Genomic DNA, 54,550 nt, shown 5'->3' on the forward strand with positions numbered 1-54,550 from the left:
TTCTTAAGCCTGTTTCATAGTAACATTTCATTAAATTTTGTCCTAGAATTTTTCCACCATTTACGATAGAAAGATATGCGTTTCATTTCGAATAATATTGAAATGTGGTATTTGCTGCTGTGGTCCATCCGCTTCGAAGCCTGTTCACGGAAAGAATCTATTATGATACAAGTAGTAAGATGCAAGAAGTGTATATAACATCTTGATTTCTAAACACTATTCGCAACATCACTTGCTCATTTGCTCATCTGATGCCCAGCCGTACACTTCATGTAACATATTAGTTGTGAAAGATATTTTTGGATCATCTCGAGATCTGTTCAGATCACCATGTTCTCAAGATTCATAGCCCAACTAAACTTTCAGCTAATACTAATTGTAATTACTAGCTTCTTGCGCTGTTCAAGTTATTTCAACTTGGCCAATGTGTAGAATTGCAGCCTCAACCTCGATGCATCTCTCCTCACCTTCAGACAACAACATTCCTGACACCTTCGAAAGTCAATACACGAACGAGTTCTCGTCGCTATTTTTTAATTGAAAATATTTGAGCTTCAGCTCTTGTGCTTGTATTCTCTTCTTCTGACTGAAATAAAAGGTAGCATCACAATTTCTGGTCGACAGCTACAACCTGACACGTTTAAGTAAATCAAACAGTGAAGATTTTTTTATTGAAAGTGGAAAATCGGATGAATTTCATGTTGTTCAATCAGAAAAGAGAAAAAAGAGGAAAAGAGGTTCGACATTATGTAATTGAGAAAAAACAAATGATACAATCGCATTTATTATGATCAATTATGTTACCGACCCGTTCCAGACGGCAGTGAATTCATCGAGAAATGTAGGAGATGGACTACCTAACGCAGCTTCCTCACGTGAGTTCTCTCGATTTTGACAACACGTCGACTCTATCCGATTGCACTGCGACCCCGTTGCACTTCAAAGCTCTCGTGGTCACGACTAAGCCGTTGTAGTCTAAGCGGTCACCGATACTGAAAAGAGCCAATTTCTAATGCGCTTTTGAGCTTTACTGACGTACGGGGTGGCCAAAGACAATACATACCGTTTAGCGCTTTTTCGCCCTCAGCCATAGCGTCATGCATTCGAAGCACGAGAATTGATCACATCGCTATTAAATTCTCGAATTTTGCGGTGGTGTAGAAGGTACGAGGGCTAATCAACCCGTACAAGCTTGTAGATACAAATTCAGCGTTTTTCAGACATAATTCAAGGAGTGGTAGCAACTCGATCAGCACCGTGGTCTCTAAGCGCAGGTGTTTTGCTGGGTGCCCCCCACGCGTTTTTGCAATCTGATCGAACATCGGTCTTTAAATAATCAGCGATGGACGTGAAAAATCTGATACCAAGCATAGTAGACAAAGTTTGTCAAAACTTCAACTGAGAAGTGCGGGTCGTGATAAGAAACCATAAAAACCAACAAGTCATGCTACACAAAATGTTTTGCCGAGGACGACTTAGCTACATCCTCACCGAGTCCGGTTTTGCTGACCACTGTGGCAAGCTGACTTGTTTAAATGGATCACAGCGACCACAATGTGCGTATCACGGAACGAATTCTTAAACGATCAACTGCAAAGTCCATGTAAATGGATTGCCGTCGCTTTGCAAGTGCGGCGTGGGTGGCTAAAGATGTCGCCGCATATGACAGAGATTTAATCCGCTGACTCTTTCTACACGTGCTTATACATCTTTACCCACTTCTACATGTTTGACCGCCAGATCACAAACCGAATTGCTTTCTCCTGTGAGATTACCACGCAATGGTGTATCATGCACCTCGTACGGGATTTCGGACTTGACGTCTTCATGATGAGACAGCACAGCACATTGAGTGTCATGCTGTAAGACAGCAAGACTTATGATTGAGTATACGTGTGACAGCGCGCTCTTAAAGAGGTATTCTAAGCATTAAGCTTTAAGCTTTGAAATGGCATCTAAGCTTGAAACTTTCGCGCTTTTTAGAGCTCAATAACGCAACAGACGTTGTGTCAAGCTGCGCGATGTTACTATCAAAACATGCTACAATATTTACTCGGGGCGACACGAAAGTGCATCCGCCACAACAATCAGCCGCCATAGCTGAAGAGGATTACTATATTGCCAGTCTCTGGGAGAGACGTGATGATGACATCTCCATGCGTATCGACGCATAATCTGTACAGGATAAAAGTGGCTTGATGTCATGCAGGTAAAACCTAATCTTGTCGACGGCATACTACATGAACGGGAAACCTCGTTTATGCCGCTTAACCCTAGCAATACTCAAGATGTGATCGATCTGTCATGCCCATCGGCATCTTTTTGGTGTTAAGAGCGGGTTATGTTACACAAACGACATGAAACAGCCGCGATGAAAGCGCCAGACTCGGGACATGCATTATATTATTATTTCGAACCTTCACGGCAGACTCTCCTGTCACAACCCTGTGCCAACTGAAAATAAACGATTGGTGAGATATTGTGCAATTCGGACATCAAACTACACAGTACTCGTATAAGAAATTGACTATACCAAGTCACTTCCTTGAGTCCTTTTAGCTATGTTCATTTTTTTGCAAGTTTGCTTGAAGGCCATCCTTTCCAATTAATCAAACAAGAAGAACTTGTTGGAGGCCAGGACCCCTTGTCTATCGTTTTCACTTCGCTTATTTTAGCTCAATAATAGTAGCAATGCTTACACGTGCCCAATGTGGCACGCCACATTTGACTTCCCCTGCTCTGCACGACAATGAACGAAAAAACTCTCGATTGCGTAAACCCACGATGTGACCGGATCAGTGGCGTCACCAGACGATTGAATGTCACTGATTCGTTAAACAGTATCTGTGGTAAAACTTGCTACTCTCAGAGCATCACGCACGGAGTACTCACCGCACAAGGATTAAATTCTCTTTTATTGGTTACTATTACTAACTATCAGCTATGTTGAGGGCGCTAAGCAAAGTACGCTGTTATGCAGCACATCTTTCAAAATTGACGCTTGGGCCAAAATCGTGGCCGCATATACCTTGTCATAAGCATGATCGATTCACAACTTACCGTCGGACTTTCCGACATAGAAAGTAGGCGCCAAGCAGTTAATAGCCTGTATTTCTGAAACTGCTTCGCACACTGACGTCACATTGTTTCCTTGGTAAGGGCAGTTACCGTGTGACGAAACATTGAGTTCCGGATCCATGTCAATTTCATAGTAACATTTTTATCGATGGGTCACACGCGTTGTGCGTTTCTATTCACCACGTCGCAATTTTCCTACGAAAAAGGATTTGGATAATCCGTGAAGAGCGATAGCCGTTTCACGTCTCGCAGACTTTGCTCGGAGAGTAATCTCAGTGACGTTATTACCACTCTATCCGTAAAATGTGCAAGGAGGATTTTTAAAAATTGATTTCATTAACACGAAGCTTCAGATTGCTGATATGGTGACGAAGGCACTCGAAACTAAGATGCCTGCGCTTATTCGCGATAAGTTAGCATGCTATTTGAGAACGATGTTGAACCTGGATGTCTGTCTTACATGCATACGTTCTACATCTTTCGTATAGAGCATACTATTTTACCAGTTATGAGTTTGTACTTGGCTACATACAAATAAGCTTGGTGGAATAGAATTCTATTAGTTATGCGAGATTATGAGTTAGAATTACGGTTTATCGGATACAATAATAAAAACAAGTATGTGACCACGTTGGTCAAAATCACGGTACTCGACAACGTAAGGAGTGGTGATTTCTTTTTATCGTTCAGAGCTTGGATTCTTCAGAGAAGTTGGTTTAACTACATGGTGTGATAATTCACTGTGGGATACCTAGCCAGTACCTACGTTTCCTCGACCTTTCCAATGTTTACAGACCAGATTGCACATCATCACCGCAAAGCAAATTGTTATAGATATAGCAACCCTAGGGCAACCGCGACATTGGAACATATTCAGCAATGTCATTTCGGGTTTTGCGATAAAAAAGTGGACGTGGCAAGTTAATCACGTCCACAACAAGCACATATTACGGGGTAGAGTACCGGCAGACTGTAATTTGAACCAGTGCAATATCTTACTCAAATATACCCTGTACTTAAGAAGTCAGTGAGGTAGGTCTACTTCGTAATTGTAATCTTCTCGCAAATTATGTGGCTATAAAGGTCGTTGCTCCGCGTGCATTTCCGATTCGACGTTTGGCAAATCAATTGCATCTAGCTCTTCCTCGCAAACTGTTTACTCTCTCAATCGTTTTGCAGTTTACACTCAAGTCATAGTCGCATCTAAATGTGATTCTCGATACCAATACTATATGGCATAACCTCCGTTTAGATGTGTGTCACAAAAAATTTCCGCTGAAATAACGTCTGGCGTCACGATTTGCCAGCCAAATTGGCTTCTCCACCAGTGATAAGCTGTGGACGTTGCAGTATGAATTATTCCTCGACAGATTTGGTTTTCGAGAGTGACCACTCGCCGTTGTAGTGATGCTGCATCGGCATGTTGCGCGAAAGAAGCTTCCGAATCGCAAAGTTCGCATACGCAATGCTCAGGGATTAGTATAACGGACTACATACGATGTAATTGTTCATTGAAATTGGAGCGAAGCTCTAAATACCAAAGTGAAGTACCACGATGAGGTGTCATGACTTATGTTCGATACAGTTGTGGGAGACAGAAGTTCGCGAAAGAGATACCGGGAGAACACGTGGGTGCTGTTGCATCGCGTAATGCACTACATGAATTTTTATTATGTATGATTTAAAATGTATGTATTTGAAATCAGTTTTAGGAAGCCTTAATATCCAGTATTTGTCGCACTTAGGATCAAAGGAAACCAGGCATTAGTATTTTGAGGTGCTATAAGCCCGTTAATGGGTGGAATGTACGCACCCATCCACCGTGGGGCAGATAATATAAATACGTAGTTTCGCCGCTTCCTCTGTGGGAGGTGCACGTAAACCCCATTGCATTTGGTAGCACTTAGCGCCAGTCCAATTATCGAAATATTTTACGATTTTAAGTTTGAACAGGCTGTATCGTGATATGGTCTGTTATCTGATATGGGTTTTCGGGTCAGCAAGATACGCTTAAGCAACTTCTGCTACTGGTTGGTCTTGATCTGGTAGCACAATCGACAGTACGATGGTGATCGCTCCGCCTGCAGGCGTTTAGCAATTATGAAAATATACTGGTGATACATCCCTTAAACGGCGCAGTCATACGTTGCAAACGCACAACCAGCTCCCAGTTAATCTCATATTGCTTACCGCCTAGCTCTTCGAGGATAGAGAAGTAGGGATTTTTTTCTCTTTTGACAGAGGGGTCAAGATCGGTCATGTCACGCGAATGGTCCAACTAAAGGCTGCGCTCGAGAATTAGGCACATAAGTGCAATGTATTTGTTGAACAGGCCTTTCCAACACGAGCTAGAGCGATGATGTCGTGAGTGCATGCACCACCAAACCAGTCGTAATGTGTGCCGGAAAATTAATGCTCACCCATCAAGCAATGCCAAACTAGACAGGTATGCCCCAGAAATGACCGAACGGTGGCGAAGCATCCTCCCAAAATGGTAACCCTTAAAATCGCTATAAATAGACCTCGCACATTCGACTTACTTATTTTGAAGAAGTACTGAGTACCACATTGATCGGAGTAAAATTTGGTGCTTTGAGATCTATTGAAGTACTGGAGAAGAAAGTTTAACGATCGCGCAAGAGACATGAACCTCGGTCGTGCTGAGAAAAAAGAGAGAACTCTTAGCTGTTGATTGGGTGACACTTGCAGATATTCATCTGCGGTAGTACAAAATATCTGGGCTTTGCGGGCTTCTTTCACTTCTGGATGGGACTTACGAAGTGCTGGACTTTCACGCTGGAGTATAGACGAAGGACACGCGCGAAAATGTCAAGACCATTCATGTAAAGTGTCGAGAGTTTGCCAACATGGAGCGCTATATATTCGTGGACCGAGGTCGTTAAACAGTCACATATTGAGCATACTGTGAACGAACCACGAGTCTACAAAAAAAGTTAGATGCCACGTAATTTTTGGTGGAGCCTTGCCGTGTCGTGAACTCCAATCTGTTAGGGAAATAAAAAGTTCTAGTGCGGGCGCGCAAAATTCTCAAAATGATATTCATGGTATTGCTAGGCTCTTTAAGCAGATATCGGAATACAGAAATGAATGAAAGATTAGGTCTCAGGATGAGAGGAAAAAGATCAATTTCCAATCGCAAACTTCAATGCATCACTGTTGAGACCAGATTGAGCGACCGTATGTCGTGGTGCCGACCAATGAGCTATAATGCATTGTAGAAGGGCTTGTGGGGAGTTAAAGCAACTGCTTTCGTTCCGGAGTCTATCTAGAGGTAAAAGGGTAAGTCGCGGGTGAGAGGTCCATGACCTAAAGATTGGAAAAATGACTCATTTTGTCAAGACGGTATAGTACCGCTGAGTCGTGTGATAGGCCCACAATGCGGTGCACTGACGCTTCACTAGGATGCTGCGCGACAGATTATCACTTCTGGACGACTTGGGTGGGGTGGTTTGAGGACTCGTATGTATCTTCTCACAATTTCCGGCACAATCTTTTTTAGCGATAGAGAAGTTATCCCAATTGGACATGTGCAAGAAATTGCAAGATAGTGACGTCAACGAAATGATGTGGTAGATACCGTAGAAAAAAACTGAGTTCGTTATCTGCCATCGATGAATTTGCCATACTGAACAGTGTGGCACTTCTGCTGTCATCGTTTTAACAGACCTTTGCTATTGTTTGTAGAAAGGATATTCAGACATGATGACGTGAGTATCACCACGCGTGTCACCTGCAAATTGGGGAGTGTTCTTTGATAGTATTGGTTCCTCGAATTGAATGTTGTGTTACATTACATTGGTCTTTGGCAAGAGAATAGTGCGACGACATTGAAGCTTTCTACCGTGCCAAGTACACAGCGGGTTTTCTCGAGAGAAAAGTAATTTGTATACTCTTTACCTGCTCTGTGCATGAGAAAGGCTTACGGCAAGTGGCAAATTGTGATGCTTATAATAAAAAATGGAGCCATGACTGCGACACGAACGCCGATTAAAAGCAGATAAGCTGAAACACGTCATGATCGTGACACATTGTAAGTGCTCTCGGATTAGTTAATTGCAATTCTCATTTGCTGATGAGCGATGGCCACATCATTTTCAGCGCGATGACCACTCAAGGCAGAAAACTCCGAAAGAGGACTCATTCTGCCACAAGGACTTTGTAACTTATCATGACGTTCCATCGTCTGGTCTTAAGCAGCTGCTCAAGCTACATTATGGCTAAGCAAAAATGAATTCGTATGGCGCAAATGATCATATTCATGTAGGCACAAGAAATCGGATGTGGACTGCTCGACTATATACGCTCAAATAAGCGGGGCGAGGAGACAGACAAGTGGATGGCTTCATTGAAATGCAATGCGTTTGGGCATATCGCAAAGCAAATGCAATCGTAGATTGACCAGGGTCTCTGCTTTAAAAGAAGACGGGGCTTCGCATGATTTCCACACTGCAAACTATATCAACGCTATATGACTCCATACCAATATTTTTAAAGTGGATGTCGTTAGTGGCTGGAGTACGGCAGGAGAAGTGATATCAAAGATTGTGAAAGAAGAACATGTGCGCGTCTTGATTCTCTCTGGTTCAGCCATTCCACATCGTTACTTTGCTTCAGCCTCTGCAATAGGCTGCGCTTGACCCCAACACGAGGCAATCGACTTGTGCGCATATTAGCGATTGAGACCCGGTAGCTTAAGCTGATGGGCAATCTAGAATCAAGAACGACCCCGTCAGATTCTGAGTTCACCAACCTGTCTCAAAGTTATATGTAAGCTAAACAAATGATGCGTCATTGCGCAAAACGACGTCGTCACCACATCTCCTTTAGAAATGGGTTAAAATGGTTATCCTGCGTTGTTCAATATCCCGTTGGGTATGTTACAAGTATTTATGTCGTGGTGAACTTACATTTGTGTTGACCTCGCTGCTGAAAGTCTTGGCAGATTATTTACAAATTGCGCGGTCGCACGCCTGTGCTGTTGTGCCTTATCCAAAGACTTCGTGTACTACAGCACTGACTCACAGGACTCCCACAGTGTAGTAGTGCTTGCCTCTAGTGCGGCGCCATTGCTCACTATTGCCGCTAACGGCAGGGTGTTAAATATAAAAAAATGGATTTTCGTCTTACCTTCTATAAACCGTGTCTGGCCGCAATTGTGGTCTTTGTGGACGTTTTGGGCTAAATAATTCATCTTGCTGCTTTCAGTAATAGCGTGACAGGTGAAAGTATTCTCGCCTACAAGTAAATCGCCAGCTTGTCCTACCGCTTGAAGGTGTCTTTCGATGGTGACGGCTTCAGTGACTATCCGACTCTCGACAAAATACTATCCCCCTCACTTGCTGAAAACGGCCTAGTCGACTCCTTTAAAAGGAGAAATAAGTTTGCTTAGCTTCTTCAACTCATGAGTCTTAGACTCCGTGCTTTTTGATATCGGCGAGAATTGATTAAAAAAAACCGCGACTATGTCCAGGCGTTGTTAACGAAGTAGCCTGGATCAAGGACTTTCTCTCCTAAACACTCGAACGTCACATCGACTAATGCCGAAAACACAAAATTTTGGTTTCCAGTCGTCCAAAGATGATCACCGTGCTGTTGTATAGATTGTACAACCCTACACGTGTGTGTCTGTCGCTCACACACAGAGGTGACACGAGCGCAATTATGTAGCTTCGTCCACGCTTTCTCAGCCGAGTGACAGTCACTATCCAGGAGTGCATCCCGAGGACAGGCAGTTTGAAAACACCCGTATCGACCATGAGGGATTAATCTCGGGTACAAAAAGCTGTCAAACGTTCTGCTGAGCACCAGATCATCTTGCGCACTGGGTGAGGAAAACCGACCGCCATCCCATCTTAAGTTCTTACAAGACAGCTTCAGCGAGGCCCGTCTGATTGAAGTCTTACCTCCTGCTTGCTTTTAAAAGCACAAAACACGACGTGGGCGTCCAGTGGATAACCTGCAACATCATTTTCTGCGCATTACAGCTCTTTTTATTTCCTCGCAACAGATGTAACAGCAATCGATCAAGCATTCCTCGGGCCAAATGGAGGAGCACCAGTAATAAGCGAGGATCACGCGGTGACTGGTGGTCCTGCCGCTTCTCCAAAGGGAAGAAATCCTCACGCCCGACTGACTCGTGGCATAACTTCACTAAGTTTACTGATATCACGGGCTAAGTTTGCATTTCTTAAATTCTTAGAGTATGGCTCGATCCATGTTTTGTTACGATCACGAGCGAATCAATATGGGCGCGGTCCCTACATACTATTATACACCATAGTTACTGCATGTGTATGTACCTTAAAGGAATTCTTTTCAAATGTTTGAAGCGCATCATATTCGTGTGTGTAACTGCCTGCCACGGAAATGGCGTGTTGCATTCGTTTTTGTCTTGGCTATGAGCCGTAGCCACGCACTATCCGATCTGGTATCGAGTACCTTCAACATTGTTTCCGTAACTTCGTTGCAATATGCGGATATACATCCGACACAACAGGGCATCCTCAATCTGAGAAATCCTTGAACGCGTCGGTCATGCTGAATCGGACTAGCGGGGGCTCGTTGACCCATTTGGTTTGGTAAACGTGAGCTGAGTTCTGGTGTAAATATGCTCGAAAGAGCATACACCGTAAAGTATCGAGAGTGGAGTGAACCTTCAAGCGCAGTGGTTGCTTGGGGGACGGTCACTTTTGCGCAGTGTTTTGTGAAGACAAGATATGTGTGATTCCCAGTGTGGACCGCACATCAGTGGGTGAGTGTCCAGAGGAGCAAGTACTGTGATTTTGTTAATTTACATTTGGTAACATATTACGGTGTAATCGTACAAAAGTCACCATAAGTACCGAATATCGGTATAATGAAGATAAAGGAACTCCGCGAAGATGTGATTTGGAAGCTGTTAGCTGCTCATCCAAATGAAAGGCATTGTGATTATGAGCGATACTCATACAAATATATATAGTAATAGGGCAAATTGAATTTATCCATGGTTCATGTACATTTCAATCATCAATGCTTACTAAGTGCACAGTCTCCTGCTCGTAAGAGAGCATAATCTCACCGCTGAACGTTTGTCAACACAAAGCTTCCGTGCAAAATAAACAATTATCTCATTATAAGCATTACTTACTGTTTTGAAGTGTACGTTTACCTACAATACCCAGCTGTACAACAGCTCTGAAACTAATGAAGACGATTAAACCTTGTGTTGGAAAGTATCTTGGCTATTAGTCTCACATCTGTTCATTCAGGTGTGTTATTAAGCATAGATATACGAGTTTTCGTAGACTAACCTAATTCAAGCTACACATGATATAAAAGATCTGACTAGCTATCTAGCACCTTGAGGGGTTATCAATTTCTCTTCTGGTCGAAGCGTACGACTGGCTCATTTGTGTGATCAATGGAGTCAAATTTTCTATGTGCACGGAAGCCAATCATTTATGAAGATTTATGGGTTCCGGAAATCAATACTTTTCAAGCATTACAGTACATTCAAAAAGTTACACGATTGGTAGCACATCATGATAACTGTCGGATCAAAGTGAAACGTGCGAAAAATAGAATAATGAGAATAATGGTCAACTAGTTGATTGGCGGTATTCACAAACAAAGAGGCTCTCGCTTTTTTCCCGCATGACTAGCTGCGAGCCCGTACGTCACGATATTGTACATAGATCAGAACCGCAGAGTTAAGCAGAGGGAGGCCTGCAATTAATATAGTCTTGGTTGTGCATGCCACAATGACGCTGGTAAGTCGTTTCCACCTGCAGTAGCATTTATCTTAATAGGTTAATGATTTGCTAAAGACACTGTCTCGTACTGGCATAAAAATTATGATGTTGGTTTGTGCTAATGCTATTTTCATCACTATGTACATGTGTTAGTATAAAACTGTATGTGTGTTTGTGCATCATGGTTGACAGATACTGATCATAGAAATGGAAGATACCCAAAGGCAAAATTCTTGCAAAGATAGCACGAAGTGACTTTAAACCAGGCAGTTTAGCGCACGGAAGGCTGTGCTCTGATGTTGCTGATCGGGGCTATTGTAGGACACCTGTGCGATAACGTATCAATGAGTGCCTGTTTCAAGTTACGGATGAAATTCGATCAAAAATTGATAGGGCTCTGAGTGTATCGCCGAAAGACCCTCTAGGTTCTAGCTTCAGTATCAGAAAAATCGATTTTGTATTTCTGCCCGAAACTCTCTGGTGTCAAATGCTACATCAACCGCGCGACTTCGCAAATTTGGCAAAGAGCCATCGTAATCAAATTATGTGACTGATCATTCCTCGTGTCTTTATGTGCATGTTTGGTTCTGCTCATGTGAGCAAGCCTATTTTTCATCGTTTCACACCATTTTACAGCATAATCGGTTGCCATTGCTTGAGCCTATGGCTCCCATGTCTGACTATACATGTGATATTTGAACAAGTCGTCATCACTTTCCTCCGTTATTGAATGGCCCCATCCGGCTTAAATGCATGCGTATCATCAATACCGTCTCATTCAACCTTACACTGAATCACTTACATTATCGCTTAATAACCTTAGGTAATCTACACATTGTCTGAAAACATAATTCGGAAGCTTCTAAGTCTTAGCTTTAACTTCTTTAGATCATCGACATGACCTTAACGCTGCTACCTGAACTCGCATAAGGGATCCGTTGAATTTAAGTGTCGACCCAAACAGCGTGAGATCGGGTCTGGCTGATTTCGTCAACCTATTAAGGAATAAACGACTGTAGGGACGTTTGAAATGTAGCATAATTTGGGTCTCTTCCAAAATAGTCCCGCTCATGCGATCCGCCGACTCACTCTGCTTCGAGCTATATGTAATGGACAGGTGGACGATGCAGCTCTGTCCACATATGTCTATCACCATCGATAGCATAGGCTTCATCTCGTTTTCGGATCGCAAGCAACTAAGATGACCATCTTACTGCTTCTCCTGAAGCGTCCTTTTCGGTGTCCTGTGTAACCATGCCAACGCTTTCACTGAGTGTCAGCTTTAGCAAATATATCCTCAATAAACTTTCTGCCACATGTAATCTTTCCCGATTCTTGTATCCAAAGCAATCGCTTGATCTGTATTCCAGATGACAATTGACATTTGCAAAAATGTACTCTTATACCGGAATTCGTGATCTTGCCGAAAGATAAACAATCTGATGTTGCGTGATCTTCTTCGATCTTTACAAACCAATGAAAACCTTAATTCCAACGACGGGCTACTGAAATAAACCGCTAGCTGGCACGACTCGTCAACTGACGTTTCACTGTCGAAGTTTCATAGTCAGCTCGTCAAAAGAGTCTTCATGCTCCTCCATACTAGTACCCCTCCCAATCGCGAAGATCATCACGCGATAATGCAGTGTCGAGTGGGTGTTGGAATTCACAAAGTGTCTCCTTGTATCCATTGTGTTCGTGGCCGACCATATCTCGGTCTGATTCTGACCTTAAATTCTTATACAATGATCTCCAAATCATGGCTCAATTACATAGCTACGTTTCTGAGGTAGCCTTTTTCATCCTCGTAGTGAGCTCCCAGTGTGAGTAAACAGCGCCTCAAGAAGACGTGGGTGCACTCTTTTGTCTGGTTGGTACGGATATTGTGGCGAAGAAAGCGTTGACTTGTTAGTAAAGGGCAATGCACATTTAACTAGAGTTTAGCTCGCTCCCCATGATTTATATAGTCCCATGAGCGACAACCTACCTATCCATTCGCAATTAATATTCCTGACTACGATACTTGAGATAAACATTATTGAAATACTATCACAAGCTTTTGGAAGCAGCGCCATCCACAAGAGCATAGCTTTGCACTTTAATGCCAGATAATATTCTTTATATCTATGCTAAACGTAAGAAACTCAACGAGGGTAAACGTCCTGACCAGGACATGGTATTATGCGCTTGAAATTTGCTACTCTTTTATTTGCTATCAAAGGAAGGTAAATTGTTACAGCTCAACACCACTTTTGAGTTTGCTTGTGACATTCTTTCTTTGCGAAATTCTCGAAAGGCGACGCTCGTGACTATATAGATACAGTACTTGCGTTTTGAAACTGATGTCTAAAGGCTTATAACTCAACTTAGATACGTGCACTTCTATAAATCACTTCGAAAGGAGACAGATGGACGTTTTTTTGGCTAGTTCTTTGCATGTATGTAAAGGTACATCAAACATGCTTATCTGATTTAGAATTTCAAACCTGATTTCTCTCGATAATTCGAAGTCTCAAGCCACTGGTTGTTCCTTTTCTTCAGTTTGTTAACAGGACGTGTTCAAGCAGAATTCTGGTCTGGAGTGCGTTTCTGAGATCTCACAGAAGGGGCGTCAGATTCTAAATCAGTTCGTCTTGCGTTATACTCGTGGTATATTTTTTTGAACAGATCCGGTGATACATCTAAGAGCTATATAAAAGTTACAATTCTGTTTCTAAGCTCTTTGATTTTTCACTCCAGGTGCGTAGGTCAACTCCATAAACTTCCAGAAATCATAAGCCAAATTCGAAAACTTAGTCACTAAAACTTTGGTCGGCCAGAAAGGCAAAATAGTGAGACACTGCTGGATCAGATAGATACCTTTGTGGTGGTGTATAAAATAATGAGTGAGCATGTTCTGACAAGGATGGAACAATAAAGTACCACGCTATACATTGTTGGTGCTTGATACTATGCTTTCGTTTAGATGTCACATCTATGATCTGAGAGATACAGATTTCGAGTTTTGCAGGTCTGTTTTAAGCGTGATTCCAATGAATGGACAGCAATATCTTCAAATCATTAAACATTTCAAAGCAGTTATAAAGCTCGTTACTTCATTTTTATTTACAGATAACTAAGCCATAACTTGAGCAGCAAAGTAACTGCAGTATTCAGGAATCTTCTTATGATCTGATTGGCAATAGTATAATGATATGCAGTGGCCACTGCTTCTGGTTATCAAAACAGATATAGACAAGGTTCCGTAGCGTTTGAGGCCGCACATCGTTTAAAACAATCTGCATTTTACAAAATGGAAGCGAAGAATCTTCTTAACGAGTTCATGCTGTTCAAAAGTAAACCAAATCCGACAAATGAAGAGAAGATTGAAGCCCAAACAGTTCTTCAAACTCTCTTCACATACATGGCGGAGTCCGGTGTAAGTGACCAGGCCATCGTTAATTTTTTTGATGAAGATGTGGGTCCACAAGCCGTTCAAGCTATTAATGAGATTGCGAACGGTTACAGGAAGTTTAGTGAGGTAAGACAACCTCATTTCTAACACACCTAGCAAGTATGTTTGCATGAATAAAAAGTTTGATCGATTTTTTCTGTTTGATACCAACTTTTTGATTTCGCTACACTATAAAATTGTTATAATCACTTGACTATGCCACAAAAGCAGGTTTTGTGCAGCTTGATTCAATGGTTTGTTCATATCAATGAAAGGCCACATTCGGCTAAGCCTCAAGTAGCCATGAACGCAATGTAAAGTAGTGCAATAGGTAGTGACTCATAGGAGGTTTCTATCGAGGTAATTTAGATGCAAGTATCAAATGTTATAGATATTAGACTACTCAAGACAGGATGACCAGATAGATGTTAATCAAGGAAGCGCTATTTTGGCTAATTGCCTTAAAAAAATCATTCATGGGTAAAAAGAGCCGAGTAATACCAATTTCTAAAGAAAAAAATCACTACTGCCCAGTTTCTTGAACATTGCAATGTGACAAGGATGATCACATCTGGAACACTCGCGACTAGCGATGTACTCAATATCCTCTGGTTGGTCTCGTTGTCGTGGACACTGCTGAGCGACCACACTTTCTAGTCTCTATCCCTGGGTCAAAAAGCAATAGCGTCTGCCTCGACAAGACGTGCCGTGACAACAGCGACTTGGTCTTTGTCGGCTGATGAGTGGCTGATCGATGCCTGGTGTCTGTTCCACGTACTGACTGCATGATTAAGTGTAGTCACATCATTGTGCGTTCACACCATCTTATGAAACTCACATCATTGTGTGATTGTGAGACCCACACCCTCCATACCAGGGCACGTGAATACCCGTTACACTCACCCCCATTACGATTGTGCAAACTTACAGTTCATATTCAAATGTCGCCTCGAACGAGGCTCGCGTGACTCAGACAACATCACCAGTACTTTCTACCAAATTTTCTCCTTAATGATCCCTGAGTCGAGGACACGGAAGACAACCATTCTCACTGATTCCGAGAACGCCTGCGGGCAGAGTCCTTCTTCGTCTCCTGCATGCGGTGCGACTTCGGACAGCTCGTCCACTGCCCTAGGTAACCGAGTACCGCATTGTCAGCGACAGGGTCGTACGACCAAGAACACAGACGCGATGTCGACGCTCGACCGCGTACCGCGCACGCCACGGGCGATGGATTACCTCGCCGAGGTTTTGGTGAAAGTCGACTACAATCGGATACTCCTTTCCCAGATTGGATGAAGAAGAGGACAAGGTGCCCCAGAAGCACAACGTGAGCCCTGCTCGAAATCTTGCGGACGTCGTGTCCGACATCCGAACTCCCGACCTAGGAAAGAAGTGGTGTCATTACCAATGACCTCGATGATGCGCAGAAGCAGCAGCCGTAGGGCGTCTCTCATGTGCGCGCATCCTCGGTCGGCCCTTGACCCTCGTGTGATGTACGGCTTCCGCTCGACGGATCCCGATACAGCATTAAGGGACACGATCACTCGATCGTTGGACGTCTACGTGAATGGGACCCCGGCCACTACACAGGCTGAGCTTCACGAACGAAAAGCTCTCTGAGCTCGCTCCTTGGCTCCACAAGAAATTCTGGTGGATCCGTATCGCACTCGATTTTGTACTCAAAAAGAAGGCGCTCCTGTACCACGATGCGAACCCGCTGCAGATGACGAAGACTTCTTTGAGCGCTAAGTGCAGCCGCACAGGAAAACGTTCCTCGCATTTCAACTCAAAGTTGAGCTACAAGGAGGAGGACGCACGCGTGGAACGCCATCTTCGTTTTGAATTTGCCAAATCAAGGCGCGTCGCCGCCTTCCTTCATACGGTCGCCCTGCGACGTATTGGTTGACTCATCACGATCCCGCGAGCTCTGTATGTCTCACACGGGTGATTCCGCGATAGCAGTAGCTCAAGGCAATAGCTTGAGCTCAGATTATGGCCCTTCGGCTTCCCTGGCTATTGCCAAGAAGCGCGAGGCATACGACGACGCGGAACGTCATGAATCTTCTGATCATAAGTGTCCACGACGTCTGCGAGTCTTGCCGAAGTGGCACTTCAAACTCCCACGAGTTCCGGAAGTCGGGGTATCCTCACCACTCCACAAGATGCTGCGTTTGACCCTGGGGTCGACGTCGACCTACAAGACGTAGGAGACACCACTAGGCTCGTCGAATAGAGTCGGCGGCGGACAATGACGACTCGGTCGATTGCCGTCCGGTGACTTGCGTTGCTCTTCAAACTTTTGAGGACACGGTCCGTCGCGGTCGGGACTCCGCTGAGCATCACGCTAAGGTGGCTTACCGCTACGCAGAAGGCCTAGAGAGCTTGGAGCACGTTGCGCCCCGGCTGCGTCACTCTGAGAGGTATCGTGCTCTGTCGGAGCGGCTTGTAGCCGTCGAGCAGACGAATGCGGTGCTTCATGCAACTGTAGAGCGCTTGGCTACGTTAAAGATGGATATCGCTGCACCCCATGCTCAGAACCAAATGCTGGTCCAGCTTCAGGGCAGTTGAGCGCCTGTGGGTGCCGCTCCGCCGCCACCGCTTCCGCGGTCACTTGCGCTGGATTTTGGTACGGCTTAAGCAAGCCCACATAAAACACCGGGTGGGTGCGCATCCGTTTAAGAAAGTTTGGTGTATACGCAAAGCCCCGCTTGGCCAAAACCTTGATATGTCCGAAAACCGTGAGCGAAGCTGTGTCTTAAAAACAGAAGAAACTGCATGGGTAGGAAAGTTTTGTCATTTATTAAAGCTAGGTGTCCGACCTCAAAGCTTCTAACATTACCTCTACCTCTTCCATGTGCATATTGCTTCTCCATCTAATGGCATTCAACTATCGCATCGCGAACGTGTCGTAGGACACTCAGTCTGGTAGACAGGATGCCATCGACTTCCTTGCGAACGTTGAGAGGGCTAACATCAGCGAGCCGCTCAGCTATTTCTCCCCCGCCACACCCTGAACCATGGGAAGGTGGATTCAGCAAGACGCGCGGATGAACGAGCCCGTTCACGTAGATGGGCATGTAGCCGGTAGATGGTTTCACTGCATTGTTCAGAGCAAACTCTACGAGTAGAAGCACGGCACTCCTTCGCCTCAGGGTCTCAGCACAGACGCTGCGAAGAACGTCCTTGACGACGCGATTCACGCACTCAGGTTGACCATTGAACTGCGGCTGGTCCGCTGTTGACATATCCAGCTTGGCGCCCAGCACTTTGAGATTGTCGACCAAAACTTTTCAGTAAAGCGTGGATCTCTGTCAGAGACAATTGACTCTGGGAGTCCGTGTTGTTGAAAAACATGATGACCAAACAAAGTCGCTGAACCGACAGCGTGGATGGTGTCTGGCACCGCCGCAAGATGAGCTATCTTGCTTTACCGGTCGACGAAGACCACGACGCCCATGTTGCGCGACGAGTACTTCGACAGGCCAAACACAAAGTCCAAACTCATGGACTGCTAACACCGGCAAACTGGCCAGCAGCGCCGCCGCATTCGGAAAGGGTTTTGCATTTTGCCACGTCTTTCACGTGCACGCATAGAGGCTAGTTGATTTGTACAGCTTAAGCCACCAATAGTGGCAAATCCCAGAGCTGTAGATCTTCTCACGACCGAGATGACCACTGAGTGGGGTGTCGTGGGCTTCGTAGAGGATGCGGTACTTCATATCTTGATCGTGAGGAGCCAAAAATCGTGGCGTTTCCGTCGAATCGGTGCTATAATACAGCAATCCATTTTCAAAAGAATATCGGTGCAACCGTCCACGCAGTCACGACGACAGCTTCTTGTTCGAGTCTCCAATGCCCTTGCTCCCGTCAGCCCGTAGCAGCGCTACGCACATATCATCACCCGTGTACACGTTGCGGATCAAATCTGTCACGACGTCATCGTCGTGACATGAGCAAGCATATAATCCAGACTGCGTGATAACGCATTAGCCATAGCATTATGCTTTTGTGGCTTATGTTTCACTCCGAAGTTTTATTCTGCGAAGAAGGAGAGCAACCATGACCGAGATGGGAGGTGACCGAGTTGCAGTGCGTAGTGACGCATGATCTGTGTAGATCACGAACGGCTCGGAGTCGAGTTGGTTAATTTTATGGAGTGCAAACTTCATCGCACGTAATTACTTCTCGTGAACTGGGTAGTTCATCTCTGCAGACTTGAGCTGGCGAGATTCGAACGCGATCACCGGATCTCCCCCTCGGCGTCTGCTTGTAGCAGTGCACAGCCAATGGCAAAGTTCGAAGCGTTACAGAGAACGCTGAAAGGACTATTAGGGTCTGGCAACGTCCGTATTGGTGCATGAAGGAGGCTGTATTTGACTCTGTCAGAAGCCTCCCGATGCTAGGTGACACAACAGCGGTAGTTCTCGCTGTTCTTGCGCAAGCTGTTGGCGAGCCAAGCCACTTGCGCAAGTCCTTTTGGTTCTTTAGAATCGGTCAGCTCACAATGGCCTTGACCTTAGCGGGATCAGCTCGAAAGCACCCGTAAACAGGATTTCTTCCGCACCAATTTGCACTTATCGGCATTAGAATACAGCGTTTGTATGTGTGCATGCACTCAATTTACGCTCGTAATTGGACGATGTGGTTTTTCTCATCTGGCTTTCCGTGCCCCGAACGGCTGTGGACGAAGATGTCGTCGAAGTATGTCTGTACGCCCGATGGGGCCTAAACGATTGCGTCACGAGAAAATTAAATGTTGTTGGTGCATTAGGCAGCCCTTAAGGCATCACCAGTTACTCCCAAAGCATCCCGCTCGGAGTACTCACCGCTGTCAGCGGAATCTCACTCGCTATCATGAGCAATTAGCAATACCAATCGACCATGTCGAGTGCAATGTACTTCGTACATTCAATCATTTTGTCTTGGAGAACATCCATCCTAGGAATTGGCGTCTGTTCCGTATTGGTGGCAGCGTTGAGCTTATTGTAAGCGTGATCGATACGCCTCTTCCCGTTCGGCTTCCAGACACAAAACGTGGGTGTCGAATGGGGAGAGTTGCTCCCACGCACCATCCTGCATCGTGCTTCGCACGAAAAAAGGCGCCAATGACTTCACTTTGCTCCTTGGGCAGGAGCCATTGGCGTGTTACGTAGTATTTGGCTTGCGGAACCAGGTCGATCTCATGACGCACACCTCGGTCTGGAGATAGCACCGACGGCGGATCTCCGGAGACGACGTATTAAAATTCCTTCACCAAAGAATAGTTCGGATCCAAGGGTATCTTTGGGATCGAAGATCCACTTCTTGTGCTCAGCACCCTCTTGGTGTTCTCCAGGACAGCTTCATCCAGAAGCGACGACGAGTTGGTCTCCTCTTCCGCTCATATAATGACCACTTCAGCTAAATTGTCTACCTTCAAGGCACCTCCAAACTCTTTGTAGGAAAGCTCATCCGGCTCAAGAAGAGCATTCACCATACGAATAGCCTCGAGGGTGACGTCGACGTCTACCGTTGACGAGGGTGTATGGCCATGCGCTACCATCTACCGTTAGCACATCTTGGGTTAGCGTCGACGCCCGGCGTCTTGCAGGTAGCTTTGCTGTCGCCTCTTTACAGAGGTTATACGTCTCGCCGAGAACAGTGTGATCACGAACTCCTCGTCGTCCAGTTTCCCCACTTCCTGCTCTACCGGAGCCTTGATGTTATTTACACGTCTAGTGGATAACGTGCCTGGATAATGTGCCACTTCACGCGCATCTGAAGGGTCTTGTCCAAGTTGCCTGGGACCTCGTTCGACCATGCCACTCGTGGCACGCAGCGACTGCTTTAAACGTGAGCAGTGCTCATTAGATAAGTGCCACACCATGTGCATCACTGGGCCCTCGCCCTCGATGCCTCGGCCCTTGGCCGAACTTGCCAATCATGGCATGCAGCGACTGCTACGATACTTGAGCGGCGCTCAGTGGGTTCCGTGCCTTTCCACGTTCAACCCACGAGCCAATCTCGAGACACCTTCTATCCAATACACCTTAGGTTTTCATAAACTCGATACACCGATCGCCAGAACGTTGATCGTCTCGGTTCAGTGCCCGCGCCAATAGCGTTTTTGCCTCCTAGCAGAGGCGTTTTCATGACTCATCAAAGCTACACCAGGAGACGTGCGCGTAGCGCCCAAGGTCTTCGGTCTCCAGTCGATCCATGGCTCATTGTGTTCCAGCCATGCCATACCAAGGGTGAGGTCATACTTTGAATTCAAGTCTAAACTTTAACAGCATTCCACGCTATCAAAATTAAGAATAATTGACAGCGAGGTCCACATGGACGTTCGGCACCGTGACACGTGTACCCATCGCTAAGCGAACAGTAACGATGCGCCTTAGCATACAGGTGTCTTCCTTCAATCGTGGAGCGTCAAGCATCATTGTTCGACGCCCCGGAGTCGAAAAAAGTCCCCATGGCTTCTCAAAGTTCTTCACGGTTGCTTCCGCGACCAGCAAGCCCCGCTTGCATACACGTTCCGTGTTCAAGAGCACGGAGCCTTCGGGGCCGGTCCCTGCTAACCTATACATCCTTGATGCTCAACACAGGTATTCCCGTGCCCGCTGAGCGTTGTCATTTCCCCGCGGCAAACCAGAAGGCTGGTGGGAGCGGGACGTCGATTCGATGAACCTTTACGGCCTTACGCAGGGACAACCAATTTGAAGGTGACGTGTGTCTGCTCAGACAAAACACCGTCGGGTGTTCGAACGCTCGAAGATCTGCCTCCTCGATCGCAGCTATGATGAGATCCCTCGATGAGCCGCTAGAGTGTGCATTCTATCTAAGTCGTGCCGAGTTGAAGTCGAATTCGGCAGTCAATGGCACATTCTCTGCTTCTTCAAGAGATGACGGGTGCACACGGAAGTTTTCTATTCTGGCCACACCAGTGCGGAGGCCCTCCGTCAAGACGGTCACTGTGATCTCCTCGGGTAGAAGAGCGGCTGCCATACCGGCAATGAGAGTACGCAACTCTTGGACATAAACCACCAATTCCTTCTTGCCCTGTGGGGCGGCAAGAAAACATGATTGCACGCGATATGCCAGGTTATGAGGTGAGAACATCCGTGAATGCTGCAGCTTCACTTCCGTCCAGGAGGGAAACGCCGCTTCGACCAAAGTGCCGCATGTCAGTTCCCATTCTCGCGTTCGACCACCGAGCTTTGAGATAGCCGGCGCCACGCGCTGTTGCTTGGTCTGGATCATGGCAGACGCCATGGCTATCTCGACCTCTCTCACAGCAGGAGCTCCTCTCGATCCTTGCCCTCGAAGGTATCACTAACCATGAGCGGCTTGGGTCGGGGGGAGTCATCAGTCGCCGACGATGGCGTCATGGACGCTGTCGTCGCCGACATCTTCTACTCTAGGCGCTCTAGCAGAGAATTGTCATAGCTCGAAGACGCCTCTATGCGTGCGCTGAGCGCTTCAGGTCCTTGCCCTCAGGGCCAAGCAGAGACTTCAACCGTCCTGCATGCCTGGGGCAAGTAAGAGACCTGCTCCATCCCCACAGAGGGTCAGTGTTAAAGACTCGAGTGTAGATTGACTACAAGTGCTACCAACTGCAGCGGGGCGGCCGCAGTTATTTCGCTTAGAGGAAGCTAGGTTAAGGTTGGCGACCTCTGTCCTTTAGGTATAACCAGTACGAGTGTAGCGGATAGCAATCCGCTTACTCCAAGAATAATTACAACCTTAACCCAGGGCTAATTAACTCTTCCATTTGAAACATACACTGTATTCTTCGGTTTTATTTGCGGAAGTCGCCTATATCTATAGGTTTTCTCATCTATAGAGTAAAACCTTATTAACTGTATAATTACTGGCAGTCAAACCACGTACTGACTTCCTGTTTAAGTGTAGCTACACCATTGTGTGATCACATCATCTTGTGTCACCCGCACCCTTCATATGAGGACACATGGAACCCCGCTACAGCTACATTGGCGACTTTAGACCAGAATCTATTGAGGGCTCATTTTGTGATAACCAAACTGACATGCTCGATGTATCTTTCACAAACTACCAAAGAAGTAGTTTCAAAAACCGTCGATCCAAACGGAATTTTCTGGCGGATGATGTTCACGCACATGCACTGTCTTTAATCTCTAGCGATATACAATCGGCCCGTGATGCATCTCTTCTGGACTTATCGTGGCTATGCGCAAATCTTTTTTATGACATTTTCAGGCGTAAATTGTGCGAAGCACAAATAGTCGATTGTTGAGAACCACATAAAACAATAGCGAGTGCAAGCAGGTCTGTGGGCATATATCACAACGACCAAGGTCATTGAAGATTAGGCAAAGACTCTGTCAAAAATGATTTGAGGACGTGGATTGGTCTGGCCAATGCCTTGCACATCCAATATTGCATGCCCCTCACCAATATTCCTCAAAAGAATAGTAGTGGTGTTGAAATGCAGCAGAAAAGCGGCGTTCAGAGGTGTGACAGAAAGTTTCATCCGTGACGCGATTTTGCCTCATTTGATTCAAGGTCAGCGATATTATGGTATCCTTGACTCGTCAGATTGCGATAGGCTACGCTTTACTGAAGATGTAGACGGATATGCTCGCGTGGTCTCACTTAAGTCTCCTGCGGCAAGTTCAGTCCGTCGGTAATTGAGATAGATCACAACTTGTTGCACACAGCCACGTCGTCCCGAGATCACTCACAGAGATAGGCAAGATGGTTATCCTATTTTACCGGGTATTCTCTTCAGGTAAGGCATTAGCCGGGTCGAGGCGGTGGCGGATGAGCTTTGCGACGTCCCAACGGTGAGTCGTCACATATCACAATGATAACGTCACTATTTAGTGAGAGTTTCCATTGATCGTACGGGTTAGCGGCAACACGAGATGCGTTATTGAATGCTTTTCGAAGCAAACGGATAAAGAGCTCGGATGTCGATTCATCGAAGCTGCGGAAAAATGTCCGCACCGTTTTACAATTTTTAGGAGTTGCTATATTTGAGCACTTACCCTCTTGACATTAAACGTGTGGTGGTACGGCATGATGCATATTTTAAGTACAGAATACTGCCCAGGGCACATGAACTAAATAGAAGTATAGAGAAAAATATGAGTCCTTGGTATCGTTGTCCGTAAATGCAAAAATGAATAAGCCTTTATGTGCGCATGTGCGTTATGTAATGTCTTGCTCGAAGCTTCGGTGACTTTTACCAGCGTGCCGGTTCCGATAAAGTTTTGGCAGTCAATCGGAATGGGATTTTCTTTTAAATTTTTTGAAAGACGCACCCGATGCAACCGACACCATGGTCTTTGTGGACCGTCGATGCAAGATATCTCATTTTGCTGCTGTTTATGATACTATAGCCAAGTGACAATACAGCCAAAATATTTTTCCGACATGGCTTGCCGTTGGGCATGATTCAGAAGTGTTTGACAGCCCAGCTTTAAAAAAGGTGCTAAACACCAAATTGTTCCTTTTTAATTCTGCCCATCTGCAAACAGATCGACAGACGAAATATGCTGATCTCATGACTTATATGTCGAGAAACATGAGCGAAAAAAACGCGAAAAAATATCAATTTACCCACTCTCTTTGAATTTACGCTGAACAACGAAGTGCATGCCCCCAAGATTCTACCATATTTTTATAAGTGGTTTGGTTAGACCCCTAAATTTTTAAAAACACCACGAATAAAAAAGTGGATCTTGTCCTAGAGGATTTGTTGATCCAATTTGAATTTTGATATCAGACCGGCTACACGTTATATTTGTATTTCATCTCGACGAGATGGAGCGTCATGTGCCGGCCATCGCTGAAAGCAAAATTGGTCAGAAAAGTTTACAGGGTTGCAACGACGCTAGACTCGGCCGTTCATCGTAACAGCCAAGAAGGAACTAGATTACACTTTGACATCCGTAATGTGCCATACTCAGCCATTACATCATCACTTTCGAAGTGTATTGTAAGAACATATAACAACAAATTACAGAACGACATATCTCACGTGCATGTCTGGCAGCATTGTATGATGTTACTGAACAAAGCAGTAACGAATGATGGTTCCTGATCGGGAATTTATTCTGGTGATGTCATTACCATCTGGGATGAGTGGCTCGCTTATCTGGGAGCTCTTTGAGGGCTCGAGTGGGTTTATTCTTGTAGCTTTAGGAGCTATAGTCTTCTATTCCATCACTCACAATTTCAACCGCGACAAAGTGCGAGCGTGCAGCCGTGCTTGGGACTGTCTTGGATGGCCTCTTACAATCGTCGTCAGCTCGACGGTGAGATTTACAACATTCCCCGCCCTTGAAAAGGGCACGGATTAAGCAGCTCGTGCAGATTGGAGGCGGAACGTAGTTTGGTTTCTCGCTTGGTGAATGGCCAGGCCAAGTTGAGGATGAAGGGCGGAGGTGTCTGATCATGACTCGAAGAAATACTGTGACCGTTCTCATCGAGATATTCTTCGACAATCTACATGAGACTTTCTTCTAGAGCGTTGGTTATGAGAATACGCCTATTGCTATTCTGAGGAGTCGGTACGATGGATGCAAAGGGTTGAGTAACACTCCAGCGCAGTAATTGCTAATTTACCCTAGAATATTACGCATAATTTCTTAAATATGGCACTTTTAAATTAGCAAAACAACCTAGAAGAAATTGCCTCATTCGGATTCTCAGTTCCGCTTCTGATGTGGCACTGCAACATTAAAACAGTGTATTCTACACATACATGATAATGATTTACTCAGTATATAATTTCTCGATCATTTAACGTACTCCTTATAATCTCTACAGATTATTTAAAGCATATCAAATTAGATGGCAAGTTACATATTGATAGCCTTTTTAAGTTTTGATGCATTAGAAAAACTTGTAAGCAAGTGTTCGGCACAATTTGGTTTCTGCCCAAAAATGCACACGTCTAAACGGAGGTCTTAGCTTCATACATGGGAGTGTGTCATGTTCGATAATTTTCAATATGTTCGCTCCCCATATTCGTTATCTCATTCGTCGACGACATGTATCCATATACAGGTAGAATTTCTTCATGGCACAGAAATCACTCAGCAATTTATTATGTGATTGGCACTAATTAGTACTCGACAAGAATGAATGTCAATTTGCGTCATTTCCCATAACAATAAAATTACCAGAAATTATGGCAAGTAGCGTGGTGAGCGCGCTTTTCGGGTCATATGATCTCCGCAATGCGAAGCAATGGCGCGACGAAGACATGGCGTATCGAGAACAAGAAATTCAATGGCTAAATGACGATATCATCCGCGCGCATCAATGGCGACTAGCGGACATTGAGCGCTTTTTACGACGTGAAAAGACGCAGAGTGAGCATTTAGTGTGTGAAGCTCGTGCCGAACAATTGTCCACTGTATCAGAGCAGGCAACGCTGCTATGTGGCTTTATTATTAGTGCCATGTGTAATGTAAGCGTGCCAGACGACGTGCACGCCTACGTATTGTTCCTCTATACTGTCTCAGGCACGGCAGTGTGTGTCGCCATGCTCATATGTGCTGTCATGTGTACAAATTTGCTGCTAGCGGTGACCCGTTATGCCGCCCACACATTGGAGGATAGTGTCCGGACAATGGACATGACACAGCTTGAATTGGGCTCGCCATTCAGCTCGTGGTGGCTTACAAGATGCGAGAAGGAGCAAATGACGGCCTACAAGTTCATGCTTTTTGGTGTTGCCTCCTTCTTTTTTTATTTAGGGGCGGTCACGTGGATTCAGTTTTATATGTCCGCAGAAACATCCATTACTATCTCCTCGCTGTCGTTTGTGGGATTTTTGATCTGGCAACTACGCATCGCCAGCAAGTGGCGTTATCTGCTCACTCCACCTACTCCATCCACAACGGTATCGCTGCAGCATTCGGAATCTCCAATTCATAGTGCGCACACGTCACCGATGTCACAACCATATTCGTCCAGTCTTAGTACACCTTTGGCTCTGACTATGAAAAAAACTGCGTCTGGAATGACTGCTGGCAACCCAGAATCAGCAAGTTTCACTACGCAAAATTTAAATACCGTTTTGACATAAATGAACTTTGACATCAACCTCAAGCTGATGTCTGATTTACTGCATTGTGGTGTATACCAGAATCTGAAGTAGCACATTTCAAGAATTCCTTCATATCAACTTGAGCCTTACATGGCTTGACTAGCTCTGCAGTTTATGATCAGCTAATCGTTATGCTAGGAGTCTCAATCTTCAACGAGTCATTTGACAACTCAATTGACTGAGTCTCTGACGGGAGTAAATACATTGTGAATTCAATCACCTCATACACGAATGCCAGCACCAAGAAGAGCAGCCATATGTAAAAAAAGTGCACGTTTCCCTTGCCGATACATTTTCCCGTCCAAGGACAATGATGATCATATTCCTCGATGCACACCCGACACTTTAAACAGTGTAAAGCTCTAACATCACGTGAGAAAAGATGCCTCAGCCGGTGAAGTCATAAGAATTTCAGTTACGTACCCTTCTGGCCGGTACGAGTCACAATGGTCACAATAAGTATACGTGTTATCAGGTGGCACTTCGATCCTGTGACCATGACGTAGTCAGTATCGTATTTATCTTAGTGTTTACATCATTACTTTAACCTTCTGACAATGCCTGGATTCGAGCATCCAACGAGCGCATAACACGTCAAACACAAGGCCGACAGAACCATTCCACCTCCTATTTCGAAGATACTTGCCTTGTTCAATGTTAGTATATTAATCAAGGACGCTACAATAAAGAAGATAAACCACGTGGCCAACATCAAATGCCAGTGCGGTCCCATCATGCAACTCGGTGGTATGTTTGGGTTTCTCTCCGTGTTCATGTTGCGCCATCGAATGCCAAAGTTTTTGTGTTTTAACTGGACAAACTCTATCGCTCGATATGTCATACATAGGACACCATGCAATGCGCACAAAACCATCCAGTGACTATCATTCCTGTTGCCACCGCATTCGAGGTCGAATGTCGGTGAATATGGATGCACACTGAGACAGTTGTGCGCTAGTAAACTGTCATACTCGTAGCTGGGCTCGGAACCAAATGGTCGTTTATCATACATTGCAGATGGAGATACCGTGAGGTACGGCTTCTGTGGTGGCATCGCGTGTGCTCGGCTTTTTTATAACGGAGTGCTTCAATCTCTGTATCCATTTCGACTTGTTCTGAGATTTTATACATGCGCATTTTTTGCAAGTAGTTGAATGATATGGTATTGTCTTTTGAAGATAATAATATATCTGCACATCAAAACGTAAAGCTTCAATGTGTAGGCAGGTCATCAATGAATAGAATTCCCACTTTGCTCCAAGTATCGTCAAGAAATCCCCGGTGCAAAGGCTTTTGACAGCAATTATAATCGAATGGTTGTATGGAGATTTTAAAGTATGTTGTATATTAAGTACAAGGTTAGTGCCGACAAAAGTAATAAATGTGGTTCATAGCATCATAAAATTAAACAGAGTCAGGAATCAGTCGAATCAGTCGGTGTGGACCCCGACTTGACTATACTTTCCGTGCGAGAGGTCCTGCACGAATCAGAGATCGAACCGTAGGCACGATGGTACGTAGAATTTCCGAATACAAATTGATGTCGTGCAGCCTTTAGCGTATCTATACGGTTGGCCTCGATCAAGCACCTGACGCAAAAGCTCAATTTCATCTGAATGAGCGATAGATCGGGCAAAGTGAAGCTCAACTTCTTGGAAACCTTGCACGAACGACATAGCGCTCCAAAACATAATTTACATGTTCTGTTTGGCTTACCGGACCGACGTAGCCGTGAAGATTTGACACCCTTCGCGCAAGTTACACACAATGGTTTAACAATAGGCGCTCCGACCTCTCGTACCTCGGCATGCCGTTGCTCAACTAACCACGCGAGCTTCTTCATCTGTCCGCAGTACGAATATCGTACCCCTGCCATAGTAGCGTTGACCAATCTCATCATTGCCATGGACGGAATGATGTCACCCTTTGGATCAATGACACTGGTACCCCGACAGTCCGTCCGGTCTGGTCCGTCTTGTCGAAAGATTCCGCACAGCGACATATTACCGCGAATTCGACCAGGGCGTTCATGCGTTTGTGCAAAACTTACAGAATGGAGTAAATGGTATCCCACACGTTCACCGTTCTTCAAGTGTAGAATTCCCGTGCTCTCTAAATAAACGTAGTCTCGATTGCGGACAAAGCCAAATGAAGCGCCAGGAATATCAATCTCCATCCACTTGACAACAACCGATCGGAACGGATCGTCTTCTGTCGGTTCTAAAATCGTTGCAAGAACAGCTGCGGCACTAAAGTCGTGCAAGTACGATGCCTTAATTCGCATCGACTCAAGCGTAGGACAGACAAGGCCAAACATTACGTCATCCAATGTACCAAAAAGAGGGCCCACCATTAACGCTGCCACCATTTTGGAACCTGGATTCACGCTCTTCCGCTCCATAAAGGTAGTTGCAGCCCCAGCTTGCGAGCACTTTTTCCACCGAACTGGATCAATCCATTTCCTCTTATTAATATACTCTTCATACTCTGCAAATTTGGCATGCACCAGCTCCTCTGCGACTGCTAAAAGTTTGGTGCGATCATCAACCGACAGTCTTAAATCATCAAAAGGATTCACGGTGAAGCGTTTAGTGCTCATTCCACCTTAAATACTCAATCGGTGCAAAGCCGGCCACAAGAATCGGATAATGACCAGATCTCGGGTCGGCAGACTTAAATCTGTGCATGCAGTTCCGATCAGCCAAATATTCAGAGAAAGTGTTGACAGTAGGGTGCATGGACCGGTGATAGTGCAGGTGACTCAACATGATTCATGCACGGCTCAAGCCGTCCTTTTTATAGTTAAATGGTATTACGGATCAGAGAAATTTCATTGATTAGATACAGGCTAGAGCTTGAGTGTTACGTAGTTCTATGACCTTTCAAAGAATTATGTTCTAGTTTTATATAGAAAAATGAAGGTCTCAGGAAGATTTCATGTACTACTCTAGTAAAATTTTACTGGATCCCTCAAAAAAGCCAGAATTAACATGGTTCACTTACAATCTCCAAGTGAAAAGAAAGACTGTGAGATTTGATATGGATATCTACTGTACTATCAGAGCTTTTTATACGGTCTAGATGGAAGCATATGGGGCTTCTGGATATAAAGTTTGCACAGATGAGAATGCGAATCGCGCTTGATTACGTACAAGTCATTTTCTACTGTTCATGTCCAGTGATGCCAGTTTAATCACTTCCGTCTGCGTCATGTACATTGTGATTGCGCGGAAAGGTTGTCGACACAAATATTAGCAATAAATGATTTAATGAACAAGTGCGAAGTCTATTGTTCCTTTTCACAACTTGATATCCTCCACTTAAACGGCAGCGAGTTAGCTGTGAACTTAAGAGGAAAGATATAGAAATGTTCTTATCTCCACAACAGTCTTGATACCTTCATGTGTAATGAGAGCCATATTATAATGATAAAGCGTACTGGTGTCCCTCGTTCTCCACTGCTTGCGTCTGGTAGTAAATTTTAATCGGACCTACAGAATGGACAACAATTCTCACTTTTATCTGTTAGAGGCCATTATGTTGTTCCTAAGAGCAAGAAATAGATTAAGGTGGAGCAAGGCAGCGAGGAAAAGAAACTGCACAAGGATACGAACCAGAGCAATAAACTTGTGAGCAGAAGAATTTGCGGATTAGATTATGGGAGCTTCACATCTTCTGTTTAACTTTCTACCGGCTAGTATTTCTTAGACTGTTAAAAGAGCATGAAATTCTTGTGTATAAGCAAAAGCATTGATCTTCTTTGCAAGTCAGAAAATTAGCGAACCTGAGGGATAGCTAACCAGTACAGGCTACAGTATACCAGCTAATCTTGATTTAGAAGTAGTCCACCTCTCCAATTTGGGCTTCCAAGATGACTTTTTAAAAATCTGGCCGTGGAAGAGCTGACTTTACAGGTTAAAATAATGTGAAAAACTTGTGCCGTTTTGAGGAGGCGAGATATCCTCTCAAAATCCACCATGGATCTTGGCTCCAATCAGGTGTATCACTCAGGCAAGGAACGTTCCACCAGCCAGATGGTAATCAGATAAGCCCGCAATCTAGATCACTGTTACGGACAAGTTTATAAACTCGACTCGCACTGGTTATTCTGTGTTACTGGGACGCCGATTGTCCCACAGAAGCGAGAATGTTACGACACTTCAACGTAAGAAAACATTGTCTCGTAAAGCCTTTTGATTATATACATCTTATGAGCGTTTTCAGGCTTAAAAAAGGACGATAGAGACAAAGTGCTTATTCAACGAGCAAAAAGAATTTACGAAGGTGACAGAGACAGAAAAAATACGAACGCACTATTGCAGTGTGGGTGGCTTTTTACTTTATGCCTTTGTAGTCCGATAAAGGATGCAAACTGACCAATGCATCACCTCTTGTAGCCTCGGCAATTGAATGGACTCGCCTTCACTAAAAATCACAGTATTAGAATGTCAAGAGTAGTGCTCTTAAATTGTGTCCTTTGGGTGCCTGCGATCCTTGCAGAACTACAAGTCATCTGCTACGTTACATACAGTAGCCACACAACCCATGTGAGTAGCACATATGCGACAGCAATAGCAGTAGCGTCATCAACAATAGTGCACGAGTATTAAGGGTTCTCATGGGTAAGTTCAATGATGCGTTTTTATCTCTAACCCATAAACGATTCTTTGTCTTATAATTAAAATTATGGATATCCCTTAAGGATGGGGTTGCTCAGTTTAACCGTCCAAATCTTAAGGCTATATAAACAATATTGGCTTTTAAAAATTGGAGCTCAGTCGAAGAAAAATTCAAATTTACATCAAATATCTGACAAACAATAACAGACGGAAAATGTCATAGTAAGCTAATTTGCAGTAAGGCAGCATAACCAAATAAAATAAATATTGATTTGCAAGATAACTGCTTGCATCTGAATTTACAAAACTGAAAGGCTCGTCGCCGTTTCGATATAAGCTTTCCGGCTAACACGCAAAAAGACCTCACACGTACGAACATAGGTGAAATGCACCATTTCGCTAAACCGTATGTAACAAATACTTGTGATCCCTTCGTCTCGGCTAGTAAGCCATATCAAGATCGAAACTTTCTCGCAAAACTTTGAGCCTCAGTTCTTGCAAGGTGTTGAGCGGACAGGCTTATTTCCTTTGTCATCGGGTAACAGAGCCGAAACTCACCAGCTTTTGGACGTTCGTTAATGGGAGCAACATTTCAATGTTGCCTGGCCAGGACCTGTCGGTTTAGCTGGTCACCAGGCCTCACAAGCCTGTACATTTGCAAGATGATCTACTGTATGCCCGTGATGGCTGCAAAAAGGTCTAGGATCGCCGAGATCTAGTTAGACGCACTCGTTTACGATATTTTGTTTGGGGTTACAGCGAAGCTCTATGGTACCTGGTCGAGAACCGTAGCTCTGGTATATTAGAGCGATCAAAATCGGTAAGAGCTGTTATGGTGGACGTGCACATTACACTTTGGTGCAAAGTTCAGAGGCACTGGCACTGCTACTAATGCGTTTGGTGGAACTTCGTCCAAAGAAACATGCGCGACACGTGGACCCTTAGCCTCACGTCGTGCAGTATGTAGAGGAGGGCCATGTGCACATTGCACAAAGAAATCTTATACTCAAAGAGTCCGCGTTAACAAGCGCGACGAGGCTACATTTGTACGCTCCAACCAGAGTGGACCCGAGTCTGCTCGAGTTAGTATTAATCTAATTTGCTATGCTATTCAAGAGTCCACATACTTGTGATTGATAAAATTTGGAATGATACTCAATCAAAACATTTTGCAACTTCTCACGATAAAGATGCTTGACTTGCGACCATCAGTCCACATGACCACGAACGTCTCCTGTACGAAGTTGCATGATCTTCACAAATACTGACACCATATTAGCGATGAAATATTACAAGTACAACAAGTGCGATGTGAAATTCGTACAGTTGTTCCGTAATGATTGGGTATCAAATGTACGGAGAGAGTACACATGATATCATTGCTTTCCGTTAAGCCACCACTAAGATATGAACAATACTGGAGCTCTACTGCTTCTTTTTTTGAGTCAATGCGCAAAATTGACTGCTTCACGCCCGATATCCCCTCCTGTGCTTTCGAACAAAAAGCTCATCGAGCCCTCACGAAATGCGATGCTAGCGACGGACGCTCTCAGATAATTACTAGGTGAGGAGGTCAGGGTGTTCTTCGATGATAATGGTCGTAGTGACTCTCCACATCCTACTAGATGTCTTCAACCTCATGCAACCCAGCCTTTTCCAAGGAGAAGGCTCTAAGTGCGCTCATCCTTCCTTCTATACGAATCAAAATTCTCGTGCGCTATTCCACGGTGAGATAAGATAAGACATTTCGCTGTGAGGATCGCAATGGATTTCAGAATGCCGCCGACGATTCGAACGGATCAAAAAGCCCAGCTTGCTGGGCTATTTTCAGCTCATCTCTGATCGCAAGATTCACACCGACTCTTATCGCAATCAATATGAAGGAATCACGCCTGTGTGCCGTGTGAAGCTGCTCAACTCCCTAGAGTGGTCCACTTAAACTCGTTGCAGAGAATAATTCAGAAGACCCGCACTTGTCGTGAGGAGATACTTGAATGTAACGGGAAGTGCCTGTCCGTATAGACACACTAACTGAAAAAGACATAGGTCAACCGACATGGCTCACTGAGTCCTACTCGCTTCCAGCGGGCCGTTGACTTACTTAGAAAGGGGGAAGGTGAAGGGACACTTAAATAATTGCCAAAAGGCTTTAAAATTCCCGTACCTGATAACAACTTCCTGTTTTAGCAGAACTGGAAGGGGATATACAACTTTACAGGGTGTATAATTAGTGTTAGACACACAGATCATGTGGTCCACACATATGTGTAATGTCACTTGGTCCATTTCATTGAAGCTGGAAAGGCTGCCAAAGCGTATCGTGTGCAGTCCATGCACTGAGGAAGGCATACGTGCTGCCCTACTAGTCTTAGCGCTGTATAAGTCGTCTGTATCAAAGTATGTCCAACTAGTGCGACAAGCAATGCTTGACTTGGCGAAGCACTAAGAATGCTGCAGGCGTCGAGGCGACAACTCATCACATCTAACTTTTTCTGATTTCATCTATTCTCGTCTTAATTTGATCACTGTTACAGCTACTAACTAAGGTCATCCTTATAGATCCTTATCAGATTGTGTGAAATGCGCTGCGATGGAAGATCCTGCTATTTCTTCGAGGGTGACTACGTATTGTCGTGTGTTACGATGGAGACATCACCACTTGGTGGGCATATTTCCTTATGTCATTTCTTGGCCTTACGGGTACACCACGACAGTTATCAGTACCTGGTGATGTGTTAACACTGCTCTCGCTTGAAATCAATTGGATTTTGAGGTCGCACTACCTCAAGATCGCTATGCGCCGTAGACGCATACGACGTAGCACACCCTCGGTCGTAATACCGGATCGACACGAAACAACATCCACTACAATATTGAGCAGATGTGGCTTTCACTATACTTAAGAAAATATAACACTAAACAGTCGCAGCTCTGGTCAGAGATGGCTTGACGACAACGACGCATGTTCATTAACAGCTAAGTGCCAAGCAGACACATCCTGATCTTGACAAGGGCATACTTCATTGCAAGTAGTCGCTTGTCATGGAGAGGAGTAGGTCTTATTGCCGTTCTATACAAGCGATACTCAACTAAGATAATAAATTCATGCCTATCCTCATCTTTTCGGAGTAATATGGCAAAGGATAAAGTGTACAAAGTAACGATTTGGACTTAAAGAGCCAGGATCCAATCACATGAGAATTACTTCTGCATCCTTGAAAGTCACCTAATTTACCACACCCAAACAACATTTCACTTCGAAAAGAAGATTGATGAGGAGTCGTACCTTTCTGCATTGTTGCATGGAGCTCATACTAATTAATAGTGGGCCAGGCAAAGACAAATTCCTAAGTCCTTTTGGATCTAATGCACTGGTCGATCTTAAAAGCACTTAATCTTTGAGGGGTATCGTGCGGTCCATGCTTCCCAATGAATCACCCCACTTTACGGTATTTTGTCGGCACTTGTTTCTTCTTGCGAGTCACATGTTATACTGCGTACGGAAATCACCGCTCGCAAGTGTTTGTCGTGGCACTCCACATTTGACTTTTCATGCTTTGCACGATCTTCGACAAAAATATCATCAGAACATTTTTATGCATGCTCACAATGTGTCCTAGATTGCTGCGTGTCTAGACGTTGAATGTACCTAGTGTATTTAAAAATTTCTGTGGCTTAACCAACCACGTTCTGGGCATCTGGCTTGAATACTTATTGCAGTGAGAAAGAAGTTTGCTGTCTCTCACGGGATGACAAAAAATAACATTCGCCAAGATACGCAGCACATTGCGATTTAGTTTGCTACATCCGTTTCAATGATCAGCGTTTGCGCTAGTACAGTACTGCATTTAGCGTATTTACCGCGCGCAAACCGCCATTCGCACTTTGCCTTTTGGATACAGACAGTCGGCGCTAAATGAAAAATTTATATTTTTCTTTATGAGATCTAGTCATGAGAAATCCGTACTCCACGTTGGGCTCGGTCATCTGCAAGTATCATCAGTAAAAGAAATATTCATGATGGATGACAAGATCAGCTCCTCGTGCGCTACTACCCCTACCACCGTTGCGTTTTCTTCGCCTAGCAAACATTGGTAACATCCTGAAGGGATATTTGGCTTACCTTGAAGAGAGCATTTGCCTTAAACTATACCAAAAGCCTTGCAACCTCTACTATCCTGCGCGTGCGAAATGTTTCTCATCAAAACATCTTACAGCTTCATTACTCTGCATATCACACACGTCATACGGAAATGCTATCCAAGCAGTATCATTCCATTGTAGCATAATATTCTTCACAATCGCAGGGTCTACCTCCTCTTATTGTGACCTACTGTGAGTTATCTTTGTCGGCGCACGCTCGGGAGATCTCGACTCCATGGTGCTCTTTCAGTCTACGTTGAATTACGTTGAGGGCCCCGCCGAAAGGCAATTGCCCTTATACATACCACACGAATCAATCTGGGTACCCCACCTCACAGCTGCAATCAAAAAACTCACCAGATTTACACTCTGGAGACCACGATATACTGCCGTCAATTTCTATCTCAGTAAAGCTGTGCTCTATATATAGAGTTTCAGCTTTTGTCTCACCAGGTGTCTGCGGCTGACGCCGCTCTGCCGTTCAAGCTTCAGCAAAGCCCTTAGCAGTCAATTTGCTTGACAATTTGAACAAGTTATGTGCACTGCCCAAAAGAAATTGTAACTTCATGCCTGCACAAAAATGCTTATGCTTCATAGCAGAGATGAGCCCAGAAGTCACCTCAGCCTCACCTGGAGACAAGTCTGTAAAACTTTGCATGTTGCCCTTCAACTAATTCAGGTCACTCGGCGTTTAAGTCATAATTCACTTGGGTGAGATCGTGTCTCGAATTGGCTGTTCTTGTGTTTGCATTGTTTGTCTAATATTTGATTAATTTTCATCAAGTCTTGAACCAGACGATGTTCCATTACATACCTCAAGCTCTACAGGACAGTCGGCACTTTAGTTATCGTCCCCACCTCGAGACACGTAATCCCATCCGTATTTGGCAGCATCGATACCTGCAGGTCTTCCAGTCATCAGTATCAAGCTCTACGTGAACTGTACGACACTCATGATCGTTCGGATTCCCATGGCTTCACAAATATCATGACGCTGCTCTTGACCACCCGTCGTTTCCATTTAAGGTATTTGTGTGCAAAACCTGACTCGTCACACAGCGTAAAAAAAAGAAGAGGCACACAGGACGTAAGGTTTTGCTACTACCATGACTATAGATTTTAGAAGTACCATTGAGCTTAGCAGCTAAGATACCGCTTTTCTTCTTTGGTATGGCTATGGGTCATCGCATTCGGGAGAATTGTAGACCTTTAGTCTCCTGCACTCTAGTCGGTGTTTGTGACGTGGAAGATGTGCTCCGTTATTAAGACGACACATAGCGCAAGCTCTATAAAGAATCGAGTGATTGGCGAGGGTGTCAGGGCAAGCCGCGCCGGTCCGGAAAGCTACATAAATCTTGTGGCCGCTACAGCCTTCCAAAGTGGATTCGCCGCCATCAACGCTTGGACATAATCTGCTGATTTCTTCTTCTTTATTGAAGAACATAAATTGGGATCGTTATCACATGATTGGGTTGGTGGAGCAAACACGCGCTTGATTTGATGCTTTCATTGTATCCCATTTAGAAAACGCTACTTCAGCCCAAGCAAAGCATTTGGGTGCGCATTCTCGCGCGCACCTCCTTGATGTAGACCGCTAGCTAGCGAATAATACTATATCCGGAGTATTACCAAAGTCAGCGGCTATCAGAGTCTCTCTTGATGAATAAGATCTGTTTTTCGTTATTGCCTGCAAAACGTCGGGTGTTCAGTAAAAGCGCTCTCACCATCAAAGCTGGTTCTGCTGCAGCATGAGCCGGTGAAGCTGCTTCATTTCAACAGCGCATTATGCTACCTCGTGGAATCCTACTGGCAACATTACTGCTTATAACTAGTGGGCCGACCGTTGTCATATTCCACCAAGGCCAGCTAAAACTTCCGCTTTTTGAGCTTGCCTAGATGCCCTTAGAGCCGATTGAAAATAACTATTGCTTCATTACTAGAGAAAAAAAGGTTATTAACTTACGGAATGCTCGTCGGAAGAGCGGTTAATAAGTTTCCGACGTCTTCCTGGAGCGTTCCTCACGGAAGCATGATCGTTTCAGGCAAACGCTTTCAGGTGAACGATGTCCACAATCCGGCCCCAACTTTGGTGAGTGTGATGTCACTTCTGTACTAACTTACCAGCTGAGATTAAAATCATCTTCGGATGTATGAGTATAGAAATTCGAGCACCTATTTTTAATCTTGATAGAAGATACAGCCTTTTCAAACTCGATCGTCCAGACAAGTACAATTGCTACTAAGTTGCAATGGAAGTTATAGTGCATCCCGCATGAAGAAAGTGTTAACTCTAGGAGTCCGTGTTTAACTCAGGATGGATTTGTACGCGTCACTCCATAGCAAAAGTGAATCACATCTCAGGTGACTTCGTCATGACTTTTGTTCTGCTAAGTTGAAGAGTGACATATACTTAGCCTTACGCATAACTTCAACTTGTACAAAATATATTTGTTTACTATCGTTGATAGTAAAGTCTTATGAACTGCATAGCGTTGAGCTGGTTGCCAACTGCTCCACGGATCCATTATCCATACCAGTTATTCGGTATCCTCAGCTTTCACTCCACGCCTTGAGAGATAAGTGTGTGAGGTGTTAGCACATAACTATACGGTGTATACAACATCACTTCATTTTCTATGTGAGCAAGTATACTGCGGAGAATAGCGTGGGAGATGCTGTGGTTTTCTTCTTTCCATCAGATGATGTTACTGTGACGACAGTTGAAAAAAAAAGCTGGTCCAACTACCAATAAAAATCCATATATTGGCTTAAACGATACAATAGAGTAGCAATCAAGTCTACTAGTAATGCTGCAACCAATTCTATACCTCCAAGGTATAAGTTATCCGATGCAAATGGACATGGACGCGATATTGCATTTGAGTCTAGCAGGTTATAGCAGCAACTTTCAACACATGTCAAATAGCCACATGTCATGAAGCAAACTATCCGTTTTCATCCGGTGACTGCAACCATGCCAGTGAACATGTCAAACGGTCAAAACCTCGCCACGCGCTTTTGAGCGTTAATTGAGTCTCGACACTGCTGGACATGGCCCATGGAGCCCTGCCAGCTCTACCGCATGCGCAAGAGCATCGCTGGCTCTTGACAACTTCATCACGTCGTGATAATGGGATTGAACTGTCCAAAGTCGTCTGTTGCATAAGAACAGATCCTACTCATTCCTCAGCGAACGGGCGTTCTGCTTGCGCGCATTACAAAATAAATCTATGAAAGTCGCTCCACGAGTGCTTTCTTAACGCTGAAGTCGCTACTAACAGGTATACCGCCTGTCTTTAGAGAAGCGGTGAATGACAACACTCGCACGCTTCATGAGGGGTGTAATCTGGCAGCTTAAAGATGATGAATGGGACGATGAGTATTTAACTCAGGTTGCGCACTAGATAGGGATCACGTGGCGTTTCGCCTATAACACACGTCTTACAGCTTAAAAAAATAGTTTAAGTAAAAGGTCGTCCATCTACATCGTTGTCTCATGTTTGAATTTGCAAACAGCAATGCACGTTGCGGACGACGAGATAATAATCCATAGATTCTTTTCCCGGCTTCTAAATATCTGCTCGTCTCTATTGGACTGCTGTTACTTCGCCCTATTTCAGCTTAAGGTAGTTTGCCACGCGCTAGTGGAAAGTACGCTGCAACAGGCGACCCTTCCTCTTCGTCAAGAAGTAAAAAAGGCCAAGGTTGCACCAGGTCCTGACAAGCCACGGCGCCAAGGCAATAAATTTTATCGGAATCTGGCACAGTTCACTTTCTGGCGCACATCGAGACCTTGAAGAGAATCAACATCCTATTACAACCAAGAAAGTTCACGTGGCGAGTCGACCATCGTCTGCACTGCTCGATTAGCAAGCTGTGGTCCCCATTCATGTGGAGCGATTGCGGGTCCATCTGGACTGTATCAGTTTATGGTGAAAAGCAAGATATCAACTTAATCAGAAAGTTAATATGAGTCTGGGATCACACTTTGGCACGCAAAGCTTCGCCAGCGCGCAGTCTGGTTTGAGGCACACATTGCGATTTAGAAATGCGTAGTTGCTTTCAAGCAAAGGGTAGCTCAGCTACCCGATATAGAAGTGATGCTACTCAGATGACCCTCTTCCCTCCTAGCGTGACAGCTATCGGTGCGCTCATAGAGCTTCTGCGTTTAGTGCCCTTTCTGGTCGACGCAGCAGTAAAAATTGATTTGTCATTGAGTACGAGCTTCATCGCTTACCCAATCAATATAGAATGTGGTTGGGCCCGCTGCGAATCCCCCCATTTGAAGACCATCCCTAAGTATAAACCTTTCTTCAAGAGAGGGTCTAACGTTTTGAGACTGTAGGAGCTCTTTTTGTCTGGATATAGAGCACTTAAGATCGCCTCTTTTGATAAAAAGACACAATTTCAAGCGCACCTGACGCGCTTGGATAGGTCTTGCGAATGTCTACGACATTTGTCCCCGTCTTGGGTGCGCCTGTTCCACCGAGATTCTACGGGTTAGTGCGCATTCTCGCGCTCGCTCTTCTAGCTAAGAAATAAAAAGGGCGATGCTCTGTTGCTGATGACCGACCGAATGTATGGTCATCTCAACTATCATTATCCAGAGGATGATATTCACCGTCGTTGATCTCGAAAGGTTGATTAGTCACCATCAGCGTCCTCACAGTATGCGCCATCTGTGCAGACGTCGACAGCCGGTTGGGGCGTTGCTATAGGTGCTTTAATAGCACCCCTTTGGAGCTGATGGTGGTCTTCAAATTTTGCATGAAGCTTTTCACCTCCAGCTCTCGGTACTCTTTCCATGAGCAATATATATATACTTTGTTTTGTCTTGGGGCAGGTTTTCAAACAACTCGTGTTCCATCCTAAAAGAGGATGCATTTCTTTCACAACTCGGTGGTGGAAGTGCTAGCAAGTGCAACGGGTTGTCGCACAATTCCCACAGAGGTACCTTCGCCCGTAAAAAGTTCGCATTAACAAATGCTCAGAGGCTCGTCTGCTCCAAGCAATAGCGGAGGAACCAAAAGTGTCTTAAGTAATTTGTGGCCTGTGATATCGAGTACCATATCTAAATTTTTTTCTCTACTTATATATACGCGTTTCACAATATCTGATTATCGCAACATCTTGATTCCTTAGCGTGCGGCAAACAGCCGACATTTACTACGGGACTTTCCATTGTGTAGTCCAACCCTCTGAGTATCGTTAGTTCTGAATTGTAAGTAACAAGTATACAATAGTATGATACCTTCTCCGTTACAGCTCACTTACTCAGCTACAGCTGGTATTCAAATACAGATAAATCACTTGCTGTATGCATAGCTTTCTATCATTTGCCCAAGCACTTTTCAGTTAAATGAGGTGAAAACATACCAAGTTCTCTCGTAAAACTATCAAAACGTGTAGAAGTGATCAAATTAGAGTCAAGAAAATTGTGGGCAAAAACATAAACTTCTGCACTATCAGTTGGAAAACATCTTCAAGAAGGTTTCATCAACTATCGATCCGCTTATATGATAGCGTGTTGAATCTCGAATAAGCGAGTCTTAAGCGCACATTTGAGAGCTTACCGTGTGATGATTACATAGATGTGAAAATGCTGGTTTTAGCGACATGGAGCAGTTGGTAATCAACATTCTTAAACAGCTCCCAAGAAATACCTGGGGTAGCATATTTTGACTTTCTATGTGTTTATAATTCGTAAAAGTCGCTATCTAACTCAAAGAACATTCGAACGTTTCTACTTTGCAATGAGCACGATTGTATTACTAGATGAGGGCAACGAGTGCAAATGTACTCGAGAGCACTTTTTGTTTTTCTACTAGATGACGCTGTGATCACTTATTGCGATGGTGCGACCTCACTTTCAAAGTGACATATATGGCAATACCTTGTGATAGAAATGTGCTACGTAATGCCGTCGAGACCAGCAAGCTCCCACATGAATAAACAGTTGACCTGCATTTGATGAAAAAGAGCTAAAAACCGAGCAGATTGTTGTATCTTCTTCACAAAAAGTGCGAGATGGATGCTCCAAAAAAAGAAAACAACAGTTTTTTTGGAACTTCTGCAATCTTCGACCATACAATAATAGACTGAAATTCACCATGAAGACAAAAGTAACAACCAGTGATGCTTTTACATCACTACTCGACTCAGTAAAGGCACGTTCGGATGTCAAAATACTCGAGACAGCACTAGCCTGTCCTCAAAATATCCTGAATACACAACGAAAGGGTCTCATAAAGTAGAAAAGTTTTTAGATAACACACCACGTTTTGTGAAAAGTCGATCTCCTTTCATGCCGATAGCTCTTGTAGATCCCCATCAATTGATGTAAGGTACCAAGTGTACACAAGGGTGCGAGATTTGTCTATTTGCAAGGTCTACCCTTGAGCCCATCACTCAATCCAAGCAGAATGACTATTCACCAAATTTTCAATTCAAGTCATTGTTAATCTCGAAACAACTCGAAAGAATCACGCGCTGTTTCATACATTCCGTACAGCCTTTGTAGCTCTGTGTCAACGGTGGACAGATCAAGTCAAATGGCATTCTTCTTATGCCTCTAAATGAAATGACAAACTGGCTAACTGCTAGTAAATCTAGCCGGTTTTAAAGAGCAAAAAGGCTAATACGTCCATTTCATGGTATTAGCTTAATCTGCTGAAAAACGGTGACTTTACTTGTCCCTTTTCTTTTAATTCTGATACTACTAGGAATATCACCCTCCAACTTACTTGAATGTGGAATCTGTACTCTTGAGGCAAAATGTACAAATGCATGACGTTTATGGGCTTGGAAGTCCAGTAATGTTTCTGGTACTACGCAACCACGGCTTTGTTTTACCCGCATAACATGGTCTGGTAGACAGACGGTACGAGCATAGCTAATAGCTTCAAAAAATGCTGGCTTTTACCAAAACTGGCGTTTTTAGTCGTACTTGGCGATCAAGTCTTTTCTATTAAAACGTGTAGTACGACATAGATCTGACTTTTTCCTCTGTCATGCTTCATCCTTGTCGAACGGACAAGAGAGATGTGCTAGTGCACAATTGACAGCATTAAAAACGTCAGAGCTCACTTGGAAAGTCGACATGGCAAGTGGAAAGCGTTTCACCGTCAATCCGTTTCCAGACTTGGTGCTCACAGCCAAAGATCAGTCTGATCTCATTGCTATTGCTCATGAACTTGTGATGACCAAACTCCCAGAATACCAAAAGCATATCAGCAATCAAAGATATGTCGATCAAGTCCGATGGAAAAAGCTTCAAAGGGATGGGAACACCATGACGTACCTCGAGCGTAAGAATGCGAGTCCCGAAACTAAACTACCGGCTTTACTTATGGTCGGTCCACTTCCTGGATCCCTCGATGAAAACATGTTTGGACTTGTAAGTCCAACACTTGAGGCGATGCGCATTAAGTCGTCGTACCTTAGAGATTTTTACGATGCTGCAGTATTGGCGACGATTGTTGAACCAAGTGTTGAGGAACCATTTCGATCGCTAGTCGTCAAATGGATAGAAATTGATGTTCCGGGTGCGTCTATTGGTTTCGTACGTAATCGTGACTACGTGTACCTTGAAAGTACAGGTATCTTACGTCTTCCAAATGGAGAACGTGTTGGGTACCACTTGCTGCATTCCGTGAATTTTCCGCAAACGCATGAGCTCCCGAATCGTGTCCGTGGAAATCTGTCGTTCTGCGGATTATTTCATGAAGATAGTCTTGATCGAACCGATTGTTATGGTACCGGGATTATGGACCCTCGTGGTGACATGATTTCAATCCTTGGTGTCTTGGGTATGGTACAAGTAACAATGGCTGGACTCAAGTATTCGTATTGTGGTCAAATGAAAAAGCTGACGTGGTTACTAGAACAAAAGCAGATGGAAGCCAAAGAACAAAGCTATATAGTGCTCCAATCCGAGTGTGTGACGTGCCAAAAGAACGTTAAAGGATTCGTATTTGGTAAATCGCATAAGACATGTAAGCTATGCTTTGGTGTCTTGTGTACTTCGTGTAAAATTCCCAAGAAACTCAATTTCATTACTTTGGACCTCGATATGGTGCAGCGCAAAGTGACATTTTGTGCAAAGTGTCTCATTCAAGCAACTCGCATGGACTCGGAAGAAGCTGCCCGAATGCAGTTTGTATACAAGTACCAAGTACAGTCGAATCTTTATGACTCGTCCGACTTTTCTTCCGATGCAAGTTCGCGGTCGAACAGCTTCATGAGTCTGCATGCATCTTAACTTTAGAATTTTACATGAAGCTACTGCTAATACCAAATTGAAAATTGATAATTAGAATTCGTGAATTGGTATACAAGTGATGACCAATAGAAAGAATCTGCAATACATGCTACCAGACGAGACACGTTGCCGTCGCCAGAAAGCCGTAGATGTGCAAATGGATTACTGAGTATCATTCGTTTCTATCCACAGATTTAGTCAAGTCAACAGTATACTGCACTTCACAGTCTACTCTGCTTTGACGGCGCTTCTCGTAAAATTCGCAACCATTTCGACTTAGTGCCTGACTCGACGATATAAGTACAACTTTGTAAGCTACATTCGCGTAACAGCAGGTTTTATGGACCTAACGATAATGCACTCTCGGGTTATGGGTATACTAATCATGCTCCCAGCTGTATAAAAAAAGAATAATTGACATCATTCTATAACAAATGTTATAATCACTGACGTTTTTTTCATAGTAAACAATCTCGTTTAAGTTATCGTTTGAATCTTAAGCGTCGGATTGCAGTCAAGTGTACAGTAACTCGATTCTAAGCGAGAACTACATGGAGCATCAAGTGTGCAAGAATCTATGTCTATATTTCAGCTATCCGTCAATATCATTGAGTAATAATAGCGAAAAAAATCAGCTATATACGTTCAATGGGCAAATTACAACTTTACGAGGATACTCAACGTAGTATACACTTAATATTCTTTTTAAATATCTGGTGAATTATTTTTATTTTTCTTGTTTATCTGGTAGATTTTTTTATTTTCCCTAATATCAACGTGGGAGACGATGTACTTGATATATTGAATTGCAGTCAACGTGTTTATCGGAGTATATCGACCACAACAATTGCATTTGGTTGTGAGCTCTGTATTTACCTCACGAATTTGTTTCGCTGAACCAAATAGCATTTCAATTGCATCATTGACAAAACGATCTTGACTGTTTCAGAGCAACCAACATTTTTTTGTCCGGACGATTAATCTTTTTGGCCAATTTTTTTGTGCTGATCTATTACGAGTATTATATATCTGGTCTGCTACAATTTGGTGAATATTAATCTTTAGATCAGTAAGCTGGTCTATACTCAAGGTCAGTATCTGTAAATAAACAGTGCAATAGTATATTTATATAATTCGCAGTTAATGATCCATTTATGGTAGTGAGGGGAACGTCATAAAAAGGTTGTGCGCTTTATAATAAAGTTTACTGAGACCGATGTTGCTTGTTCGTGTGGAGATTCAAAAGGCATTGCTACTTCATGTGTTCATGCACTCATTGCACTGAAACATGCTAACAAAATTCATTATGCTAGAAGATATGATCACCCTACATGGAAGACATCAACATTTGCAGCAGCATAGAGCGAACATCCAAGTGAAACTAATTTTCCATTTACAATCAAAACCTCCTTGTCAGCATTTGATTGCAAGCCTTCCCGAATTTTAGAAGCGTGGAAGACCTGAGAAGAGTCAACAACAGGCAACTGCTCAGCTTAAAAAAAACAGGTTCGTCGATGCGTTATATTGTTTTTATTTTCTGGTAGACTGTTTTTATTTTCCTCAATATTAAAACATAACATATGCTATTTGCAATGTTTTAATATCTCTAGATAGCACAAAATACTAAAATTTCATATTATTTATATTATGTTTTAGTAGTTGCATGAAGTAGAATATACTATAAAATGCTATGAACAATTTCTAAATGACATCATGTTTAAAGTCTCCTCTAGAGTAAGGCCGCACACTTTCATTCCTAGATTCGCCGCTAGCTGCAGCACCGTGCATGTAATGATTGTTACCGCATTTGACTGAACTGTTTTTGAGCAATAATATAAATTATATTAATTATTGAATATGCGAAGACACGCTAATGCGCAGAAGTTTCAAGCATTCACATTTAAACAATTTATGAAATTTGCTGATATGGACTTGCAGCCGCGTTTCGATGGGATGATAAAGCGAGAATCAGTTCGTGTTTGCTATTCGTAGTAAAAGCGCGTAAGATATTGTATGGATAAGAAGTGAGAAAGCGAAATATGAGCATGAAAATATCAACTTTCATGAGATTTAACGATTTGCTGCTTGGAATACTTGAACAATGCTTTTTCAAATAAGGCATGGAAGGGTCGCGGTTCGCGGATCCACAGAAGACTCTTGAAATGCTGTCATCAAGTACTTAACAGCTTCATTCATGCGCGGCCACGCTAGCTATGATTGTAAGGAGCAGCATACTTACCCGCTTTTATCACAAAGTGCAAGGTGATCCATCAATCTTGATGGTCAAGTAAGTGAGTATGCTAGAAGACAATGGATCCGTTAATTCGACGCTTGTTGTCAAGCGAACCACTTCCATTACATGAAGACTTTCGGGTTGAATTCAAGACTTTATGTAAAAGTAAATAGGGTGAAAGCTCGACTGATTACCGTTAGCCAAGAGCCAATATAAAATGAATCACTATTGCAACTTACCATTGATAAGGGTCGCAATTCCAGTGAGTTAAGTACATACACGGCGCAATTTGTGCTGAGTTTACTCCGCTGAAGCATGTGGATGACGTCATGAATTACCGTCATGCTTACAATTACTATCATGTTTTCGGATGCTGATTACGGACATAATGGTAGACGGTCGTTGGTCGAATTAGAATAAGACTACATTGAGAAGGTTCTCAGCATAGAGTAGCGAACTAAGGACCGCAAGATACTCACTTCGGATTTTCAACAGATTAACATATGCAATCAACGGTATGCTTCACCACACTTTCGCCGCCATGACTACCAAGCGCACCGAAGTCCTCCTAGGAGATGTGAGCGACTACCATTGGGAGTTCAACATGAGGATGGTCCTTGCAAAAAGGGCTTCTCGGGCGTGTTATAAGCGCAAAGGAAAACGGCGAAATGCTCGTGAATGACACCAAGGCATTGGGTATAACTGCCCAGAGCGTCGAAAGTTAATACCAGAGCAAGATTCGGTCTGCTACTCGTGCCTTAGAGGCATGAAAAACATTTCGCAATTTCTACAATTGCTCCACTTGCACCACCGTGTCACGATGAAATGTCGCCTTCATTTGTTTAAGATAGAAAGTGGCACTCGCAAGGTGGAACATCTGGACGCGTTCGACGAGCTGGTAGTGGGGCTCCAGACGACGGAAGAGCCGGTGGATGAATCAAGACAGCTAGTGATACTTCTGATCAGCTTGATGGCGGAATATGAGATGATTTCTTCTGTCGTGGAAAACGCCAAGGACATCGCTTGATCGAAGGAAAGGAGAAGCGGTTGGAAAGGTCAGACAGGCTACCAAAGAAGGAAGCTCGTGAGAAAGCGTTTGGCGCAACAGGCAATGATGAAAGAATCAAGGGCAGACGAGGAAGTGGTTGCTAAATTTACGCGCAACGCATGGACAGCTGTTTTTTTGGACAACTGATTTATTTGTGACCAGACTGGCTATATTAGAACGGCTGCCCATCTAAAAACCGTTCCAGCGGAAAGGATGCAATTTTTGCTGTGTGGGGCAATCAGCAAGCTGGCTGATTGACAGTGATGCGAGATCATACATGACAACTCACCGAAGTGACTTGATCGACTTCAAGCGACTTAAAGCAGACGTCCAGGTATCGATTGCAGACGGCAGGAAGTTATGCGTCAAACGAGCTGGAACAGTGAGATATATTGGCTTAGATGGAAGACGCATATAGATGATGGAAGTGCTGCTTATACCTGGACTTGACATGCGTTTACTTTCGGTGGAAAAGCCGCCGAATGTGGACTAAGCGTGGAGATTTAGCATGCTTCTTGGACCATTTGGGACAAGAACCGTGTTCTGGCAACTGAAACAAGAAATGGGAAAGCTTACACACTAATTTGTTAGCAAGAGGAGGCACCATCGGCGCAATACTTGGAAGCTGATAGTCAGTGGAGCTGTGGCCTGCTCGTATGGGACACCCAAGTAAGGATGTTTAAGTGAAGACTTTGCGATCCACAAAAGGTGTACCAGCGGTAAAACAAGGCATCAAAACCTTATGCGCTAGATGCATGAAGGGTAAGCAGACGATTGAAGCCTTTCGGAACGCTCCATAACAAAAACGTCAAGGGAATTGGACCCATGAAGACACTATTGAAAGGAGGTGCAAACACCATTTTTGGCTTTTGTGGATGATTATTCGCGATATGTGGTACTTTACTTTCTGTTGAAGAAAAGTGAAGTTGCTGACAAGATCAAGATGCTCTTAGCATTGCATGAAAATCAATGGGGAACCCGTATCAAGTGCCTGCGCTCGGACAACGGAACGGAGTTTGTCAGCATGTGGGTCGCGGAATTATGTCATCAGAACGGCATCATACATCAGTGTACAGTACCATACAACCCTCAACAGAACGTAATTACAGAATAAATCAACCGCACTATTATGATAAAGGCGCGAAGCATGCTACACTACAGTTGGGTTCAACGTATTGGTTGGCGGAGGCAGTAGGCGCTGCGGTGAGCCTAACCAACCGCTCTCCCATTACAGTGCACCCAAACAAAACTCCGTATGAGCTAAGATTTATGTTGAATCATCGGGTAGATCACTCTAGGGTGTTTATAACTTATGGTTATGCTCACGTTGATCAAGTTAAGGGGACAAAGCTCGAAGCCAAAAGCTTCAAGTGCATGTTTTTCGGTTATGCCGAAGACATCAAAGGATACAGAATTCGATTTGAGGAAAGAAAAGATATCAGTACCACGTTTGGTGAAGCTGGACGAGCATGAAGTGGGCGGCATTTATGAGACGCACCCGCCCAAACAAATAAAATTGAAGCACGTCACCAAGAACAACAATGAAAGCGCAGTGTTCGGGCCGACCAAACTCCAACAAGATCAAGACGAGCCTATAGAGTGTGAGGAAGAATGAGAAATTTCAGATGCTCCAATCGAATGAGGAGGACTCCGACATGGATAAGTCAAGGGGTGAGGTTCTTCGATTACCGGCCTCAGTACACTTTGAACTGCCAGAGTACAGATTTTCTACACTGGATGCACAGGAAGATCGATTAGTATTTCAGCCGCAAGTAGAACGTTGAAGGCGTAAACGCAAACCAATGTTGTTGTTGCATAACGTATCAAATGCCGAATAAAGTCTGAAGGATAGCGAGAGACCACCGTGCAAATAGTGATGAAGATGGCCTTATAATCGAAGCTGTTCTCGCTTACGCTGTATTGGAAAATAATCGGACTTGCCTACCATGTATGTGCAGGCAATGGCTAGTGACTAAGCAGAACATTGGCGACAAGCGATGGACGCCGAATTTACAATCGCATCGCCAGAACAGAACATTGACACTCGTTCCACGAAATTTGGTTGGACGTACAATTGGACGCCGCTGGGTCTATGCTAACAAGCGTGACCAGATCGGATGTGTTGTGCGCTTCAAAGCACGATTGGTGGTTAAAGGGTTTAAGCAGAAATACGGCGTGGGTTCCTTCGAGACTTACTCTTGAGTGGCCAACATGAACTCAATTCGAGTTGTACACGCAGTGTGCGCGATATTGGGCTACTAAATGGAGCAGCTGGACGTCGACACCGCCTTTCTCGACGGTGTGCTGTCGGGTCTTATTAACATGGAGGTTCCCTCCCGATCGGGATTAAGGAACCTCAAGAACTTGCGTGTCAACTGAACGAAGCTATATATGGATAAAAGCAAGCTGCAAGTGCTTGGTGCGAAACGCTCGATCACGTCTTCACAAAGAGCGATTTAACGTTGTGGAGCGGATTAATGCGTCTACGTGATGAAAGTAAAACAGGGTTTTTGTGTACGAGTACCTATATGCCGATGATATGATCAATGCGGTCAAGACGAGCAGCGAGATTCTAGAGGTCAAAAAATACAAAAAAGTAGTTTCAAGATGAAGGATCTCGGTATTGCAAAATTTATCTTGGGCGTGGAAATTGACCACGACAGAACGGCTTCCACACTAATGATCAAGCAGACACGCTACATTAGAGACGTTGCGAAGTGAATTGGACTAAAAAATGCCAAGGACGTCGATACTCCGTATTCGTCCGGTCTCAATCTGTCAACATTACAGTCACCAAGTACAGAAGCTGAGCGTTCAAAGATGTTGTCAAGACCATACCTTTCACTAATTGTTGGATATCTGCGATATTTTTCAACTTACTCTCGGCCGGACATCGCATATATCGTCACACAGCCGTCTCGATTTCTCGGGAATCCCGGGCTACCACAATGGAACGCAGCAATTCGTGTGCTACACTATTTAAATTTGACACATCATCACGGAATCATTACCAAGGAGGGACTGGAACAGTGACTGTTGAAGCTTTTTCGGATGCAGTCTGAGGTAGCAACACCGATGACAAACGGTCTGTCTCAGGTATGTTGATCAATATTGGAAAAGCTTCGGTTGCGTTCAAATTCAAATATCAGAGAACCGTCGCACTAAGTTCCGCAGAAGCAGAGTATATAACGCAAAGCTTATGCACACATAAAGTACTTTGGACGCGTGCAATGCTCAAGGACATGGGTCAAGGCCAAGCGGAAGGCATGCAAATATGAAAAGATTACCAAGGTGCTATAGAATGCGGGCTACCATGCTCGTACAAAGCACATGGACATCAGACAGCACTTTCTTCGGGAGAACGTTCAGCATGGATTTCTTGAGATTGGCTGCAACGATACAAAGAGTCAGCTTCAGATATGCTAACCAAGGTACTTGGGGCCAAGATGTTTAAGCTTCTGCGTGAGAGAGAGGGCATCAAGACCAAATCACCGACAAAGCACACTCAACATTAGCGGTAAGTGAAAGTGATAAGTTTACACCGCTGAATGCATGTGGATGACCTCTCAAGCATTGCAGTCATGCCTACAATTACTATCATGATTACGGATGCTGAATACGGACATAATGATAGTCTTTATTGGTTTTGATTAATTAGGATCCGTGAAGAAGCTCCTAGAAAGATCTAGAAAGGTAGGCTTCAAGGTAGCACAGAGTGAAATTCTCAACAATTTGAATGTGTGCGAATCAAACATGTAGTCCCGCACGCGACCGTACCCTCGTTATTTCTTGAGATCGGATTTGATGATGACTTTATTGTTTGGGGAAGACAGCTCGACAAAGATGCTCTTAGGTTATGACAACAGGCAATATCGCAATCGCTTGCTGTATGGTACCCATGTCTTCGTCAAGTAGCCAGTTGCAATATGCAAGCACTGTCATCAGAATACTCATAGAAGGACTATCGCTGAAATAACCACCATTTAAAGAAGGTATGAACTACAAAAACAGCATAGGACACGTGGGCACTTATTATTGTCGAAGGATAAAGAGATTATAAAGTTTTCTGGTCACTCTTTTGAAAAAGAGCAATGTTTCTTGTCTGAAAGGTGGTTGCCGTGCATTTTGCACCAAAAAAGTAGCCTTATAGAATCCGCTTTCACATTGCAAAAGGGATAGAGTCGTATGCTCCACCCATTGGTGTAGCCAACCGCCCCGAGCTTTTCTTTGAAGACAGCTATTTAGAATAAGTCTTGTAAGGATACTAAATATATTTGTTTTACCATATTCGATTATAAAGTGTTTCTACAGCATACCACCCCTGTAATTTCTCTTGGTTAAAGCGGCAACTTGATTCTCTCCGGAAGTTTCTGAGTGCGCTCATAGATGACATGAGACACGCTTTGGACGTTTTCTAAGAATTACATATTTGTATAGCACAGCTCAGGGCATCTGAGCAGCTCAAAATGTATCAATACCGTAAAACAGAAGGCACCAAAGCCACAGAATTGTCTTGAGCAGTAAACCGAACTTCTGACTGACTCATTAGAGCGGGATTGCGATATGGCTAGAACAAGCATACTTTAAAACGAGATGTGCCTGTAGTCTCAATGATATTCAATTAATTTTTGGCTTCGACCCTTAACAATTTGACGTAGCTGGGCTGCAACTAAACATATATGCAGATGCTGCCTTGGTATATGGATTTAGAAAATTTGTGGTATTCCTGCTTCACTCGCTGCACAAAATTTGTGTTTGAATGCCTCTGATAACATTTTCATATGCACCAACTAGCTCTTCACCAAAGATCTGCACGCTCGGTGCATCTTATTCAAAACGTACATCGTATTTTGTCGCAAAGTGTAGCCCTTCTGGTATCAGTAAGTCAAATCATATTGATGGCATCAACTGGATTTAGGAGTGTACAGCGTTTTTATTCATAAATCTAATACATGGTGATATCTCATTGCGATACCGCAGACGTTCCGCAAAAAAACTAAAAGCTATGAAGAGTATAAGAAACTGCGAAGAGTATCGCTCACCAAGTACGTCCACCATTTAGCCGCCCGTGTCGGTGTTAGTCGATATGTCCAGTCCAGTGCTAAACTTGTCAAACAAATTTTACCAAAACTTTCAAAATCTCGATCCTACACAAAGGTCGCCGTTTAGATATGTTGGCAATGCGCTTTTGTACAAAACGCGCGTTTAAACTATCCCCGGTAACGGTAACGCTGACAGCAATGAGGTCCCACGAAGACCACGAATGCAAAATTTCTGATCGCGTCTATGCGAGTTCCAAAATTATGCTCGAACTAACTGGTTTCCAATGGCTCTTCGTGCGGTGAGAGCTCAGTCCGTTTGCACAATTTCTTTTAACACTAAATATTATGGAGCATAAGGTCTCCTCACGTTTACATAGTTCGGCACCGGATCATTACTCCCACTAGGTAGTACAACTTTTCCCTTCCAAGTTGGTCACAAAAGCGGGTTACATTCGCTTCGTCTCGCTTCTGTAATTGATACACTCTTTAAACGGTACCACCACACTTTACGAGTCAAGTGAGTCAGTAATGAATGCGTTAGCCTTTCAAATTGGGAAGGCGATGAAGAGAACATCAAAATACTTTGAAAAAGTGACATCTAAGCGCAAAACCTTATAGCTTATTGAGCATTCTTTAAACGTAAATATTGGTTTGCCTCTACCACAACATCCACGTCGTGCTTCGAATTCGCATCAGAAAGCATTCAGCCATTCTCTCGTTGGATGTCTCGCCACTGAAGCTGGCTTTTTAAGTAGTACGACGGAACAGCGATGGCTCTTCATGATACTGCAAGCAATTTGAGTGTGGTACTTTTTTATGCTTTCACCAGAAATCAGCAGCCAGTGCATGATTCGACCGCTGCTCTAATATGTGCAAGCCGATCTGCTTAGGTGTGACAGGCTAGGGTGAGAAATGTCAAGCTGGGCGAGTTTAGAGCCCATTTTGCCTTCTCTATCAGTGAAAGCCCTCCATGTGTAGGCTTGTATAGGCTATGCTACGGCGCGGTGTGCACAATTTGACGGATCGCAACCATGAGTACGCTTTGGTCGACTGTGCAAATGGAATGGCAACTTTTGTGCTTATAAGCAAGCAGACTTGGCTTACTGAGTCAGATTCATCGTATTTTGAATGAGCTTATAGTATCTACGTCAGGTAGTAAGACATATTTATTCAATAGGCAACGGGCAAGGATTGTGAAATTTGAGAGCATACTAGACAGCGTCTCTCACTTATCAAAAATCGTTATATAATGCCTTTCGGAAAGGACAAACGTGTCGAGTTGGGACTCGGAGAGTCACTACGACTTCGCATATTAGTAAGCACCTTGGCTTCCTCTGCAGTAGGGCTGCCGTAGCTCTTTACTGAAAGGAACCTATACAAGATCACCTACTTTTTTCTAATTAGACAGTAAACCTAATTAAAATGCATAACTACTGGCATTGCCGCTACGCAATGGCTTCATGTTAAGGTGCAGCCAAACCATCGTGTGATCACACCATCTTGTGTGACCAGTGTACGTGTAGTCCCGTTTCACCCTCCACCATCAAAATTGTGAATACCCACAACTCACATTCAACTGTTGCCTCGTACGAGGCTCGCGTGTCTAATCCACATTTTTGTCCCCATGATCTTCTTCACGCATTCTCTGATCGATGAGCCCTGTGGCTATGACACGAAAGACGTCAAGCTTCGCTGGTCCCGGAGTGTCCGCGGGCAGAGCTTTTCTTCGCCTACTGCACACGGTGCAACTCCGGACAATACGTCTACGGCATCAAGGGAAGCGCATTTCAAGCCCTCAGAACCCGAGCGCCGCACACCGCGCCTGCCACAGACGACCGAATACCTCCTCGAGGGTTCTGAAGTAGTCGACTACGAGCCGGATAGAATGGAAGGAAGATGAGGGCAAGGTGCACCAACGGCGCGACGAGTTTCCTTCTCGAACCTTGCAGACACCGTCAAGTGTCTCCACTCCCTGTCCCATCAGAGCCTTGATGTCATTTACAACATCCAACTAAGAGCTACTTGTCTACAGTCTTCGTCCAGCAGAAGACGTGCCACTCCTCGCGCACCTGAAGGGCCCTGACCAAGATGCCTCGTACCTTATCCAGGTATGCCACTCTTGGCATGCAGCAACTGCACTGAAACGCGAGCAGTGTTCAGTAGATTTCAAACCAATCCAAGTGCATCACGAGGGCTTTGCCCTCAATGCCTCAGACCTCGTACGGCCATGCCATTCTAGGCATGCAGCGACTGCTTCGATACTTGCTCAGCGCTTAGTGCATTATTTGCCATTACACGTGCGTCACTGTGGCCTTGCCCTTGATTCCTCGGCCCTTAACCGACCATGCCACTCATGGCATGCGGCAACGGCTCTATTAGCGCGGGCACTGGACCGGAACGATTAATGTGCTGGAGATCGGAGTATATGATTTGTCGAACATCAAATGTGTATTGGACATGAATACCAAGCGTGACTCGCAAGCTGAACCTAGACTGGCACGTAACCCACTGAGAGCTGCTCAAATGTGATTCCTAGCTGAGGTAATTTCATGATTCACCAAAGCTTTACCAGGAGACGTACGCTTAGCGCCCAAGGTCTTCAAACTTCATTCGACCCATAGCTCATGATGTTTCAATCGTGCAACACCAAGAATAAGATCATATAATGAGTCCAAGTAAGCAGCGTTCCACGCTATCGAAGTCAAGGAACTTGACTCCGAGGTCCATAGGGACCCTCGGAACTGTGGAGCGTCGACCATAATTGCCCGACGCCCCGGAATTGATAGTGATCTTCCAAGACTTCATGAGCCCTTCCCGATCGCTTTCACGACCAGCAAGCCCGGCTTGTATAC

The 54,550-nt window shown here is 44.3% G+C and overlaps 9 protein-coding genes across 9 annotated transcripts; 5 read left to right on the forward strand and 4 right to left on the reverse strand.

Moving 5' to 3' along the window:
• Window positions 1-5,088: 5,088 nt before the first annotated feature.
• Window positions 5,089-5,338, reverse strand: PHALS_11479 (uncharacterized protein; the record flags this gene model as incomplete). The annotated part of the gene is made up of 2 exons (XM_024726070.1): window positions 5,089-5,159; window positions 5,224-5,338. The coding sequence occupies 2 exons, from the start codon at window positions 5,336-5,338 to the stop codon at window positions 5,089-5,091; spliced, it is 186 nt and encodes a 61-aa protein (XP_024571977.1).
• A 2,173-nt stretch (window positions 5,339-7,511) lies between these two features.
• Window positions 7,512-7,767, reverse strand: PHALS_11480 (uncharacterized protein; the record flags this gene model as incomplete). Its single annotated transcript, XM_024726081.1, has 2 exons — window positions 7,512-7,545; window positions 7,619-7,767. 2 exons carry the CDS (start codon window positions 7,765-7,767, stop codon window positions 7,512-7,514), a joined length of 183 nt encoding a protein of 60 aa, XP_024571978.1.
• Window positions 7,768-14,124: 6,357 nt separating this feature from the next.
• PHALS_11481 (uncharacterized protein) lies at window positions 14,125-14,403 on the forward strand (the record flags this gene model as incomplete). The annotated part of the gene is made up of 2 exons (XM_024726092.1): window positions 14,125-14,352; window positions 14,383-14,403. 2 exons carry the CDS (start codon window positions 14,125-14,127, stop codon window positions 14,401-14,403), a joined length of 249 nt encoding a protein of 82 aa, XP_024571979.1.
• Window positions 14,404-25,429: 11,026 nt separating this feature from the next.
• Window positions 25,430-26,332, forward strand: PHALS_11482 (Calcium release-activated calcium channel protein; the record flags this gene model as incomplete). Its single annotated transcript, XM_024726103.1, has 1 exon — window positions 25,430-26,332. One exon carries the CDS (start codon window positions 25,430-25,432, stop codon window positions 26,330-26,332), a length of 903 nt encoding a protein of 300 aa, XP_024571980.1.
• A 139-nt stretch (window positions 26,333-26,471) lies between these two features.
• PHALS_11483 (DHHC-type Zn-finger proteins) lies at window positions 26,472-28,952 on the reverse strand (the record flags this gene model as incomplete). Its single annotated transcript, XM_024726114.1, has 4 exons — window positions 26,472-26,715; window positions 26,777-26,842; window positions 26,902-26,999; window positions 28,155-28,952. The coding sequence occupies 4 exons, from the start codon at window positions 28,950-28,952 to the stop codon at window positions 26,472-26,474; spliced, it is 1,206 nt and encodes a 401-aa protein (XP_024571981.1).
• An 8,129-nt stretch (window positions 28,953-37,081) lies between these two features.
• PHALS_11484 (uncharacterized protein) lies at window positions 37,082-37,455 on the forward strand (the record flags this gene model as incomplete). Its single annotated transcript, XM_024726125.1, has 2 exons — window positions 37,082-37,204; window positions 37,378-37,455. The coding sequence occupies 2 exons, from the start codon at window positions 37,082-37,084 to the stop codon at window positions 37,453-37,455; spliced, it is 201 nt and encodes a 66-aa protein (XP_024571982.1).
• Window positions 37,456-42,214: 4,759 nt separating this feature from the next.
• Window positions 42,215-43,375, forward strand: PHALS_11485 (START-like domain; the record flags this gene model as incomplete). The annotated part of the gene is made up of 1 exon (XM_024726137.1): window positions 42,215-43,375. The coding sequence occupies one exon, from the start codon at window positions 42,215-42,217 to the stop codon at window positions 43,373-43,375; it is 1,161 nt and encodes a 386-aa protein (XP_024571983.1).
• Window positions 43,376-45,284: 1,909 nt separating this feature from the next.
• PHALS_11486 (uncharacterized protein) lies at window positions 45,285-45,646 on the reverse strand (the record flags this gene model as incomplete). The annotated part of the gene is made up of 2 exons (XM_024726148.1): window positions 45,285-45,540; window positions 45,615-45,646. The coding sequence occupies 2 exons, from the start codon at window positions 45,644-45,646 to the stop codon at window positions 45,285-45,287; spliced, it is 288 nt and encodes a 95-aa protein (XP_024571984.1).
• A 6,190-nt stretch (window positions 45,647-51,836) lies between these two features.
• PHALS_11487 (uncharacterized protein) lies at window positions 51,837-52,103 on the forward strand (the record flags this gene model as incomplete). Its single annotated transcript, XM_024726159.1, has 2 exons — window positions 51,837-51,997; window positions 52,076-52,103. The coding sequence occupies 2 exons, from the start codon at window positions 51,837-51,839 to the stop codon at window positions 52,101-52,103; spliced, it is 189 nt and encodes a 62-aa protein (XP_024571985.1).
• Between the last annotated feature and the right edge of the window lie 2,447 nt (window positions 52,104-54,550).

The sequence above is a fragment of the Plasmopara halstedii genome (assembly GCF_900000015.1).
Source record: "Plasmopara halstedii genome assembly, contig: Scaffold_54, whole genome shotgun sequence".
Taxonomy (NCBI): domain Eukaryota; phylum Oomycota; class Peronosporomycetes; order Peronosporales; family Peronosporaceae; genus Plasmopara; species Plasmopara halstedii.